General features: G+C 44.4%; 3 protein-coding genes across 5 annotated transcripts; 1 reads left to right on the top strand and 2 right to left on the bottom strand.

The window, feature by feature from the left end:
- The first annotated feature begins 1,598 nt into the window (after positions 1 to 1,598).
- LOC100547769 (interleukin-2 receptor subunit alpha-like) lies at positions 1,599 to 20,691 on the top strand. The gene is made up of 5 exons (XM_019615375.3): positions 1,599 to 1,867; positions 13,098 to 13,283; positions 13,501 to 13,608; positions 14,198 to 14,434; positions 17,180 to 20,691. Exons 1-5 carry the CDS (start codon positions 1,807 to 1,809, stop codon positions 17,221 to 17,223), a joined length of 636 nt encoding a protein of 211 aa, XP_019470920.1. The 5' UTR covers positions 1,599 to 1,806; the 3' UTR covers positions 17,224 to 20,691.
- A 3,679-nt stretch (positions 20,692 to 24,370) lies between these two features.
- LOC146545184 (E3 ubiquitin-protein ligase PHF7-like) lies at positions 24,371 to 27,552 on the bottom strand. The gene is made up of 9 exons (XM_085216790.1): positions 27,384 to 27,552; positions 27,045 to 27,136; positions 26,851 to 26,952; positions 26,484 to 26,608; positions 26,165 to 26,327; positions 25,967 to 26,073; positions 25,635 to 25,748; positions 25,360 to 25,478; positions 24,371 to 25,240 (listed from the first exon to the last, which is right to left on the bottom strand). Exons 1-9 carry the CDS (start codon positions 27,424 to 27,426, stop codon positions 24,546 to 24,548), a joined length of 1,560 nt encoding a protein of 519 aa, XP_085072916.1. The 5' UTR covers positions 27,427 to 27,552; the 3' UTR covers positions 24,371 to 24,545.
- A 4,688-nt stretch (positions 27,553 to 32,240) lies between these two features.
- Positions 32,241 to 45,620, bottom strand: LOC100547151 (endonuclease domain-containing 1 protein-like). 3 transcript variants are annotated; one of them, XM_085213896.1, is made up of 5 exons: positions 45,182 to 45,620; positions 44,167 to 44,767; positions 39,052 to 39,170; positions 34,428 to 34,748; positions 32,241 to 33,750 (listed from the first exon to the last, which is right to left on the bottom strand). In XM_085213896.1, the coding sequence occupies exons 4-5, from the start codon at positions 34,710 to 34,712 to the stop codon at positions 33,205 to 33,207; spliced, it is 831 nt and encodes a 276-aa protein (XP_085070022.1). In that variant the 5' UTR covers positions 34,713 to 34,748; positions 39,052 to 39,170; positions 44,167 to 44,767; positions 45,182 to 45,620; the 3' UTR covers positions 32,241 to 33,204. The 3 variants fall into 3 exon arrangements, with proteins under 3 accessions (XP_085070022.1, XP_003201878.1, XP_010710836.2); XM_003201830.5 differs by lacking the exons at positions 44,167 to 44,767; positions 45,182 to 45,620 and having other exon boundaries at positions 39,052 to 44,127; XM_010712534.4 differs by lacking the exons at positions 39,052 to 39,170; positions 44,167 to 44,767; positions 45,182 to 45,620 and adding an exon at positions 37,245 to 39,024.
- Between the last annotated feature and the right edge of the window lie 6,991 nt (positions 45,621 to 52,611).

The raw sequence follows: 52,611 nt of genomic DNA, 5'->3' as shown, positions 1-52,611 counted from the left end.
GGAGGAAAACTCACCATTTCTAATAAAATCTTAGTGGTTACTATCCAGCTATGCTGAGATTTGCTGCTTGAAAGTAAATGGTTGCATGGAAGTGCTTGCAACTTACCTTCCAAAAAAGACCTTGGCTAGCAAGAGAAAAAAAATGTAGGTAGCGAAGAATCTGCATCTGCTGCCCTTCTCTCAAGGTCTGCACTCGTTTACTGACTGCCAGAATTTAGAATAGCTGGGGGATGCAAATCGGCACGAGGGGGCTGCAGGGAATGGTTCCCACCTTCCAAATTCAGGTTGGAATGGATTTTAGGAAAAATTTATTCTCTGAAAGAGCGGTGAGGTGCTGGCACAGGCTGCCCAGGGAGGTGGGGAAGTCACAGTTCCTGGAGGCATTTGAGAAAAGAGTAGATGTGGCACTGGGGGACATGGTTTAGTGATATGGTGGTGGGTCTGTGTTGGACTAGGTGACCTTGGTGGTTTTTTCCAATCATAATAATTCTATGAAATAGCTATGAAAGTCAATAGTTCAACCAGGCAAGAAACAGAAGAAATCATTGGAAGTGAAGTCCCCTACCCTCAAAGAGCAGATCATGTGTCTGGTAGAGGAAAGACAAGTTTTGAGAAAAAATCTGGGATTTCTCTCAGTGCTATTCACTAAATACATTTTCCTAACCCAGATGACCCATGTGCAGTTGCATATCTTTGAGCACCTTAGAAAAAGGTGATAAATTAGGACCTATGACTGTCAGACAGATGTTCAAAGACCAAATCTGTCCAGGTCTTTCACTGGGCTTTGGTATGAGTGCTTCCTATTATCCTGTTACATATGGGAAATAATTTGGTGAAAGCATCCTCACTACTGAAACAAAGGCAGCGAATACCTGTAAGCATGGAGTCCCTGGCGAGCAGATGTAAGTAGTGCATCTTATAGTTGTATCCAAAACAGAGGGGGAAAAAAAAGCAAAAAAAAAAAAAAAAAAAAAAAAGTAGTTTAAATCCATTTTTATATGGTCTATCTCAACTAATTCTGAAGACGCTAACTGATAATTATTTCTGTGGGAATGGCTGTAGAAAAACTACATGGAGATAAAGCACAATATTTCCTTCCTCATTTCCAATTTTCCATTTGTAGGAATCAGCTTTGCTGAAGCTGAAACCTAGACAACTTATAGACAACAGAAGCCATTTCCAAACCTGCCAACCTCATTCTTATAGGTTTTTTGGGGTCAAATGTCCTTCCTTCAGGAGTTCAGCTGCCTCAGAGAAGCTGAATACATCAAAACACAAATGAAGTGGGGCTTCACTACGAGCAGATAGACTTCCAAAAAGCCCAAGCAGTATCCCTCGGGACTTTTTCCTCTATAGGCAGAGCACACAGTTTGTGTCTAATACCCACGCTCATACACCAGACAGCTATACTATGGTGATGATCCTTCTCAAATGCTTATTCAGCCGCATGTTTGGAGTTGAGTGGCTGCAGAAACCTGCTAATATTTTGCCCCTTCTACTGCCCTCACCTGCAGGAACAACTCTGGAGTCAGCAGCTCTGATGTGTCAAACCACTTCCTCCCCACGACGGCACGCACTGCGGCGCTGTGCGTTAAGTTTGATTTCCTGGATAAAAGCTACTAATACTCGAAGAGAGAGCAGCTTTTAATCTCTGTGCAGAGCCAGACAGTGAAACAACCATTTGCTGACCACAGAGTCCTTGCTAGTCCTTGGTAGTTCTAGGGCTAACCACGCAGTAGACAGCTTGTAGGGTCTCAGAAACTTCACCATCCTTGGCGTCACGGAGGAAAGATGTAAACAAGTTCCATGGAGCTCAAGCACCTTTTGATGTGGCTCTTGCTTGGATCCACCATGGGTACAAGAGCAGGTAAATGACTATTTCTGCTTTCTGGGGAGGGAAAATATGATTTGCATTTTTGTGGTGGCTGCTAGAGGATGTTCGCAACATCCTGACTCCTTTCAGGTAAGGAAAGATGTTAAGCACTTAAGGAATTTTTATTCTAAGAAAATGAGAGGAATGGGTTTTGTGCCCACAAAACATCAGTCAGAGGCAATCCAGAGCAGCATGGGATACTTTTGTCTGAGTAATGTATGTATCCTCCAACCATCACTGGAACAGTGGGCAGATTAAAGCAACTTTGGGCTTCTCAGGCAGCTTCTGAATTTGTTTTTCCATTTTGTGCATAGCATTAGGAAATATAAAAACAGACACTGAAATGTCGTTGCTTCTATAGATAAAATTGATAGCCCTGCTATTAGCTAAAATGCGCCATCCAAGTTTGCTGTAGGTACTAAAGATACCAAATATCCTTTCGGCCATACCTCCCAAGCAGCAGCACCTATAAAATATAAACGGAGGCAGCTAATTCATTCAGCACAGTTTTACATGTGTATACATTATAAAACTGCTTATATCTGGCTTATTTACTGTGACAATTGTGTGCACTAAGGAATGGTCTGGTGATGTATCAGTGTGTTTGCTTTTAAGCTGCTTTATTCGGGGGGGATTAAACTTATATTCTCAGGATAAATGTGGTATTTCCTTCTGTATCTGCTGGTGATGCCTAGGTTCAGAGGTGTGAACAGACACAGCCTAAAGAGTTTTGGAAAAACTGATATTTTAACTGCTAATGGATCATCTCCAGCTATGTCTTTCACTAAGGTCACGGCATCTCAAGGAAAGATTGAGATGCTTATAACCAAACAGCTCTACCCATTAATGCAGAAGCACTTCAACAAATATTTCACCCTCAGCTGATTTCATTCTGTTTAAATAATTTCGACTGTAAAGGCTGAACCTTTTCCTATGCGGGGTATTTTGTTTGCCAAACGGGGTACCACTGCCCACGGCAGCTGTTCAAGTGCTGCATGTGAGAGCATCGCAGTGAGACTTTCAGCCAGAGAAATGTAAATGGATGGGATCGCTTCTGGGATGAGTCAGGTCCCTACATCTTGCTTTCTGTATTACTGTGCCCAGGAGACATTGTGAGAGTTCTTGCTGACAAGTCTCGTTTATCAGAAATCTTTCTGGGTTTTGGAAAAAAATTATGAGGTGTTAAGTAGTTGCATTTTATGCAATTTCACATGTTCTAGTTCTTTGATGAATAAATAAATGCATAGCGTTGCATTCTTCGCTGTACCTCTAAGCTTCTCTTCCCTCAGCTCCCTGTATTTATTTTGAATGTCTCTCCCAGTGCTCATACATAATAATTTATATCTATATAAATTTGTCTCTGCAAGTAACACAAATGTGTACAAACACTGCCCTTTGTACCAGTTTAGGACTTTCTATTGTATAGATGCCTAAAGTACTGCAATTGCAAGACCTGCCGTATTTATTCTTTATGGGGTTCGACAAAGAGAGTATTTATTCCTTATGGTGTTCAACAAGGAGACCTGGGAACAGGCATAAGCAAAGAAAAAAGAAAGAAGTTAGGTCAACGTGGTCAAAAAAGAGCCATGTCTTTCTAATCCCAACACACACAATACTAGTCATGTTATTTTGCCTTATTCCTTTCAGCTCTTCCCAATACTTCAGGTTCAGTTCAGTAAACATATCTTGCCATAGTTGTTTGCAAGAGTTTCAGTAAAAAAAAAAGAAGAACTATCGGGAATAAATATCATTGGGGGAAAAAGAAAATAAAATCTATTATTTCAAAGAACAGTTTCACTGAGGGGTCTCAAAGTGCTTTGCAAAGGGCAAAGTTCTTTGATATTATATGGGGAAACCAAGGGTTCTTAATTTAAATTACACCTTAGTGCTGAAGAGGAAAAGAGAAATTTAGGTTTTCTCCTGAAGAACATCACTTTTACCTCATTTACCCTGCACAGCAGCAGTGCCTAGGAGCTGTAGGCATGGACAAGACACATGCTAGGTAAGGGTCAAATAAAAGATAAAAGCTAGACTGTGCTCCTATGACCTTTCCATCTTGGTATTCATTTTACAGGAATACACTGAATATATTTGCAAGTCAAACCTGGAAGGGATTAAAACTCACAAAAGGAAGAATTTCATTCAACTGAATTTCATTCACACAAGATGGGTACCAGATCTCAGTCATTTAAATGAGAGGAATTTATTTCCCATTATACTTGCATATTAGCACTTGCTTCCATGGATTTGAAATGCAATGCAGAATAAATTAAAGTTGTCAACCACATACAAGTGCTTCTTCTAAGGTCAAATAGAGAGCAAATACGTTTATAGAACTTCCAGTTATAGTGATCCTCAGCAGCAAAGTGCCCATCATAGAGTTACAATCTAAAACTAATTTTTTAATTGTTAAAACTGTGATCCTGCTAAGGAAAAAAAAATAATATTGTGGAAAGAAAGCCTGTGGTATCTGCTTCTGAGATAGAGAGATCTCCTCCCTACATATGTCCCCACGTCCTTCACTTCCAGTTTGATGCTAAGGATCTTCTACAACCTAAATGATGCCATGATTCTGTATGATTCTATGATTACCTTTTATTATGGTAAAAAATCCACTCTAGCTACTACTAGAAAAAAACAACCTTTGACTCTGCTCACTATGTAGCATCACTTGCTCCCTGTAGTATCATGATTTTGGCCCCACTGTTTTATTTCCTGATGTCCAGCTGAGTAAATTTGTCTCTCCTGTTACACCAGCTGCATCTTCAATTCCAAGCTTTTGGATGTTAACTACCTGTGTTTTCCATCTCCAGAACTTATCTCAAGTCTTGGAACAATTTCCCAATCTGGATTACTTACTCTTCTTTCCATCTCTTTCAGTGCTTCTCTAAAATCACATTTTCAAAGTTCTCTTATGACTTTCTTTGCTCAAATCCCCATTCCTCATCCCAGCACTTTATCATCTGCTGCTTTTTCTTGATGTTCTCTTTTTAAAGTGCAAACATTCAGAAAAAGGATATATATTCTTCTTTGGTTGTCAAAATGTTACATTCATTACCAGGTCAGAAAAAGCAATCAATACTGACAGATAATTTCCATTCCTCTCCTGAGAGCTCCAACAAAGATCTCAATGACCAGTTCTACACTAAGATCATAAGTCAAATCAAATGAGTTCTAAATTTCAAAAGTCAAGATTTCCAACAGGACTTTTTTCAGTGTTGTCCAAGACTGGGACACTTGCTGATCATCCAGTTCAATTTTTATCAGAGAGGATATTTTCCATAGCCCTTCCAATCCAACAAAAAGAAAGGCTGAGAAAGTTCCAGCCAAAGGAGTCTGAATGTCCGTCATTGCTTAAAAAGCCAAATTTCCTTCTCAGTAATGTGTATATCCATTTAGATGAAAATACCCAAGAGCCAAGCCTAACTGAAGCCACAGATTAATAAAAAAAATTAGATAAGTCTATTTAAAAACCAAATGTTGCATACCAAAACAATGCTTTCACATACAATATCTACAAAATCAGACACTATGTTCTCCTATCATTTTGTATTCAGGATTTTCGTTTAAAGAAACTGAGTTCTGTGACTTTACCACAGAACCAAGAAGGCTGCATTGAGCTTGTTTGCCTACCGTTCCCTCCCTTATGAAAAACTCCCCCTCTTTCCTAACTTTCCCCCTTTCAAATCCACAGTTGCAGTGCAAGTCCCTGCCCAGTCCCTACCAGGTATGAAATTTCATGTTCCTTAACTTTAGCCATTTGCACCATTGATGTCTCCATCAAGATGGATGAGTAGACCCCCCTTCCTAGCCAGAGAAGATAAAGAAATACTTTTAGGGCACAGATCATCTACCAGATTGCAGATAAGGGTGTGATGAGTCATCTCCTGGAAGTCCCTTTCTAGTGACTACAGAGGGATTTGAAATGTCTGCTATTTGTCTGTTGGGTGACACTCATTAGTTTATGCTTTAAAAAAAAGCATTCATCTATTTTAATGGAGATAGATATGTTTATGGAAGAAGGGGGACAGATCACTGAATCATAGAATCATTACAGAATGATAGAATCATTTGATTTGGAAGGGATCCTTAAAGGTCATTTAGCCCAGCTCCTCTGCACTGAACATGGACATCCTCAGCTCGATCAGTTTGCTCAGAGCTGTGTTCAGACTGGCCTTGGATGTCTCCAGGGATGGGGCAATCACCATCTCTCTGGGTTTCCTGTTCCAGTGCCTCATCACCCTTATCGTAAAACCTTCTTCCTTACCTTGTAAAAATTTCTTCCTAATTTTAATCTCCCCTCTTTTAGTTTGAAACCATTTCCCCTTGTCCTAAGACAACAGATCCTCCTAGGATCATTTCTGTGGCCCTCTCCTGGATGCACTCCAGCAGGTCCACGACTCTCCTGAGCCAAGGACTCCCCATCTGAACGCAGTACTGCAGGGGAGGTCTCGTAGCGCAGAGCAGAGGGGCAGGATCAGGTCCCTTGCCCTGCTGGCCATGCTTCTTTTGTTTCAGCCTGGGATACAGTGGGCTTTCTGTTCTGAGAGGGCACGCTTTCCAAATTTCCATCTACCAGTTACCTCCAAAATTATCAGTGAAGGAACACCTTGGTCATCAGAAGACACAACAAATAGCCTCTTCAGGCTATTCTATTGGGAACTCGCAGCAGTGGAGATTTAAGATTTAAGTGAAATCAGTGTACTGTCTGCACCATGTTAATTCCCAATGCAAACACTAACAGTGCTCACCCACCACTGCAGCTGATAGAGAAGCACCTGTAGGCATTGCATTGAAGAATGTAATTTAGATGCCTGCTGTCCTCCAGAGATGCCTTCTCAGCTCCACTCCTTACAGAGGGAGCTAAGAAAGCAGCTTCCTGAGGTTAAACTATGCTTGTAACTTATCCCTCTGCATGAGAAAGGTTTTTTCCACTGTAACAAATTCCAGTCTTGTTCAAGGAAATATTTAGATTAAGAACGCTTTCATCCTTTTTAACAAAGTGTTAATAGAGAAGTCCCCAACTCATACTCCAACTTATTTTGTGCTGTCTTTTCAATAAAAACACGTTCTAGAATAACACACTCAGCAGACACTCAATTCCCTATTCCTTAGAATAAAATACGAATACAGAAATCCACCCCCTGCCCTGCAGTGTTGGTGTCTTTCCCATTGCTGTTTTCATCTACGTTGCATTTCTGTCATTTAAATTGCAGACTCGTTACAAACCAAGATGAATTCAATAATCTGTGTTTAATCTACAGTAAAGACAACCAAAATCTCACAGGCAAATTATCATAAACATCAGGTCTGCAGCTCAGCACCACAGCTTCCATCTATTGCCAGCTTACAAATCCATATAGACTCACATGACATTAATCAGATGGGAAAGAAGCAAGCAGAGCTACAGCTACCTCGTTATTGGGCCCTTTGGGAAAAAGTTTTGAAGTTAGAAATAAGTTCATTACCATTTCAGTCCAGTTGCTGGTATCAATTCCTTCTGTTCACCCATATCAGTTTCGTCTTCATGAGGTATGCTCTATTTAGAGAGCACGGAGTTTCAGACAGCAAGAACCCCTTGGGCTGAATTAGCTTTTCAGGAACAGCTCGGGAAATCTCTTCATTTTGACATGGTTTGATTTCTTGGCATCTCTAGGGAAAGGCTCTCTTCATCTCTGAACTGGCAAGTGTTTGAACTGCCTGGCTTCGTCCCCTGCTCCTAGCCAGACCTTCAAACAGCCAGTTTCCTACTGATCCCTTCCTATCGCCTTTGTATTTAGGGGAAAAATGTCCTATGTCTGCAGCTCGCTGTTTTAACTTTACATCAGAATAATGTCAGCGCTGGTGACACGTCACATGGCAGAGGAAATTCTGAGTTTAGGTTGCCATGGCATGACTCACTGCCTGTGTTTGACTAATCACTAAAAATACCTGCTAAGAATTTCCCCATTCACTTATTTGGGACGAAAGGTGCTGTTCTGATGCCTTGTCTAACACCACTTGGCCAACTCAGATATGGAAGAGGAAAACACAGGTGAGCTCCACAAAAACTGATACTGAACAACTATTGCAAGCAAAGATTTCTATTGGGTCGATGATATATGTGACTGGGAAATCTCAAGGAAGAGATACAAGCACTAAAGGAACTGATGTGGTTTAGCTAATGGTTTTCTTTCCTCTGAACCTACATAGGGGAGATTTAGACTGCATTTAAGAAAAAAAAGATCTAGCTATAGATGTCCCTGTTCATTGCAGAGGAGTAGGACTAGATGACCTTTAAAGGTCCCTTCCAACTCAAATGATTCTATGATTCTATGATGATGGCATTAAATGTTGAAGAGAGCCAAAAGCCTAACTTGTAGGGATAGAAAGTAGAGATAAAGTCAAGGAGATGAAGCTGGGAAAAATAGATCCACAGCAAGTAATTTATGGAATTTCTCAACTGGTCAGAGCACTGAAATAAAGATCTCCATCACTAGTGCCATAGGATCTGTGTGGCTGTTTTATGTGTTATTGAAAACCTCTTCAATCCTGCAGGATAGAGTAAGGTTTATCTTGTCTAATTTCTGATTAAGGACCCAGTCTCACCCTAATGCCTGTGTTCCTTGCTAAATTACTGAATTACAGTGATTTAATTGTTAGGTATGCATCAGTTACGGAAGGCAGTTAAGCTTCATTTAGCACAGGATGATAAACTTACAAAAGATTTGGCATGGTTTGTAGACCAAAACACAGGCACATCAAGGAATTCTGCCTAGCACTGGCCTCTGATAGCACCTGTAATGTATCTGAGAGCTTATATGGGTGTCTCAGATGCCTTAAGACATCTGAAATGGCACTGGGGAATCTTTCCTTAAGTTGGAATAGTAGGAACCCACCTATCTTATGGCAGAGATGAAGAGATGACGAGCAGTGGCTTGGAAGGCTTAACCTTAATTCTGGGGAGCACACGAAAAGATACTGTGTTTTATTGTTCATCTGAACTATAAGTCTCCATCCACCATGATGATATTGAAAAACTTCCAAAATTTCCTGGAATGCTGTAGGCATTCAAAAAATCATAGAATCATAGAATTATTAATGTTGGTAGAGACCAGTAAGATCATCTAGTCCAAACATCAACCCATCACCACCATGTCCACTAAACCATGTCTCCCAGTGGCACATCTATCCTTACTCCGTTGCTATGCGGAGAAATGAGGAATAGAATGGTTAGATAGTTAGTAGCTCTGAATGTTAACTTAAAGTCATATGGCAGTTTTGGTGGGGAGGAGATGAAAATGGTGAGGGGTGATGAAGCTTGCAAGGGAAAGAAAGAGAGGAAAGTGATTACCAGATTGGAAGTAGAAGGCAATGAGGGTAAACAGCAACTTTGAGGATGGAGATATGAAGGGTGTGCTGAAGGAAAGTCAGGAGGCAAAATCCCAAGAGGAGATTTGAAGGTGATGGGAGGACACTGAAACAAAGACCTCTATTACAAGAGTCATGGAATCTTAGTGGTTTTTAAACTGATTATTGGCACGAATGTAGCCCCAGAGCTGCTGTAGAATTATGCAGAAGTCAGAGGAAGAGAAGCTGGGCTGTGGAAAACTGGGCCACCAGAGGCTATGAGGTAGGTGTCTCCTGAGTGTGCTGGTCTTTTATCAAATCTATATTTTCTTATCACAAGAACACAGATAAACTAACATTAATTGCCTTCTAGGTGAAAAACAGCAGAAAATTAAAATTAACCTTCCTTAAAAAATGTAAAAAGTCAGAAATCTAGTCACGGAGTAGATCTGCACTGCTATTCCCTAGTTCCCTAGCTTTTTTCCCATCTGTTGACTCTTCTATCACCCACACTGCAGGGATTTTGAGGGTCAAACCATCCAGTTTCCTTGGGCATGAAGAGTGACTGAGGTTCTGGGGGGATGGTAGAGATGGTAGGCAACACAATCCAGATCTCTTCCTGACTCCTTCTTGGCACAGTTTTTCTACACTTTCCTGTAATGTTTAATGCCATGAAACATTCTTGCACGCCTATATGCAACCACATACAGCCCCTGCAGCTTTGGAGGATACTTACTGTACCTTGAAGAGAGTCTAAAGATGTGAATTAGATGTGAATTTGAGCCTACAAAGCTTCTAAATGTCAAAGCACTGAGAGTTCTTTTGGGTTTGGTGGCCAAATTATAGTTTCCAATTTTAGATGGACTTCACTGTCATGATCATGAATTACTATCACTATGTAATTTATATTCACATGAATTACTATCTACTGCCACAATTTCTGGAGTGTGGGATGATAGGTAAGGCTTGTTTGGGCTAGACATGGTGCCACAAACTGTCAGACACAGAAAATTTAGCATCCAAATATAAGACATTAGAAGTACAGAAGTACTATAAATCAACATGTCGTGAACCTACTTATTCTTGAAAGGCAGGTAAAAGCCCACTTAAAGAAAAGCACCTTTGAACACAGATAGGACACCTAGAGACAATGAAGAGGAATAATGGCAGTCGATGTCTTGACACATCCATATTCATGCAAGTTCCTCCCAGTGTGAGGACTGGTATAATAGTAAACCCGAAAGCTAATCAATTCTGTATCAAAAAAAAAAAGGAGAGGAAGTCAAACATGACAAGACCAATGGTTTTGAAAGGATATAATTGTTGGTAAGGAGAAGATTCTCAAAAATGAGAGCAGAAGAAATGTTTAGATGTGGCACTAAGGGACACGGTTTAGTGGGTTCATATTGGTAGTAGGCAAATGGTTGGACTGATCTTGGAGGTCTTTTCCAACCTTGATGGTCCTATGATTCCATGATTCAAAACATGTGATGTGACAGTAAAGAAGTGGAATCCAACAGAGAGAAGCAAAGAGCAGCCCAGAATGGCCAAGATAAGGCCTAGGAGAGTCATCTTTCTAAATTCTTTCTGGATCAGAAGGAATGTGGTTGTAAAAGCCAAAGAAGATACATCAGTGGTTTAGATGAGAAAAGGTGAGAATGTGAGATGTGGATGAAATGAAAAGTCTAGATAATAGGAATGTTGCATGAGATCCAGCTGAATCTTGTACCTTTTGATCCAAGAGCACAGCTCAACCGGAAATCAGGTATTACTTGCTGCCACTCCTGTGCACCATTTATACACAACCCTCATCTGATGCCTGCAACTTCAGAAGAAGCCTGAATTCATTTAATCATTGACTGAAACAACAGTTGCCCTTCATGATGAATAGGCTAGATGCTGTGGCTTTTCTTATGAAGAGACTAAAGAGTTGGGTACCTTGTGTTGAGATTCAAATCTGCAGTCTGCTTCAAAGAGGTGTTTGAAGTCTTGAGGGAAACATGCTTTTAGCTTACAGGGAAAGTGAGAGTACGTGCTCTCAACTTGCTGCTCATCTGATAACTCTTTAATTTTAATCACCCTGACAGTCTGTGGTAAACCATGTGGTTAACTATTTCGAGTGCCGTGTGCTTCACTTGAAGCCACAGTCTGATGTAGTTTGTGGGGTGAGTTCTTTGATAACACAAAGACACAGGGGCATGAAAATAGTCCTTGTGTGGCTTGGCTGTTAAGCCATTCACAATGCTCTTCATTGTGGCCTTCTTTGAACTTAATGACTTTTACCAAGTGGCAGGATAATGAAAAGCAAAAGAGGCAAAAATATCAAAGTGAGAAAATGGTGAGTGGCTTCAACAGAGTTTTACAGGACTGGGCTTGGGGATTGCTGTCTGGCTTGCTGTAGGCATGGCTTTATTTCAAGGAGAAGTCACTTTTGGAAGTCAAGGGCAGATGCCAAATGAAAAGCTATCAGGAATTCAAGGCCCTTTCACAGTCTTTCTCGCTAGTTCCAAGGCTGCGTTAATTATGGCTGTAGAAAATGTGAAGACAGTCATTAAACATTTTATTCATAATAGCTGTTACTATTATGCATAAGCTTAAGGGGCCACAGATCATGAACCCAAATATACCGAGTGCCTGCCCCGATGCAGCCAGTATGTTTTATTTTCAGATTTCTCAGCCTTTAGACCTTAAAAAAATCATTAAGTAGTGCCTTTATTATATTCTGGGTCTGCAGCTCAACTTTCAAGTGCACTGAAAATGATTTCAATTCATTCCAACTGATTGAGAAGTATATTTAGTTGCAATTTGCTGATGACACAGCACTTAACATCCTTGTTTGGGGACAAGTTATATATAGGTTTGAAAACTAATTTCCTAGTAAGCTGCTTGTTGGTGTGCCCAGATAGAACCGAGTCTACTCTGCTTTTGCAGATGACTGAAACTTTTAATATTTTTTATTAAGTGTAGAAAAATACAAGTTTCATGTTACATAGTGGAGATTACCAAAGTTGGAATTTTTCTGCACTTTGCACAAATCTGTTCTTGTAAAATCAATGGTAACAGCTAATTCCAATGTGAATAAAGATAGTTAATAAAAACAATAATTAAAAAAAATAATATAAGTAATAAATATATTTTAAATCATGTAAAATAACTGATAATTTAATCAGAAAACCAGAGCCTCTTCTTGTCCTGGAGACAATCACTCAAAGAAGCAAAGCTTCTCCCATTCCTTTCATGCCATCCAGTTTCATCTCTTAGCCCTCCAACAATGGACCAGTCCTCTGTTAGGAGGAAGAGGAGGAAGAGGAAGCTGGATTTGCACACTGACTCAGCTGACTCTGGGTTTTCTTCCAGACCAATCAACCAGAGCTGCAGACAGACCTGGATGTTTGCATTACATGGTGCCATCACCTCATGGTCATGCAACCAGGCTGCACTTGGGTGACTTTCAAACCTCCCATGATGTCTGTTTCTTCTACAGGAGTGCTGTCCTGTCACAAGAAGCAGCTCCAGGAGCTTTGTACGTGGAGAGCTCTTTCTAAGAAAACTGGTTCAGGGGAGCCTTTGCCCATCTAACTTCAATGCCACAGCCCCATAGGATCCCAGACATAAACGCAATAATGCAGAGCTCACTCTGACAACCTGAATTGTGTTTCACCCAGATGATGTTCTTACCAAACTGAACTCAATTTCCCTTAGCCAGCTCAGGTGAATATCTCCAAAACCCTTTCTTCTAACATCTATAACTTCAAACCTCTTACTGGGAGCAGAATTAGACCCAGATACTTAACTGAGCACAGTCTGGCACTGATAATTCAGAAGGACACTGGAAGCCTTTGGTGAGTAAGGCGGGTGCACAGGCTGCTCTGAATCCTAGATTTTCTGATTGCAGAAAAATGCCCACCTCTTTCAACTACTGAATTTGCTGACGTGGCTGCTGAAACATACCCACTGAAGACCAAACTGCGTTATGAGTGTGACAATGGCTACAGGAGAAGAAGTGGGAGCTCCTTGACAATTCGGTGTTTGAATGTATCAGGGACTGCTTCTTGGGTCCACGATGAACTTGTATGTATTGGTAAGTAATTACCAACTTTTTTGGCACTTGTGGTGTTTTCCCAAAGAGTAAGTATTCAAGATGTAACACGGCACTGCTGTAACAAATGATCTTTTGTGCTTGTCTTTGCAAATTAAAACTTCTAACAAGTCTGTTCTGTCTGTAAAAGCTTGATTGCTCAGGCTTAGCTCTGCTCTTTGTCCTGCTGTCATGCAGTAAATATATCTTCTTCTCACAGATGAGAAATTTTTGTTCTCAAAGAATCACACAGCTAAGTTAAATTCTACACAAGAGTCAGGAAGAGAAACCCAGAGCCCAGCATCTCCGAAGCAAGTAAACAATTCAAGTAAGTTAGAGCTTAATCAGTACTGTAACACTTCTCCCATTCATTTCCATGGAAGCAGTATAGGAGTGATAATGAGTAATTTTTAATTATTTTGGTAGTCAGGGAGAATAAATATTGCTATAATACCTGTTTGTCTGAGCAAGTGAAAATGTGCAAATAAATTATTTCTTTAGATGTTCAAGAGGTAGGAAAGTTTGGTATATCTTACTTGCCTGTATTTTATATGAATACAAATCATGTTGTTTCTTCCTAGGTAACAGTGATAGAATGAGAGGTAATGGCCTTAAGTTGCACCAGGGGAGGTTCAGATTGGTCATTAGGAAAAATTTATCCTCAGAAAGAGTGGTGAGGCATTGGCACAGGCTACCCAGGGAGGTGGTGGAATCACCATCCCAGGAAGTGTTAAGAAAAGGGTAGATGTGGCACTGAGGGACATGGGTTAGTGGGCATGGTGGGCATGGGTTGATGGCTGGTCTGGAAGAGAGCTTAGAGGTCTTTTCCAACCTTAGTGATTCTATGATTCTATGAAAAACAAAAGCAGTAAGTCAAATCTATCTGCCTAACAATGTGCTGCTTTGTGAATTCCCAGGTTTTTGTGGTACGCCCAAAACTGTCCTACATGCCTCTCTAAGCATACAACAACTATATTCTGTGGGACAAGTATTACATTTCACATGCCCGACTGGCTACAATAAGCAGCTTCCTACCTCTGGCACCATCACGTGTGAGAATGTGACTGGAAGAATGAAGTGGATGCCCCTTGATAAGCCATGTACCAATGGCAGCAGCCCTATAAACAAGCAGCTGTCACATCTTATTGAGGCAGGTAAGATTTTTCTTTGGCATCGCAACAATGTGATGCCTGTTCACAGAGGGTCCACACCCTGCTAACACAGGAACAATCTAAGAAAAAATCTGCTTGGGTTCCAGGATGGAGAGATCAGTGGTGGAAATTATGCTCATAGGAAGGACATGGTTACATCCCACTTGGTCTTGGGAGATTTCATACTAGAAAGGAAGAAGAACTTGGGAGCAGAAAGAGCCAGTCTGTCACAAATTAGGATGAAAACAGAATAAGCTTTTCTCTTTTCTCTTTGCTACTGACAGATGAGGCTATTGTAACCTCAATTCAATCTCCAAAATTGTATCAGCATTTCTCACGATGAATAGTTTTAGATGAATTGTACAGCAGAAAGACTTATTTCTTCCCAGTGACTATAACAGAGCCCAGATGACTACCTCAGAAGCCACACCTACAGAATGACAGGTGAGAGACATGGCCACATAGTGGGGCAAGGACATTTGGGCAGGGTCCTTTGCCTGCAGAATGACCTCTGCCTCATTGCTGCTCTGTCTGTAGAAACAAATCATCTTACTCACTGGGCGTACTGGTTCAGCATTATACAAAGAATATCATCCCTTTTTTTATAGATCTGGATGTTTCCCTGTGGTACGTAGTTAATAGTGTTTCAAATATGGCAGTCACAAACTGTTTTCTGGTCTCTACTCCTCTTTCAGGTCATATTCTTCCATTCATAATTACCCTTAATGCTATCAGGATGAAGGAATTTCTTGCCACAGTGGAAACAATCCATCAACACGCCAGTCCTAGAACAGGATACAACCTCTTGAAAAGTCAGAGGTTATAAATACTTGAAGCTTTAAAATTAGGATTACAAAAAACAAATGTCTGGATGATGACATGGGCCATCTGGGCCTTTAAATTCTTTAATTCAATGGAACAATAATTTCATTTTCCTGCAAAAGTGCACTAGAGCCTGAATAAGATCAGTCTTTTTTGTCAGTGCACTGAAAATGTATTCCCCCTAAGGAACAGGCTGCCCAAGGAGGTGGTGAAGTCACCGTTGCTGGAGGTGTTCAACAAAAGGGTAGATATGGATTGAGGGATATGGTTTAGTGGGCATGGTGGGGATGGGTGGATGGCTGGACTGGATGACTGTAGTGGTCTTTATTCAAACTTAATGATTCTATGTTTTTTTTTTTTTCCTTTGTTACTATGTAACAAGTGGTTTTAGTGGTGCTATATAGGGCATAGTCTCTCCTTTCTCTGTTTTCTCCTTAGCAGTGAACACAAATACATTTATCCACTCTTACAATACCTCCCTTATTAGAAGGTAAAAAGCCTTCTAATACTTCATACCAATGTATGAGAGTTCAGAGCTTCCTTTTTACAGGATAAGGGAGAAATTCAGTGGATTTCTGTCACTGGGAAGGTTTTTGTTTCCATTTCTGGGGAAAAAGAGGGCCCATTTGAAGCCACATTTCCAAATTCTTGTTTGGCACTTTGACAGTCACCTTCCCAGTCTCGTATGAAATAAAGCTCTTAGCTGGATCCTATTCCCTGGAAGCCACCTCATGCCCACCTTTGGCAGATCCCAGATGAGCAGATATGTTGCTATCCAGGCTGGCAACATCTATTGATGGCTAGGAAACAAAAATGACATTTACTCGGTGTGCTGTGCAGTGGCAGACCTGTCACACCTAACCCAACTTTGCCCTCATTACTACCTCGATGTTGGAATGAGCTCTCTCCTCACCAGAAGAGCAAATCAATACAAAATCAAGATTTTCTCTCTCTTGGTATGTTCAACTCATCCATCCTTTTCCTTATCACTGATATGGCCAGTGACAAGTATGTCATTTTGTTAATTGGACTCAGACTTCACCTCATCCTGCGGAAAATTACTTTGCCTTTGAATTTGCTGTTCTATCGAAGAGATCCATCTGTGTTCTAAGAGCCAATAAGTGTACTGCAAGACACATCTATGCCCATGGATCAGATAAAAAGTCAGTAAAGAAAGTGTACAGACTGTTCAAGCACTACAGCTATTTACGAAGTGGTTTCCAAAGGCATAGAAGGGGTGTAAAGGGAAATAATCACCCAAAAATCTGTTTTTTAAATGAAGTAATTTTCAAATTCTTCCTCTGAAACTTTATGTGAATTCAGTGCATATCTTCCACTGAAGAAAGGGAGGAAAATGTAAATATTTAAATGATGTGTTTCTTACACATTTCCAAAGAGCTGAAAGAGGACGGGAAAATAAAATATTTGCTCACAGCTAAAACCGATGCATTTAGATCAGTCTGAAACGATTTTCTCCTCCCCCTTCCCCATCTCCCATTCAATCATTAGCTGCTAAAATAGAAATCAGCTCTTACTGTGCATATGCTCAAGACTTCATACAAGGGCTCTTGATTCCAGCTGGAGTCTGCTGGCAGCCGTAGCACACATAATAATGAAGAGGAATAATGTAGTGTGATAAAGGAAGGGAAGGAAGGATATTGCTAACTATGCCAGAGGATGCAACACCAGGATCTCCTGGTTATTTGGCCATGGTTGCTCTCTTGTCTCCCAGATCCCTTCTGTCTGGGCCTGTTTGTCCCCAGGAGCAAAGCAATGGGGCCATGTGGGGGAATTATTGTCTCTGGGCATAGGGACAGGATAAGCTGCTCTTCTATTTCTCCCGGTTGGGGTAACTGCAGTAATCCCTGTGGAGCATTGCAGATAACTCCAGGTGCTGATTTTGTGCTGATTTTGTATTTTTTACAGTCATTTTTTTCATTCTGCTTCTCCATTCTGCTGTCTTTTTGTGAGTCACCGAGCAGAGATGATAAACGGGAAGGAACCAGGAAAATGTGAAACCTAAAAAAATCCCTGGAAGAGCTCTCCGCCGGATCTACCACCTCATTATTGCACTGCTTGGATTTCTGAATACCTTCTCTGGTATTAAATAAATGACCCCGGATTTTGGGTTGTCTGGTTCAGCTGTTAAATACTGGCACAAGAAAAGGAGGAATCAGAGCTTCTGAAATCAAGAAGTGTGCATAAAACCGCTTTGTCTCAGCCATTGTGGAACTGAGAGTGACAGTTCAAATAACGGGTGGAAAATGAATCCTGTGAGGAAATTAAGGTTAATTATGCAAATATGTTGGTTTCAGATAGATTGCGCAATCAGTCTTTTTCTGTCTGGCTGATCTGTGGGAAGTCTGATGGAGCATCTGCCATCATCACCAAGTAATTCTTTGTCCTTCATCCCCCTGATTTCTCAGACGTGCCACGACAACTTTGTACTGCAGACTTATTTTAGTCTGGCCTCCTCACTGCTTCTATTACTACACTGAGATGTAACTTGTTCCTGTTCAGAGGCTCCTCCACCTACGTAATCCAAAGTGTCCCTGTTTCACACTTGGAAGTTCTCCTTTTCTACTCTTTCTCTGCAAATGCTCATTCCATTCTTCACTAATTACTAGTGGGCTCTGACTCTCTGCTGAATGGGAATTTTTCTCTACAAGGCGGGAGGAATTATAGAATAGAGTCATAGAATCAAAGAATCATAGAATCATAGAATCATAGAATCATAGAATCATAGAATCATAGAATCATAGAATCATAGAATCATAGAATGGCTTGGGTTGGAAGGGACCTCAAAGATCGTCTAGATCTCACTACCCCCCACTCAGGACACAGAAAAGAACTTTGTGAAGCCATCAGCAGTGTGTTTAGCAGTGCTTTCAGCCAGTATGTGATAGGATAAAGCCATAGGAACTGTAGAAAATGCTTTGAAACTTGTTTTAGTGAAGATGGTCTACTGTGGTGCAGATTGCTTGGGCCGTAATGGGGTTTCTGAGAATATGATAGGTGAAAAATTGTCAAGAATAATCTATATCTCCCTGACTCTGTGGTGGGACAAGGGCTGAAATAACCAATATCAGATGAAGCAGTAACTGAGGTCCTAAGTGGTGTCTTTTGCAGAAATTACAGACTGATTGCTCAGGTTGCCCAGAGATCTCCCATTCTAGAGACATTCAAGGTCAGTCTGGATGGGGATCTGAGTGACCCAATGTAGCTATAGGTGTCCCTGTTTGCTGCAGGGCAGTTGGACTAGGTGACCTTTAAGAGTCCCTTCCAACCTGAATGATTCCATGATTCTATGACTCTAAGATTCTATAATTCTGTCATCTCTCCCAGTAAGTATAGAAGAAACTATAGAAAACCCGACTCATTCCTGTAGTAAAGTCTTTCCTACCCATGGTGATGACTTCCCAGGGAACTGTAGCATTGAGATTTAAGCTAGTGAAGCCAACACCATGCTATGGAACAACCAGATTGCACCAGTGACTCCAAGACCGGCAGGACCAAATGGAGACTCACATCCAATGTGAGAAGGTGGCACAAAATATCACGGCCTTAGGACAGCAGAGTGACTTTCCACCTGCAGAGGACAGATGGAGGGAATGCACTCCATCACTGAGATGAGGAAAGAGTCCTGCCCGAAGCTGCCCCCCAGAAACACTTCTACAGTACAGCAATTATAGTATTCTGACATAACAATCTCATGTAAGTGACCAGGTGAACAAATGGACTGATCATCCAAGCACATTGGATGGTAGTACTGTCCCTACAGATTACACACCACTTTTTCTACAAAGAGATGCTAGAAGCCTCATTTCACCCATGCCATGCTGTGCTGTGCTATGCTATGTTATGCTATGCTATCCTATTCTATTCCGTTCCACTCCATCTCAATCCATTCCATTCCATCCCATTCCATTTCAGTATTGCTCCAGATCAGAGGAGGCACAAGATTAATTTGGCAGTTCCTTTCATACTTGCAGAGCATCAAAAATACTAGTGCAAAGGCATCTGAGGACAGATTAAAGCATGACTTGAGCATGCGCAATATTTGATATATTACTTTATTGGGAATTTATGAGGTTTGAATAGACCTCTGTCTCTTCTTCATTCTGCTGGTATGATAGAGTTCATCTGAGAAAATACAAACAAATCTGAGACAAATAATGGGAAAGAACAAGTCCCTTAGAGGAACATATCTACATATACACATACTACAAATATACACATACATATATGTAACTGTACATCTATATGTACATAGCTGTACATATAGATATACACGTATGCCTACATGTAGACCAAACCCCTTAGTGTTTAAAGGCACTTGTTTCTCTTCATTGACTCTAAGTGATGCCCAAATTGACCAGATTACCTGTAGATGCTTACATGTTATGTCAAGAACCAAACAGGATTAATCCCTTCTAATTCGGTGGGCATGACATGTTAGTTTAGTTTTCTGTTTTGTAATAGAGTGCATGTCATTACTTTAATGAGTTGTATTCCTGTTGAGTTTTTCTCACTCCATAGCTTTGATATTTATACTTTCCATAGCTTTATTCCTGTTGGAACAGGACTGATTTGTAATATGTATCTTTATAAATACATGGTGGTCTATTACACGCTGGTATATTGTATGGGAGCAAACAGCAATCTGTATTTATGCAACAGATGATATCTTTTCAAACCTGCCAGCTGCTCTGAAGTGTGCAAGCAGTGATACTGAGCTCTTCTGCTTCCTTTGTTTAATGCACATTAATTACTGTTAACATAACTATGTTAAGCACTGCAATTATGTTGGCATGACTTGTCCCACTCATGGCAGTTTACTGCAGAAAGCTAATATTTTACCTGCTTCTAGCACGTACATTTTTAGCCAGTTACGCAGATAATGAGTCATGTCTCCCATTGCTCTGATGACTTATTCTACTTTCCCTAGCCAGGTTGGTTCATGGGCTCTCTCTCCATATTTTGTCTTTGTTTCTTGGCAATCAAGGGAGACATACTTGGTACGGTACCTGTAAGCAATACATACTGGAGAAATATTATAAGATTCAATTTTCTTAGCTATTAATGTCTACATAGGGTCAGAACTCAGGTGATCTCCAGCATGGGAGCTCTATATGTACTTTATCAGAAAGCTGTAAGTCTCAGACAAGCTGTACTTCACCTCCTGGTAGAGCCTGTTGGCCCTCTGGGGGAATGTTTTATTGGAGGCTCGGTCCTTCAATGCGACATACAGAGGGTGTGGAAATCAATAGGGTGCAGCCAGGAAGCAAAAATCCACCACTGAAGGAGGCTGTGGCCAAACCGTCGCTGTCCTGCTTTCTCCATAGCCACTCAATTATTTTACACGAGGATACTTGATACTTTTATTTGGTAAACTTGATTTTCTCAGCATGGAATGATCAATAAATTATAACAATAAATTATTCTGGATGTTTGAACGCAGCTGGTCCCTCTTGTTATGTCTACCAACCACCATGATTCTCTGATTTTGTAATTCCGTGTGAGCTGAACTTTGAAAAATCCAAGATTTGTTTTCCATTACTCTGCTGGCAGCTGTAGTGCACATAATGAGGAGGAGGAATAATGTACTGTGATAAAGGAAGGGAAGGAAGGATATCGCTAACTATGCCAGAGGCTGCAGCATCAAGATCTCCTGGTTATTTGGCCATGGTTGCTCTCTTGTTTTGCCTTGTCTCTCTCTGTTACTTTGAATGAAAAGTATGAAGAAATCAGGAACATGATATAAACAAGAAGGTTTATTCTAGAGGTCTGTCTAAAGCTCACATCATGGGTGCACTGCTACACCTAACCTCTAAAATGCAGTAGGAAACTAAAAAGTTCTGCATAGGAGGATCTCTGACAACAATAACTCCAACACAGATAATGTGAACAATGAGTAGATTTGTACAGCCTAGAGGCAGTGAAGCTCCCCAGCCCTCACACAGGGGTGAAAATACATATGCTCCTGTTTTGTATATATACTCAGGTGTCAGAAAACTTGGTTTTCATGAAGTCTGTAGCAAAAAGTAATCTTGCACACTGCCATTGCATTCATGTAGATTATGATTTTACTAGATGATCTTAGTGGTCTTTTCCAATCATGATGATTCCATGATTCTATGTCTCAGCGTGCGTTTGTCCCATCACAGTGTAGAAAAGGGGAGTCCAGAGAGATTCAGCTATTAAATGCAGAATTCCAACCAGGTTGAATGGTTTTCCAGAACCCACGGACAACATCGACTCTATGGGGTGCTCAGACAGTAGCTCAATGGAAACACCTACAGTTTGATCTGGTTGCCTAAACAGAAAAATATGCCAGGATTTGATACACTCAGTGTTGTCAGAGGCATTTACACAGGGATAGATGCCACAGCACAGGATCTATCAGAGGTTCTGCACTGCCAGCTGGAAGCCAAGCAGCACAACTCAGCTCATCCTGCAGAATTACTCCCACATGTGGATGCCTACTTAAAGATGCCCAAGCAGTGAGCTGAGTTCCAGTCCCAGAAGTCACCAGAATATGTCATTCACCTCTCTACAGGCATTGCTGAAAGCATTTCCTACCACCCAAAGACAAAATAATTTCTCAAGTTTAAATTTAAGCACTGGTTGCAGTGACAAATGAAAAAACAAGAGGTGGGGACTTTATGCACAGAGGTACCGTTCAGCAGCCAAAAATGGTTCATGTCTCAGACAATTTAAAAGATGTAATCTGAGTGCAGGAAGGCAGTGAATAGTGCAGGTCCGCCTCTCAGTCACATTCTTAACATTTCAGTTACCCACTCTTTCTAGATTCATTTTTACTTCTTCTGTAGGAATAAATGTTTGGCAGGGTCAACATATGCTCATCTAGGGACTATGAAAGCATATGAGCAAAGAACTCAGGACTCCAGCAACACCAGCTCCATCAGTCATTTCCAGGTCGCTAATTCCCTATTTTCTCCTTTGGTTTTTATGTAGAAGAAATTCAGGGAAGATTTTTCCCAGATAGATTTTATTTTTAAAGCTGCAGCATTTATATCCGTGCTAAATAATATTCTGGAGAAGCTCCAATGATTTTGCCCCAATCATGGTTGGTCCATATGGGAGAAGAGTGAAGTCTACGGCTGCAGGGCAGAGTAGTACCACTTCAGAGCTCTATGAACACTTGTGCATAAATGGTTTCACCCATTTGCAAGACCTGAAATTGAGTCTTCTATCTTGCCAACAGCCTACATCTTCCCTCACCTTCCTGACACCACTCCTTCAATCATTTAGCTGCATACTTGAGTTGCAAAACCAGCTGTGCAGTGCCCAAAAAGTCCATCTGGGATGAATGCTGCCAGAGTAATGCTCATAGCTTGGTGACCCTTGGAGATGCTCCTGAATAGATGTCACTGTAGATGTCCCCAGAAAGCCTTCCGCATCCTCAGGGAAGCAGGTAGCAGTGCTGCTGCAAGCTGATGAGAAAGTCACTTTCCTTTAGAATGTCTAGGGCAGGAGGAGGTATCAGAAACACCCTGCTTCAGCATTTCCAGGCCCAAACTTTCAGAATTTCCATTTCAAGGGGAATTTGGAAACTTCTGGGGTTTTGTTGTGATTCAGAATGAAACCACATTTTGAAATGACAAAATTTCCTGTGCACGGGTAGTCCTGTTTTCCAGCTCTCTTTGCTCAAAACCAAAGGTTTCTCTCTCCCTTTTTTAAAATTGTTTTTATACTGTTGAAACTCCCCCAGTCCTCAAAAAATATCTGTCTTAGTGCAGCAGATGAGGAAAATAGTAAAACTGAAAGTTGTTGTACTATCTGTTTCAGCTCTAGGACACAGTGCACAGTAAAATGAAAATAATTGTTTTCATTTTGTGGATTGGAAACTTCATAAAGCAGTCTCAGTCCCAGTTCAGTGCTCCATATATTCAGGAGCCTGAAACAGCTCCTGACAGTTTGAAATGTCAGGGCAGGAAACCTGAGTCCACATGGGTCTATCAAAGAAAGGGGGATATGAGTGGTGCCCCTAATTTTGTCCTCTGGAAATATTCTCCTACCTCACTGAGCAAATGTTGGTGCTACTGTTGCTCCCAGAATGGCACTGGAGATGACAGGAACAGACACCCATGATGCTACTTGGGTGGGACCTGGCTGCCTGTGCTCTGGTGTCCAGGTACCACTGGAGATGGCCTTCTGTGCAGCCTTCAAAGAAGTGTGTCCTGGGTGAGTGATGAGATCTGTTAGGTTAATGAACCATGTGAAAGGGAAGGTGACACAGCTAATGGAACATTTCTGCAGTGAGCAATGGAGCATGTGGCAGAGATGCCAGAAGACTACAGACACACGGTTAGCTCTGGAGTCACAACAGTCCAATAGCACGGAGCTGAGCTGCTCAGAAGCTGAAAAATTCAGGGTCAAGCTGTTATCTTAGTAGGTGAGACAGACTGTATGTGCAGTTTGCACCATGATCTTCTTGGTAGAGGAAAGTTTATAGAAGAAGTAACCAAGCTGAGTGGTGCAGTTGACATGGTAGAAGGAAGGGATGCCATTCAGAAGGACCTCAAAAGGCTTGAATGGTGGGCCTGGGTGAACCTAATGAGATTCAACATAGCAAAGTGCAAGGTTTTGCAACTTTGGCCAGAGGAATCCCAGGCATCCATAAAAACTGGAAGCAGCAGTTCTTGAGAGCAGCCCTGCAGAGAAGGACCTGGGGGTCCTGATGGATGAAAAACAACATGAGCCAGCAATGTGCTCTTGCAGCTCAGAAAGCAAATGGTATCCTGGGCTCCGTCAGAAGAGGACCAGGACCAGGCCCTGGACCTGACATGCACCCTGAACACGGTGGCATCCTAAACCCAGAAACAAGCCCAGAACCGGGCTGCTCCTGCCAGTGCGGCCTGGGTTCTTGAGGAATGTGGTCCGTGTGCCCTGCTGGGGATGTGGCCCAAACCCAGCTCAGCCTGGACTGGGCTAGGTGAAGTGAGGTCTGGGATAGCGCGTTCATGGAGGAGACAACCCTGTTGTCAAGGTCCCTACCTGTGCCCACCTCAGCAAAAGCAGGGAAGGATGAAGCTGACAAATGTGTGGGGGGGGGATCTCTGATCTTTATTGTGTTGGACTTTTGGGACCAGAGCTAGCAGGGGAGATGGGAAGGGGGTGCGACCCTGCACATAGCAGGGGGGGGTTGAAACTAGATGGTGGTTGTGGTCTTCTCAACCGAGTCTATGACGGGCGCACGGCTGCTCCTACGCAGACTTGGGGGCTGTCAGTGGGGACTTTGTGTCTGAAGTTGTTCCTGGGAGCAGCTTCATTCCCGCGATGGCCTCCGCTGTTGGGCCCGGCTCCTGCTGCCTCTTTGGGGCGAGCTGCGGGAATTTTGAGCCCGACGCCTCTGTGCAGGAGGGCTTCGGGTGCGGGTGCGCCGTCGCTGCCTGGACGGTCCCCTGCGTCCGGGCACTCTGGAAGCCCTCGGGGATCTCGAAGTGGCAGACCTTGTTGATCTGCGGGTGCCACTCTGCTCCCCTGGGGCTGGCGTTTGCCGGCTGCCACGGCGTCTTCTTGGCCGGCTCTGGGAACGTGGGGCCCGAGCTTGCAGCGGGGAGCGGCTTCGTGTGCGGCTCCTTTCTCGCTGCCTGGGACGTCTCCTGCGAGCAGCTGCCGGAGACTCCCTGGAGGATCCTGATGCCCTCTGCCTGGTGGATGTGTGGGAGTCACTCTCAGCACTCGGGGCTGCTGTTTGTCTGCTCCCACGGCGTTCTCGCAGCTGCTCTGAGGTAGCCTGATCCTCTGATGTTTGTGGGCCGTTGGTCTCCTGCTCAGTCTCAGGCACACTGGGCAGGTCGCTGTGCTCAGGCAGCTGGGAACTCTGTGATGCTGTCCCCAATGCTGCCTGGCTGGCGGGCGTGGAGCTCACGGTCTCAGGCTCCATGGAGCTGCTGGATGGCCCCGGAGCCGTCTGGCCAGCAGTGCTGGGACCAGCAAGCTCGGTGTTGGCACTGGAGGCTGTAAGGGGAGGCAGGGAGGTCATGAGTCTGAAGCTGCGGCACCACAGTGGGATCTGCCATCCCACTTGGGGCAGACAGACTCCGGCAAAGCTGCCCTGAGCACTGATTGCCTCTTACCGGTACCCAGGCCAGCACAGCCGTCACACTCCCACGTGTCTGTGGTGTTACTCAAGTAGGAGCACTGTCGGTGGGTGCCCTCAGCAGCGCAGGAGCTGCACAGGAGCAGCTGCCAGGGCCTGGGGAAGCAAAGCGGTTGTGGCCGTGAGGACCAAGTGAGCCAAGCCAGGGAGTGCCCGGCACAGCACATCTCTGGTGCTCAGGACTTGCTCCGCCAGCCTGTGGTGAGGCTGAGATCCCCCACAGAGCCTCAGAGAGCTGCTGCGGTAACTCACCCACTCCCCTCTGCCTGCTCTCTGCCTCCATGGTAAAGGCATTCGCTGGCACTGCAGCGGCTGTGCCTCTGGAGAAGTGCTTCGTATGCGCCGTTGTCCTCCCATGTCGGTAATCTACAAGAGTAGGGAGGGGAAGCGATGAGCCCCCAGTGTCCCCAGCATAAGATCCAAGGTTATCCAAACATATCCACCCCAACTCTACTTCCAGATTCTCTGTGAAGCTGGAGCAAGTGCTCATGAGACAGCCAAGGGCCAGGCCTGCCAAGGCCGTCCCTGGGCAGGCTCTGCACGACAGCCTTAATGTCAGCCGAACTGGGTAGAAGGACACCAACCTGAGTGGGATTTGAATCCCCAGAATGGCCATCTCTGCAAAGAACAGGATGTTGTCTCGACAAGCAGCGCACTGGAAGCACAAAGCGCCAGCACTCAAGGCCTGTTGCTGCAGGAGAAGCACAAGCAGGGTAAGCGTGAGGAGTGCCTGGTGCTGCTGAGCACCAAGCGTGCCAGCAGGGTGAAGGGAGGGCTCCTACCTGGATGCAACCCCGGTGGAACCAGGCATGTTGGCACACTGGGCACACCAGGGTGTGATAGGACAAGCTGTCCCCCACAGGCTCAAGGCAGATGACGCAGTTGGTGCCTTCTGGTGGAGCTTCGAAAGTGTCCTGTCGAGGGCGGTGCTCCCAACAGAAGGCCCTGGGGGAAGATGGAAGGCGTGGTCACAGTGAGAAGTGCTGCAAGGAGGGCAGAGGAGCAGGCAGGAGCCTCAGGCCCTGTCTCTGACTCTGGCAGACTGCTGGGAGGCGTAACTGCGGATTCCTCCCTGGCTTGGCTGCTGCCCACAGCCCTTACCAGTAGTTCCCAAAAAAGTGGGTGACACATTCCCCGTCCATGGCGCAGGGCAGATGGAAGCTTCGTGAACAGCTCCCCTCTATGCATGTGATGGTAGCCCCCCTCTCGCCACAAACAAAGCATTGCTGGAAAGAGCAGAACAACCGCGTCAGCAACAGACTCAGGGCCTCCGTGGCTGGCCCCACACCTCTGGGCACAGCCAGCTGGGCCCCATTCTACAAAGATGCCTAGCAGACAGGGCTCATCTCCTGTGGCAGCACTTTGTCGTGGAGGTGGTTGGAAGGGCTGCGATTGCTTTCCTTGGTCCAGACTAAGCTGGTGTGAGCCCCTCCTGGCACAAATCTGCCTGCTCTGGGCAGGTCCTCACCTGCTTGGTGGCCTGTTTGACTGCATGTCTGATGGCAGCAATGGGGAGGCCCAAAGTTCCCGACAGCCTTAGTCTTTCTTCAGAAATGATGTTGGCAAATGCCTGTAGGAGAGGAAAGAGCAGGATCTCATTAGGACAGAAAGGAAAGGAGCATCCCCGGCAGGAATCTGGAAGGAGCCCATGGGGGAACTCACCAAGCATAACTCGTGGACATGAATCCCATCTTCCGAAAGCATGTGCCCGAAGGCGTCCAGGTCGACATCTGCCCGGCAACACAGCACACACACTGGCAGAGGAGAGAGCAAATGCGAGCAGCGGTGAGCAGCTGGCAGGGCCAGGTGTCCCTGAGGGCCGTCCCCAGGGTCCTGCTCTGTGCCTGCCGTGCCGGCTGGAGGCGGTGGAGGGGAAGGGGCCGTGGCAAGGCCAAGGCAGCCACGGCTCAAGCCGGACCCCCTCGCCAAGGAGCAGAGGGGCCCTGCCAGCACTCCTCTGCCTGTTGGCAGGAGCTGTGCACAGGGATGCTGTGCTCTCACCTGGCGCCTCCGTGCTGGAGGCCTTCCTCTTCCTCTCGGACATGATTGTGCGTTGACAGCGAGCACTGCGAGAGTCCCTGCTCTCTCTGCGCCTCACCAGACCGCACTGACGCTCGGCCTGAGCCCGGCAGCCTTTGCTCTGCTCCAAGCTTCACGCGTCACAATGGCCGCTCTGTGACACCCACTGTGACATCACGGTCACCGCCTCACAGAGGGTGTGGGCGCGGGCCCTCAAGCAAGAGGGTGGCAGCCCTTGCAGGCAGCACAGAATGAGGACCCGGTGCTGCCGTGCAGCAGCGAGGAAGGATGGCCTCCCTCATCCTGCTGGCACTGCTCCTCGTGGCAGATGCTGGAGTGCGGCTGTCTCTTGGGCACACTTGCAGCCCTGGTGCCACGCTAGCACTTCTGATCTGAGCCTAGTCTAGTAAAGATTGCAAGTTAACAGCATATTTGGTGTCTAGTGTGTGTGCTGAGTGACTTTTTACAAGGTCTGGGAGGGATAGGACATGGTTTAATCTAGTTCTATTCTAGAAGAAGAGATCAGATTAAGTCCTAGAGGAAATTCTTTTCTCCGAGATTGGTGAGGCACTGGCACAGGCTGCCCAGAGAAGCTGTGGATGCCCCATCCTTGGCGATGTTTGAGGCCAGGCTGGATGGGGCCCTATTCCAACCTTCTACGGCGGCAAATCTGGCACGGCAGGTGGTTGGGATTAGTTGAGCTTGTAAGGTCCCTTCCAACCCGAGTCCTTCGGTGATACTTTGGTAACAAACGCTGCTGCTGTACTGTAGCCACGACCTTAGTGTCGTATCTTCAATGTTTGTCTAAAGCGCACAGCTCCTGTGTCTACTGCTGTGTTATAGGCAGCAAGGAAAGTGTTAAGGATGTGCATAAAGACACTTATGTGATTCAAGATGAAGCTTGGTTGAGGGAACAGAAAGGAAACCCCAAAACACCCCCATGGTAGTGAGCTGCCCAAGCATATTCCTTCTAGCGTGGCTTGAGCTTTCATGACTGCAGCTGAGCTCAGCTTTAAGCTCTCTCTTCCTTTGGTGCCTTTTTCACTGCAGTGACATTTTGGCTCCTTTTCTTCTCTCTCCAGAGGGAAAACCTGCCCGCTCCCATTTTCCCAAACTTTTGTCATTCCCCTTTATTGCTTTATTTTTAAGTTACTGTTTCATTGTTTTATTTCACCTGAGTGTTTGAGTGTTCCAATACTTTTACTAGACAGCCATAGGGAAATCCCACTGAAGGTGAAGAATTCCAAGACTTTGGGAAGAAGTGAAGTAAGGCCCTGAAGTTCACTCAGCAGTGATGAGTCGAGCCAGAGATGAAATGCAGGCTGGCATCATGCCTTGTGTAATGATGAGCATTTGTCTTTGGGTTTGTCCAGCTCAGAAGAAATATTTATCTACACACATCAAAGCTTCTGCAGTCAGTGGAGGGAAACTGGCCTACCCATGCCACGATTCCCTTCAAGTCTACACCTAAATTTCGGCAGGAGAACTGTGTTGGGTGAGATGAAGATCCAGCCTGGCAGGGGACCAGCGACCGCCTCAACAGACACGGGTGTTAGTTAGAGAGTGTGCTGGTAGAGCATAGTGAGCTCTGCTTTCTGCTCTGTAAGGCTGTTTGCCCCGTAAATTGTAGGTGAAAGGAGAGGTTTAAGGGGATTGGCAAAAGACAGTCCAGTAAGTATTGCTGTGGCTACCAGCAGACAGTTGGCTTGTTTTTACAGCGTTTCTTTCTTTATAAACATTTTTCTAAGCTTGTTCCTGTGGAAATGACAGTCTCTTCCACGTGGATCCCAATTCCCTGAAGCCAGAGCAGTCCCTGAAATAAGCAGCGCTGCTCTGAATCTGAACTTGTCAAAGTCCGTTCAAGTTTGGCACCAAAAGTAGGCCTGATTCCCGGCCCTGTGGGTCTCAGTGGCCGCTCCCTGCCACCCTCTGTGGCATCATGGTCACCACCTCATGGGGGATGTGGGTGCGGGCCCTCAGCTCCAAAGCAAGAAGGTAACAGCTCCACAGCTTCTCTGAGCAACCTATTCCAGTGCACCACTGCCCTCCGATTCAAGAATTTCCTCCCAGCGTCCAAGCTCTATTTATCTGGCGTCTTTGTTCAATATTGTGCATCACCTCCAAGCACAGCTAGTTCCCTCTGGTTTCCCTCGACACCTTTCCACTTGCCTGAGAACATACCAGATCTTCTTTGAAAGGATACTTTCCTTCATGGCTGAGAAAGAATCACTTCCACACCATGAAATCAGATATCCCTTTTCCAATTGCTTTGTCAGGATCCCTTCAAGGGGATCCCAGATGCCTGGCTTCATTGCCCACTAAGTCCGGGCCACGGGCCCCATTCTCCTGTTATCAGAGCAGCCAGGGAGCACAGTGCTCACCCGCGTGACGGCTGAAGTCTTTTCACATACCTCTCAGCTCAGCTGTGGTCGGGAGTTGAACGGTTATTGTCACCTCTGTGAGTCGTGCCTCTTCTGCCTCCTGTTCTTACCATCACAGAATCATAGATCCCAGAATCTTTAAGGAGGGTTGGAGAAGACCTCTAAGATCACCTAGTCCAACTGTCCACCTCTCACCGATATTGCCCACTAAACCATGCCCCTAAGTTCAACATTACTATTGCATCCAGACCAGGAGCCCCCAACACAAGAAGGACATGGAGTAGTTGGAGCAGAGCCAAGGGAGGGCCATGAAGAGGGCTGGAGCACCTCCCCGACAGGGACAGGCTGAGGCAGCTTTGGGCTGTTCAGCATGGAGAGGAGAAGGCTCCAAAGAGACCTTAGAGCAGCCCATCAGTTCTCGACTGGGGGCTAAAAAAAGCTGGGGAGGGACATTTTATAGGGGCACGTTGCAACAGGGTGAGGGGCTTTAAGCTGGTAGGGGGTAGATTTGGGCTAGATACTAGGAAGTAATGCTTTACTGTGAGGGTGGTGAGACACTGGAAGTGGTTGCCCAGCGAGGTTGTGGATGCCCCCTCCCTGGAAGCGTTCAAGGCCAGGCTGCACGGAGCTGTGAGCAGCCCGGTCTGCTGGAGGTGTCCCTGCCTAAAGGGGAGTCAAACTAAACAAATCTAAAGGTTGTGACGTGCGGAATCAAACTCTAACCCAAGTAAGATTACAAAGCAGGTATGGGTTATTCAGTGCTGCGCAGACACCAGGTGCAAGGGGGAAAGATCCACCTAACCTGCGCAGCGTCTGGAAAAATCGTGCTAGAGATATAGGCCAAACTAATCTATAATCAATAGTTTTCCCGGAATTCGGATACATGTTCATTACACCCCCGAGAGTTCATTAGCGTGCAGACCCTCCCCTCTTGCGCGTGCACAGTGGGTCGTGGGATGAAGATTTGTTGTCTTCCTCGCAAAAGCTTCTGGCTTTTCTCGCTGTAAACTTCTGACCTTTTGGGGGGGCATCCCCCCAAACCGGTTTCCTCTTGCCCTGTGGACATCTGATCACCTCCCTGCCAAACGTCCTCGGGTTGTTCTCAAACCCTTATCTTTATGGCCTTCATCCCCCTGAGTATCCCAGACCCAGTGTCTGCCATCCCTTATTTTTCTAGCAAGCTCTACGTTCTTACTTCTATAAACTCTCTCTAACTATTCCCCTTCATTCCCCTTATTCTCAGTCACTGTGAAGCCTTTTCCATTTTACTTTCACTTATGGGGCCCTTCTCACCTTTCAGTTGGAACTAGATGATCTGAAAGGTCCCTTCCAGCCCAAACCATTCTATGATTGCAATTCCCTGGCATTCCCCTTAGTCTCTCCACCTCCCCCGAGAGCTCTGCCACCAGGCTGAGCACACCATCCATCCACCTGCTCTCACCTCATGCAGCCGGTATCTGTGCCGCCCTCCGATGGCAGCAGCAGGCTCAGGCACTCCCTGCGGCCCGAGACCTGAACAGCTGTATTCCTCTGGGTAGGCGCTCAGTTTGGGTAGCTGCGTTCTTTTTGGCAAGAGCTTTCTTTGTGGTGGAGGCCATGGCTAGGTTAGTTGTCAAGGAGGAAGCCAATAGGTGAGGTGGTCTGCTGAGTTGGGAGGGAGGCTTTCCATCAGAAGAGGGGGTGGCCAGCAGGGACAGGGAGGTGATTGTCCCCCTCTACTCTGCTCTTGTGAGGCCCCACCTGGAGTACTGCGTCCAGGTCTGGAGCCCCCAGTACAGGAAGGACAGGGAGCTGTTGGAGAAGGTCCAGAGGAGAGCCACGAAGATGATCAGGGGACTGGAGCACCTCCCCTACGAAGACAGGCTGAGAGAGCTGGGCTTGTTCAGCCTGGAGAAAAGAAGGCTGCTGGGTGACCTCATTGCAGCCTTTCAGTACCAAAAGGGAGTCTACAAACTGGAGGGGAACCAACTCTTGGGAAGGGTAGATAACTGCAGGACAAGGGGAAATGGTTTTAAGTTGAGGGAAGGAAGATTTAAGTTGGATGTCAGGGGGGAAATTCTTTAGAGAGTGAGTGGGGAGGTGCTGGAACAGCACCCAGAGAGGTTGCGGATGCCCCGCCCCTGGAGGTGTTCAAGGCCAGACTGGATGGGGCCCTGGGCAGCCTGGGCTGCTCTGAAATGTGGAGGTTGGTGGCCCTGCATGAGGCAGGGGGGTTGGAGATTCCTGATCCTTGAGGTGCCTTCCAACCCTGGTCATTCTGTGATTCTGTGTTTCTGTGAAGCACTGATAGTGTGATGATAGGCGTCATGGTATTTACAGATTGGTTTTGGACATCCTACCTCTGGCAAAGAAGCCTTACAAACTAAGGCATTATAGAAGTGGAAATTTCAGTGGAAAGCAATTCTAGGATTTAACACTGGAGCAAATAATTTATGTCATAAACGACTCAGGAACAAAATTATATAGCATATATTGAATTTTATACCCACTAAACACATTTTACAATGGAAAAAAAAATCAATCATACATAAATCTGCAGAAAGGATTCAGAAGTAGGGCAGATAATGCAGTTATTCCAGGAGTGCATTACAGAAATTTATCTTTGGCTGGTCAAGGTTTGCTGTATATCTGATCCCTAAGCCCAGCTGCGTAATACCTCAGCTCTTGCTCTCAAGGTACATGATCCAAAACCAAGCAAACAAAAATGTCCTAGTAAATTTACATAAGCATGACCTTCATGTAAACTCAGGGTTAGGGAGCTTAAAGATTAGATGCAAGTTATCTCCTTTCTTCTTATTTTACTTATTTTACTTATTTACAGAGCTCAGCAGAGCTGTGATGTTTCTCCCATGCTTACTAGCCTTCCTCCTTTCCACTTTCCTCTCTCTGTCTGCTCTTTGCTTTTGCCCCTGGCTGTGTCAGGCGGGTCAGCCAGAGCAGGGTGTCCATTACAATGTCCAGATGGATTTTGAGTATGTCCAAGGAGGAATCTGGATAATCCATGGATTATCTGAGCCAACCTTGGCTGAGAACTTTCCTGAGGAGGCAATGGATAAATCAATAGCATGTTAACAGCAATGTTGAATGAAAGAGGGTAAGGAAACCACAGTCTGTATGTGGACATGGAGAAACAGGGAGGAACAAAAAGCCGTATGTCTCTAGTCTTAAGGACAAACTGATTCCTTACCCATGGACTGGTATCCAGACTGTCCCTCCAAAGCTTTCAGGGACTCATCCCAGAACCATCATTGCAAGGGTGGGCAGCAGAGTAGGAAAGCAAATGAGCCAGAGGCCCTACTGGCCTCTTTCTTCCTTTTATTTTCAAAGAAGAGACTCTGAGTGCAACTGGAAAACCCTTCCTAAGAGGAAAGGAGGACAAATGCTGGTGGGTATGATAGGATACATAGGATGTGAAACAGGGCTTATTCTCTGGGACAGTCACTGTCAAACAGATAAACCTGATCCTTCCCATAAAGGTGGGTCAACAACTCCTCCAGCTCCCCCAGCTTGAGGAGCTGTACCTCATTCTTGTCATTCTCAGCAATCACCCCCCAAGCCTCCCTGTGGTTTTTGTCCACCTCACAGCAAGCGCTCGACCAGATGTGGCTGGGCTTATTCACTCTGCCCTTGGCAATATAGTTGTTCCCAGGCACAGCACCCACCACGACATAGGTTGTGTTACAGCCCACCGTCCTCCTCATCATGGTTTGCTGCTCATAGTTGTTCCAGGCACCACCGTTGAGTTTCTCATCCTGGGGCACGATGTTGGTGAGGCTGAAGGTTGCCGTCCTGCTGCTGGAGTCAGAGTGATGTCCACTGGGGTTCAAATGGCCGCGGTTCAAACCTGTCAGGTTCTTGTAATCCTGGAGGATAGCCTGGCTCTTGCCAATCTGCTCCGAACTGACGTTGTAATATTTTGAGAGTGTCCATTCTCTTTCCATTGCTTTGGGATAACTCAGGCCTATCAGCTTGACAGGTAAAGAACAAAAAGTGTTAGTAGTGGGGATGGGAGTATTGGAGCAGGTTTTCCTGGAGCAAAAGTCTTTGAGTGCCGAGCACTCATTTTTTGCCATTTCAATGCAATGAAAACATACTTATCAGAGAGAAATCATAAAGTTGTCCCTCCTTGACAAGAGATTAAAATAAAGCTCAAAATATGACAGCACTTAATTTGGCTTGTGACCTTTGAGACCCAGCCTGCAGCAGGAGTGTGGGTGGATACATGAGATGTATTTTCCATTCTCCCAGGTCTGAGAGGTGACTTTGGAGAGACACAAGTGTGATACATCTGGTTCCCTTTCCTTTCATCTCCACATCCCACACCTGCCCAAGGCTCTCCTCAGTTCCTGCTGCCCGTTAATCACATCCAACCTTGATCACCTACATCTCATCACACTGTCACCAGTCCTGCTCATTGCTCCATTCAGACCCACTTCCACAAGCAGCTCTCTCTCTGTTTTTCATGCCTCTTTTAGTTTAATCTGTCAACACTCTACTGTTTTACAGGCTTGGGGAAAACAAGGGCAGAGGCTTTCAAGCTTAGGTCACTTAGGGAGTCCTTACAGGTGGATAGAATGGGTAGAGGATGAAGAGAAGAGCCATGGAGCCCACAGTACTCCCAGAAGGAGATGAGAAGAACACTCACCTGGGGTTCCACCAGCCAGGTTTTAGGTCTTGTGCCAGGTCCAGGTTGGTACAGGTAAGCAGAGTAAACAGGAATACGTCTGCTCCTGTCATACAGGGTGGCAAAATAATACTGATTCTTGTAACGCTGACAGATCCAGGCTGGGCTCTCTGGCTCTAGGGCTTCATTCGGGGGGGTTTCCCGGAAGAAAAACTGAGGGCATGTACTTTCAAAGGATGTTACCACCTCAGCATGTCCCAACCAGAGGCAGCCCAGTGAGATCTGCAGCAGCAGCAGCAGCAGCATCGCAGAGAGGACTTTGAGGGATGAGCTCTTGCTCACCTGGAGATCAAATGCAGACAGACACCAAACTCAGAGAAAGCTCATCAAACCTAGACTCATTTTTGTCCTTGTGCGGCACGGCTGGTAGAGGAGGAGACTTTGAAAGATCAAGGAAGGAACAATTAATCTCCTACTGGATACTGAAAAAACAACAGCAGAATAAGGTTGAACTCTAAAATAGATTTTGGAATCATAAAATCACAGAATCATTAAGGTTGGAAATGACCACTAAGTTCAACCAGTCCAACCATCAACCCATCCCCACTATGCCCACTAACCATGGCCCTCGGTGCCCCATCTGCCCTTTTCTTGAATTCTCCAGGGATGGTGACTCCACCAGCTCCCTGGGCAGCTGTGCCAATGCCTCGCTGCTCTTTCTGAGAAGGAGTTCATCCTAATATTCAACCTGAACCTTCCCTGGTGCAACTTCATGCCATTCCCACCCATCCTACCACTGTTACCTGAGAGAAGAGGCTGAACCCCACATCACTACAACCTCCTTTCAGTCAGCTGTAGAGAGTGATAAGGTCTCCCTTGAGCCTCCTCCTCAATGAACAATCCCATTTCCTTTATCCATTCCTCATAGGATGTGCCTAGAGGAAGCAGCAGTGGGAGTTTAGTCCCTCTGAAGCGTGATCCAAACCCATCCCAATTCTAATCAGCTCACACAGATAAGTTTTCTTAGCAAAACAAATGCTACTGCCTGGAAAAACTTTTGGCCAAGCTGGTAACATGAACATTTGCTGCTGATGGAGGATCCCAGCTGGATCATCGGGGCACCGATGCTTAGAGGTCCGTTCTAAGCAGACACAAAAACCTGCACTGAGGCATATGGCTGGGTCACCCTTTCCAGCCTACCTATGTTGGCCAAGAGCTCACAGGAAGGCAGAGTCCTGAATCTCAGCACTTTTGGTTTCTTGGTTTTTTTTTAGGGGTCTGAAAGACTTCATGTCACCATAGCAGCTTGCTCCCTTCTGCTCCAGGAACTTTTCCACAAGAGAGGAATTCTCAGCTGGATTCACATTCTGCCCCAACAGCTTGGATGCTGAGCTCAGCATTAGTCTTGTGAGGGATTTAGAGGGAAAATCACAGTGGTGCTAAGCTTGCCACATGTCTCTTGCCTCATTGAAGATCACACAGAAATGCACTTTTCTCTAACTTATCTGTGCTCACAGAAGAATTTAAATCAGACACATGATCCCAAATGGTCCATCTCGCAGTTCTGGCACTCAGACAGCTGTCAATGGGCAACGTGTGCTCTTCTTGCATTTTTAGGGTGTCCAACCAAAATCACAAACTTACAGAGACATGTGGATGAAGAGAAGGGATTGAGCAGATGGCAGCAGCAAGCACAAGGGATGATTCTATTTAGCTGCTACAGCAATACAGATAGTCATGGAATCATATAGTCATTAAGATTGGAAAAGACCTCTAAGATCATCTAATCTTACCAGTCACTTACCACCAATATTGCCCACTAAACCACGTCCCTAAGTACTACATCTCCACATTTCTTGAACACCTCCAGGCATGGTGACTCCATCACCTCCCTGGGCAGACTGTGCCAGTGCCCAACCACTCTTCTGGAGAAAAATATTGATGTGCTTATATATACTGATATATAATGATATAGCTCTTCCCCTGAATGTACAGGATTTCTACTGATCCATGTCTTCAGCTTTGCATGTTCTTTTTCCTGTACAGTGAAAAGAGCGGACACAAGATTTTCTATTTCTGGTCCAGAAATAGATTGTATTTCATCTTTCTCAGGTGTTGACATGATTGTCAGCAGTCAGCAAGATCTTTCTGTTTGGAGAAAACTGTTCCTAATTTCATTGTGCTGCAGGATGCTTTATCTTCTTTCAGCTGCACTGCAGGCTTTGGATAGCATTGATATTTCCATTTTCATTGCTAGATGTTCAAATGAGTGATTTTCAAATAATTAGCATATGAAACCAGGCTGGTAGAAAAAGCAGCTGGAAGGATTCACAGGAGAGGAAGGCATTATGGCCTCTAAAACACAAACCCCACATTTGTCTGGGGAGGTGTCTGAGCTGAGGACTGCTCTTGGCTTGGAAAATCTCCTTGCACATTGCCCTTCTGTATTCTTTTCTCTGACCCTCATGTATTGATTCCCATTGCATCTGGAATACTGAGACAGAGATATCTTTTATATGACACAAGACATAAAACCATAGAATCAAAGAATCACAGAATAGCTTGGGTTGGAAGGGTCCTTAAAAATCACCCAGTTCCATTCCCCCTGCTATGGGCAGTTACCAACCATCAGGCCCTTTATCTCTTTACCAGTGTTGGATCAGGAACATGATGAGAAGCAAGCTAAAAACTGAGAAGAAAAAACCACAAGAGGTGGTTCTGTCATGCCCTGGAGAGCTGAACCACCTCAAGCAGAAAAGTTCCTTTTTTTGCACCACCCCCTCCACAAGCTTAATACATACACATAGTTTCATTTCAGATATGCAGAAACCAACCTACCGTGTGAAAGAGAGGCACATAAATAAGTTTATTCACGTGATGCTGCTTGCAGCCCCAAAACTGTAGAGGATTTTCAAATGCCCCTGCTACAATCTGAAGTTGTGACTGTGGGTAACTTATATATGGTCTCCAGGCAGGGAAAGTTGGCTGTAATACTTTTTTATTGGATTTCTCAACCAGTTCAAGTTCATGTTGGGTTGTCAAGGGGTGGAGCCAGGATCTGTGTTGAAAATGGGTTTTTCCAGAAGTACTTCTCAAGGTCATGAGTAGAGAAAGCTCCCTCCTTTATTCAAGAGTTTGATGTGAATTTTCCAGGTGATTTGCCAGCTGAAACTCACAGGTTAATTATGCAAGGTGTTTTATGGCATTTCTGATTAACCTTGAACCAAGTCTTTGCTATGGCTGTAAGCCAAATTCTATTCGTGGGCCAAAATAATATCTTAAATATACCTTATCCTGAAGTTGCATACGAAATAGGGTACAAACTCCAAGTCTACTCCCAGCTGCTTGGTACAGGCTGTGATTGGCTGGCAGTGATGCAAAGATAAATGATGTTGCCAGATAAGGCATCAAGGAGTACCTGTCTGCAACAGACACCCAAAACCTTCAGTGCATCTCATACAACGTTGGTCCAGCATCACTGAGATAATGCTAATGTTATGCTGCAGTCTCAATGGATATGAGTGGCTTAGCTGAAAGGATGTGCCTTGTTCAACCCAGTTTGTGCTGGTTTTATTCCAGTGCACAAAATACCCTTGGAGCTTGTGAAAATTCATAAGAAGCAGATGATAACCCCCTCTTTGGGAACAAATTAATAACAGCAATAATAAATTATACAGTGATGATGATAATATGATGGTGGTCATCATCAAGTTGAATAATTAAAAAGGCAAATGGAATATGTTTTCCTACAGTTCAACATCTCAGTTCAGCATTAGTCATTTTGTGCATCAGTGCCCAAGGCTTCTTCTGGGAAGCAGTTACCCTGAAGTATCCCAGATCAGGTCCGATATTTTCACAGGTCAGCAAGTGAGCAGCAGAGGCAACACCATTTCAAAGTATCCTGCCAGGCTTTGGTGCCTTTGCTAGACAGGTGACACAGCACCAATGCAGTGCTGCATCTCTAATAGGATCCAGGGGATTGGAGTCTCCTTGGAGACACTCAAGGTCAGGATGGATGAGGCTCTGAGCAACCTGATGTAGCTGTATGTGTCCTTATTCATTGCAGGGGAGTTGGACCAAATGACCTTCAGGGGTCCCTTCCAACTCAAACGATTCTACAATTCTATTCTATGATTCTGTGAATGCTGGTTCAGAGGGCTGGCTTATCTCCATTGGGAATGATGTTCCTTCTTTGGGGTTTTTGTCTAAACATCACCAAAAGTGATTTTTTTTCCTGGACTCCACCTGATTTTGTGATTTTCTCAAAGATTAGTTTATATGGTGACAAGTTCCCAGCTTCCTCCAGTCTCTGCTGCCTCTAAGTACCTCTCCCACATTCTCCAGACCTTTACTTCCATATGCTTACACTTCTTTTCCAAGTCATTCCTTGTTCCCTTGCCCTCTGTAATACAAAATGCTAAAGCTCTGAAAAGTATGTGCACACACAAAATCTAGTTTTCTCCTGCGGGGATGGTTAGATCTCAGTAATTGCAGCATACCCTTTACCTGCTGTATTTATTCCAAAGATTAAGGAAATGCTTTGAAATCATAGAATCATTAAGGTTGGAAAGACCACTAAGGTCATCTAGTCCAACCATTAACCTATCAAATATGGGAGCCAATGGAGAAAGAAGCAAGGACTTACCTTGAAAGCTGTGTCTCAGAAGCAGCAGCTGAACTGCCAGTTCGTTTTTCCCCCTTGAGAAACGGACATATGTTCAAAGCCCTGCTGCAATACGCACCTGCACCAATATAAATCTGCACCTTTTAATAACAAACAAAAAGTTACATAAAAAAGAGAGATTTATGTTGTTGTTATTCTGGAGAGATTTGCTCACATCTTCCTAGAAATGGGGAGCAACAATTGCTATTTGCTATTTCCTCAGAATTTCTCCCAGGTTTACTAGAGAGTACCACGTCAGAAACAGATCGGAATTAGATAGCTGAGCCTGCTGATTTCTCTTTCTACTTCCTCATTTCCCGTTGGGTGCATGGAGTTTCTATTCCCAGCAGACAGCCTTGGTGGCATTAGGCAGTACATCCTGTCTCTGAGTACACACAGATGTTCATGGGCTGCTCTTCTACAGCCTCTCAAAATGCAGTTAAAAGAATCAGAGTACACATTTTCCTTCACCTAATTGTAATGGTTTTGTAATAGCAAGTTAATGACATTCTATATGTATTTTATTTATTTTTATTTTCTAGATATAGGAGGACCATTTTCAAATTGTATCTCACTGGACAGGTCCTTTCCTATGCCTGTACCAATACATGAACTATGGGCACTTTCTTTTTCTATGTGGTGCTTATCAACTCCAAAGCCCACGCTCATGAAATCCAGATTGATACCCAGATTGCCCCTTCCAGGGAATGAGCACACAGAGGATTGCAAACCTGTCTGCTGCTTTACAACCACTGATGAGCCCATGTCCAAACAGCATCCCAGTGTGGAGACAGGGTTTCTTCCATTAGTAGTGAATAAAGGGTTTGGAGGGAATACTCTCATCTGATTTCCAAGGGAATGAAAAGAGTTCACTCTTATGGTCTCTTGAAGGAAAGCTGTAGGAGATATGCTGTTTTCCCACATCACAAGTGGGTTGAAAATGGCATTAAAAACTGCTAACAGTGATAATAACCAATAACCACCTGTTGTAACTATAATGTATCAGAGTTTGAGACCTGGACCAGAAACATACTAGACAAAAATCAGGGAGTCTAATGCTGTGTTATAGCCCCTGGAAGTGCATCTTCACAGAGTCACAGAATGGCTGAGGTTGGAAAGAACCTCTGGGTCCACTTGGTCAGCCTCAGGTAGGGCATCCAGAGCAGGGTGCAGCCTTGAGATATTGGAGCAAAGGGATTCTGGGACTCGAGAACAGCATTTAATGGACATTTCTGAATAAGAATAGCAAGATGCTGAGCTTGGTGTCCCAGCAGTACTCACTGGGCTTCTGCTTTTAACATGGTGAAGTGGGAGGCTATTATTATATGTGTTGGTTCTTTTTTTTCTGTTTAGTTTGGTTTTTCTTTCAAAAAGGACTTATAATATCCACAGCTAAACAGGAAGCAAGCAAAGCAGATATCAGCTAGGTACTAAGTACTGTAACCAGGACCCAGGTGTGGTATCAAAAACGCTGTGCAAACATAACTGAAGTTTTCAAAAGGCCTGATGGTGAAATCCCACACAGAGCAATTAGCAGCAAGTCTTGGATGACAGAAAGTTTTCCCACGTAGCTGGCATCAACAAAAGCTAATAAAGATCAGCTTTAGGGGCAGACCAATGTAAAATTCTTATGTGGGCAGTCTACACTTGGCAGCAGAGGAAAGTGAGTCCAGCTTAGCCATGAATGAGTGACCTGTGGGAATGAAACTGGACCATTGCATAGTATGGAAGTGTGGCCTTGCTCATCGTTTTACTTAATCTGAAAAAAACCTACAGAATACATATATATATAAAGAAATAAAATGTCCTGTGCCTAAAATATAGAAAACAGTCAAGGACGACTGTACGAATGAGTTGGGGATGAGAACAAGCCACGAACCCCATGCTCAACCCCAAAGACTGTTAGGTCATGCTTTTTCATTTTATTCATTGCTATGCATTTTCTGGATGGAGAGGAGCTGTGAGTAATGTTGAGCATCCCTCTACTGCAAGCCAGCTCCTGTGTGGTCTGCCCTGCAAGACAAACCTTCATTTCTTCAACTGCTAGAGCTCAGAGATGGAAGAATCTTACTGAATCCTCCAGTCTTCTCTGAGTCATGTGGGAGTTCAGATATTTGTAGATGACATACTTCCAATAATCCTGCATCGTAGTAGAAAAGAAACAGGAAGGTGTGTTCAAGTCCAACCCTGTCATCTCCATTAGAATTTTCTCCTGACATTTACTTCCTTTCCCTTTCTAGCAGATGTTCGACTGCTGCTGTAGCAGTCCAAATGAGGAGAGATATGCCTTTTGTGGCTGCAAGGCAGGAAGGAGAGGATTTGGAATCAGCAGAGTCAGAGGAGGGTACTATTTCACTGCTAAAGAAGAGATGCCACCAAAGTCTTTTTTCACTTTTCTATCTTCCATGAAAGAAGCAAATGAAGAGCCACAGAGCTGCAGTGTAGATCTGAAGGAAGGAATAAATCACAGCAGCAGAAGCCAAATGGGCACAAGAAAACAAAATGCAAAGGACATGGATTGATGGCTGAACTAGAGGATCTTAGTGGTCATTTCCAACCTTAATGATTCTATGATTCTATAAAACATGGTTCACATATACGATACAGGCTGTTCTGGACTGTTCTCCTTAGAGAGCAGCAAAGAGGAGGGTCTCAGGTGAGGGTCCTCAAGGGTTTGAGGTGCCCAGAGAAGACAGTTGGGCTTCTCTTCAACAGCATCCCAAAAGTGTCTCAAAGCAGCTCTGTAGTGCAATCTCCATTAAGGAGCATAGCTCATGCAAATAACACAACTCTTGTCCAGGGCCATGCAAGACGTGCCACATTTATGGAGAAAAGCGGGCACAGAGATAAGGATGCAAGAGATATGAGGTTGCCCAATCCAGCACCAGAACAAGTGCCATATTTATAAATTACTGACCTTGAGCTATTTTCCTAGGGCTGTTCCTGCATTTTGAAGAGAAACATGTCCCTGTAAGAATCAAGCAGTATTTTTAATGTACTACAATTTAGCAGGAAAAGCTTGCACTTTGGGCTACCCAGATTTGGATTACTTGATGTAACTCTAGGTGTAGCAACCCAACCAGACTCTGTGCTATGGTCTGTGTTCATGCACAGCAGGTACAGCTCAGTGGCAGTGGGGTCTCATCTCTGTCATCAATTACTTTGCTACAGATACTCGTCAGCGGAGAGCTGGCAGATTTGCCTGTGGTTACTTTCACTCTTTCAGGTTTTTTTCAGCTTTGGAGACCAAAAATCGATCAGTTGTTTTCATTTTCTGATTCCTGAGCAGCAGCACGGATTCTGCAGGGGACAGCTAAGCAGTCACCAAACTCCCATGCTACAGATGCTCACCAGTTGGGTGCTGCTGGATAAAGAGATGGAAACGAGAAAGAAACAGGCTCTTTGCCTGGGAGAAGAGGTAAAACACAGACTGCAAAAGTGATGCTGCAATATTGATGTAGAAGGAAAACAAGAATGCTCCTATCTATTTAATGGCACGTAGAAATGTTAAAATAATCTTACACAAAACAGTAAGAGATATTAATCTTCAAAATATCTCCATATGAGAGATCTATCCTAATATGGAAGCTAGCAGAGAACAGCTTTGTCTTAATACCTTTTGCAGACAAGAAGTGATTGCTGAAGCAATCTCAGCTACGTCAGACCTATGGGATTCCCCACGGAAAAAATTGGTTTGCTCGAAGTTCAAGAAACACAGCTCTATGACTCAGGGTGAGGAAGGCTGTCTCCCTGCTGATTTCATGGTTCTGCATTAAGAAAGGCAAACAATGAATGGATGGGGAAATCCTGCCAGTGACCACAACACGTTGGAGTCAGAAGGCTTGGGGCCCTGCTTCCTCCCGCTGTCTCCTTGCATGGCTCAGGTCATAAGAAATAGCACAAGAGAAGAGTAGACAGATCTGGGATCTATCATCTTCTGGGTCTCAGGAAACTCCTTTCTTCCATCTCTCCATATTGTTTCTCCCTCAAAGGGCTTGCCTCATTCAGTCTCCCAGCGCAGCGGCTTCACTCTGCCCAAAATAGTTAACCACAGCCTTCGCTACAGCTTGTCAAGGTGATTAAAATTCAACAGCTGTCAAGTTTATCAAGCCTCAGGGAGCAAATGCCCTCACTTCCCTTCCAGCTAGGAGACTGTACTGTTCCACACTCCAGGCTTTGCTCACCTTTATGGGCAGCAGGTCACTCACCTCCAGCAAGGCACGAGCTTATCCAGGGAAAACTGTGCTCTGGTTTCATGAACAGGTTGGTCCTTATAAAAACTAAATCATGCTGCGGTTTCATACAGATGTGTTTTTAAGAGGCCAAAATAATCCTTTACTTACTAGAGTTTAATTAATACTTAATACAGTCTGTTTATTAAACCTTTGAGTTGTCCTTCTGGAAGACATATTTTAGGGCCCAGATTTTAACATGTAGATGGACTCCCAAGTTCTGTTGCCATGCAGCTGGATTGAAGCTGCTCTGAGATATGCCACCAAGAGCTCTGGGGCACACCTCTCAGGAGAGGCCGAGGGATTCAGGCTTGAAGGTGAAAGGCGGAAGAGGGAGCAGGTGAAAAAGGGGAGGCTGGCGGGCAGCACAACAGCTGCCTATAGCTACTTGAAAAGGCAGCTGCAAAGTTAATGATGTCAGACTCCTTGTGGTAGAGCCAGACACTGTAACAAGGGGCAGCTGCCACAGGCTGTGGCTCAGGAAGTGCAGGCTGAACAACAGGATAGAAAAAATTGCCTCTAGGAAGGTACTACAGCGCTGGAACAGGTTGTTGGGAAGTGATTAATGATGAAATGCAGAGGTGACTCAAGGCTCAGCTGGATGAAACCATGGCTAAGTCAGTCTAGAGCTGACAATATCCAAGCACAAGGTTGAATTAGAGACCTCCAGCTAATGTTTCCAACTAATATCTCTGTGATCCTGTGGTAGACATAGCTATCATCTGCTCCTACCCTTTCCCATCCTGACACACACATCTGGAAAATTATAGCAATGCAGTAGATGGCCAATTTCCCTGATCTTGTATCTTCAGGTCTTTCTACAGCCTAAAGCCCATAAATACATAACTAAATTGACACCACATACCTCAAAGAGCCAAGAGGAGGGCACATTTCCAGATATGGTGTTGAGAGTTCCCTGGGGGACAGATGAGGCTCCATCAGCTCATTTCCTCCCATGAGAGAATGATGACATCCCACAATCACTGCAGCCACTCAGTTCCTCTGGTAATCCTGCAAAATCACCTTCCCATAAGAACTGTGCTTCCATCTCCTGGGAGCCCCAGGTTTGTCCTCTGTGCCATACACAAACTGTGTTACTGCTCATTAATTATGCCAAGGATAATTAGCAGTTGCGTCAACAAGATTTCCAGTTTGGTGGCTGGCTCACTCCGTATGGAAATTAGATTGTTGGTTGTGTGTGGAAATAGATCAAGCTCCAGAGGAAGAGGTTCATTACTAATTAGAAACAGCAGTCCTCGCTCAGGGGTTGTGCCTTGGGTTGTCTCTGCTGGACTTGGGATACTCCATGGATGTGGCACAGTAAGAAGAGTCAGCTGTCCACGGTGGGCAGTCCTGATCTGCACTTCCTCTCTGAAGATGTCAGCTCTAGTTGCTCATTGCTCTCTGCCTCGAGGCACAAAGGATGTGAGAATGCTGCATGGTATGCACAGCGCCAGCATCATCTTCTGTTAAGAGATGGGAGCAGTGATCTGAAAAAAAGCCCTTGGAGATGCTGAAGCTGCCAAGTGAGATCTTGTTTCTGATCTTAATTATGTGTTCTGTCATTTTACATTTTTGCGACTTTCTTGCCATTACTCAAAACCCAGACTTTTAAATAAACAGGTCCTTCATTCATAAATCTTGCTCAATGCTCACACCCATTGATTCCTGTTTAACACTTAACTCACGGGAAGCTGATAAAACCAGTGGACATTAAGTGTTAAAATGCAATTAGGAGGTTGGTTTTAGGACTTCATTCAATGCACTTATCAAGTTTAAGATAGGATCTAGAGAATGAGCAAACAGCCTGCTATTCCCATCTGGGGCATGATGGTTTAGTTATAGTACACAGGGAGCATGAGCTCACTTAAGGTAGGTACCTGTGGTAGGAGGTCAGCATAAGACTCCTTCATTTTGACTGCCCGTACACAAGTTGTTGATGTTTTCCAGCTGCAATTTCTGGTTTGTGACTGTAACAAAGATTGTGAGTACATTTCATATCCACAAAATCTGTCGCTGCTTAAAATTTGAGCCCAAAATATAATCTGAGGACCAGTGAGAAGACAGAATTCAGACAGAGTTCAGGGAGGCTCAGTGCTGCATCACAATGTGTGGATGAAGAAAGTAGATAGGGCTCAATCCTCACCAGGAACATTCCTCAATCACACTTAATTCACAACAAACTGGCCCTCAACGTCGAGCTAAGAGAGGCAAACATTTGCAACAACCATCACAACAGCTCACCCTGACAAAATGGCACAGACTCACAGATTTGTTTCCAGACCTCAGTTGATTGCTGGACAGAATTTGTCTGGCTGAAGAGCTAGTCTTCATCATTGCCTGTAGAGTCAATAAAAGATTAATGCATGTTTCCTGAGCACAGCTCATAGAATCACAGAATTGTTTGAGTTGGAAGGGACCTTTAAAGGTCATCTAGCCCAACTCCCCTGCAATGGTCAATGTGGATACCCACAGCTCAGAGTGCTTAGAGTACCATCCAGCCCGACCTTGGATATCTCCAGCTCATACCACAGGCAGGTGGAATTGTACTATGAAAATGCTTATTTCTCTCTGATGGCTACAAGGAAATAGCATGACAAGCTCTAATTTACACCTCTAAGGTCACATAAGATGAACCTCATCTTTATATATGTGATACCTATTTGTTATTACCTAGCCAAAGCATAACATACAAAAGTTATTCGTTGCCAAAGTTACTTCCTTATGGACAGACCTCAATGCAAACAGCCCCTCCTCATTAATTCTTATGACACTGGCTTGTCAACACAACAGGAATTACAGAGGAACCAGGAAATAGGAAAGTTTGCAACACTCTAGGAGAACCTGCTGCACTCACAGCATCTTTCCTGTGTCATCAGTCACAAGGATGTGACTTGAGAAAAAAAACAGGAAAATAATCTGTGTAGCGAAGAGGGAAGGATGCATGTCGTGCAACTTCAGGTTGGATATTAGGAAAAAATTTATCTCAGAAGGAGTGGTCAAGCACTGGAACAGATTGCCCAGGGAGGTGGAGGAGTAGTAATCCCTGGAAGAGTTCAAGAAATGTGGAGATGAGGCACTGAGGGATGTGCTTAGTGGGCATGGTGGAGTGGGTTGATGGTTGGACTAGATGATCTTAGCCGTCTTTCTAACCTTAATGATTCATGATTCTCTGCTGTTCAGTCTCCATTTTCCTAGATGTAACTGTTTGATGTGGTCTGAGAAGCCTGTAGAGATTTATTTTTCTTAGCTCTTGGCATGGTTGGCTGAGTTTAGAGTAGTGCTCTGCAACTTACTCAAGTCCAAAATTGTTGTTAGCACCAGAAAATCACCCAGCATGCAGGTGGGTTCATGGCTGTCTAGCTATAGGCTGGATGCAAATTTGAGGAGCTTGGGAAGTGAAGTCAGGAGCTGTTTGTACAAGTGACTCGTGCTGCTGCTCTGAGTTAGGCCTGCTGTTAGGCCACAAACATAGTGAGTCAAGAGCCAGCTAATGCTCGTGGCTGACTTTGCCCTTGTGATGCAGCCTTGCCTTGTAACACTCCCCTTTCAAACCAAATAGATGGCCTCAGAGGGCTGAGAAGATCCCAAGACGACCAGAAATGTGCCCCTTTTTGTCCTGGATATATGCGTGAGGTATCACCTCTCTGGATGTGGTCTTTGCCAAAAAGGATGCATAAGAAAACCCTGTGTTTCGACTCCATGGATGTAGAATTCAATGTTTATTTTCATTTTATGCATGCACAGAACAAGTTTACTATAAATACAAACCTGTGTCCATAATAGGCAAGTGGGGAAATTTGAAATGGGTATTTCCAAGAGTATGTCAACAAGATACGGTGAGTCACAAACTGTGGTAAGACAAACTCAGCATTTCCTATGTTTTGTGGGTTTCTGCATTGACACAGCCTTGAAAGTGTTACACATGGGCAGAACCCATCTTTGCAAGTAGGAGAGAGGAATGGGAACACCGAAGGCTGACAGGTCTGCCTTGACCAGGGTGAGAAATGAGCCAGAACAGCAGGCAAATTCCTCAGTGGTGAATGAAGATTTTCCCCAAACATGAGCCCAGCAGGAAAACGCATAAACCTGCAGGCAGCCAGACCAGACTTTACCTCAGCTGATTCTCTGATGCCCCTTCTGAGATGAAGCTGCTTCCCTAGAACACAAAATCCACAGCAAGGACTGAGTGCCAGGACCTGTATCTCAGTAGGGCATATTTGCAAGGGCAGAGAATAGTTAATACAGCTTGTGAAGCTTTGGGTGGGAGGAAGCCTGTGTCTAGGCAGGCTACTATAGCATTCAACTTCCAGCCCAGCAGACAGGTCTAACAAGAGAATATATGCTCTTGAAAAGCAGAAGTGTTTGCTCACACCAGAAAGGAAACCAGCTCAGCAAAACTGTGCTATGGAAGTTGCATCTAAAATCCAGACTGGCTGCCAGGAGGCAGATCTGATTCATAATCACAGAATCATTAAGGTTAGATTGATCACTAAGATCATCCAGTCCAACCCATCCCTACCATGCCCACTAACCATGTCCCTCGGTGCCACAGCTGCCTTTTTCTTGAACACCTCCAGAGACGGTGACTTTACCACTTCCCTGGGTAGCCTGTTCCCACACTTCAACTTGAGGGTAATAAACTTGTGGGTATTGTTTTAGGTATTTCTGCATCTTTAGCCTTTGGAGTTGAACCATACCTTGTTGCCCTCTCTGGATCTCAGGGTCATCACACGATAGTAAAACATGGATTCACCAGCTTGAGTATACAGTATCGCATCCAGGCAAAGGAAGAACAAATGCCACCACCAGCACCTGGGATTGATAAACCCTATATCAGAAGGTCCCCAGCCTCACAGAAGAACTATTGGAGGCAAAATGATGGGCTTGTTTGAATTGTGCAATGTCAGCACTTGTAGACACTGTGAAGATGGTGATGCAAATGGCTTGGAGCATCTTGATCTAACACCGATGTCAGACTTGCTGTGAGTAGAATTTTGGACTGTCCAGAGCTCCCTTCCAACTTCAGACTTATCATGATAATCGTCTTTCTTCTTGCTTTGGCTTTGCAAGACATGAAGTGTAGTTTGAGTGTATGGATGCTGACCCCACAGGAGTAACAAAAGAGGAGGCTGATGTTGAATTTACCAACTACATCTCTTTTTTCCCCTCCTCTTTATATTCACTCATTTATTCATCAATTCCATATCTGTTTGCAAAGAAGCCTGTATTATAAAATGATTCATGGCCACAGAGTGCTATATAGCACCCAAATGAGCTAGGATGGAAGGAGTCAGCATGTCAAGTCCAATCTTGAATGGACTTGAGTAAGGACATCATGATAAAGCCTTACTGAGAACAAGACCAAAATATAGGAAAATGCAGGTAAATCTGGAACAATCAGAAAATACCTGCTTTAGAGCTCAGCTTTGACAGCTCAGTTCTTGTTTTTAAGACAGCCGCAGGACTAAATCACAGGAATCATCACAAAATGTACTGCTTGACATTGTTTGGTTTTCTTGGTGGTAAGGTGGATTTCTGATAAATGCAGAGCTGTTACCATCAGCCCCCAAAGTGCACCCTGGGAGGTATGCCACAGGAAATACAATACCGAATGCGACTTGTTCTTTCTGTACCATTTTTATACTGACTCCTAAATCTTCCCCATGGACACTGATGGATGCATTACTGGGAAAACATGTTGGGAGTAGTAGCACAAACTTGTCATCAAAATCCATGCATTTGTTTAAGATAAACCTTTCAAAATATAATTCTACCAAGGATTAAAACAGGTAACACCCCTCTTTATTGTAACCTAGGGCAACAGCTCAGCCCAATTTATTCCATTACAGAGTTTATTTCTCCTGAACATCACTGGTGCCCTAGAGCTATTTGGATATTATTTGTCAGTGCTTACAACATGAAGTCTTATGTTCATACAAGATTCTTTATCCGTGTGTCATGCCCTATGTTGAACTTTTTATTTTGCTCTTGGAAACCACTCTAACATTCAGAAGAGCAAATAGAGGAATGGACTTAATGATATTACTTACTCTCAATCTGCTTCTTCATGCTCTGAATTACATTGTCATCCAGCATCCATTCAGGCAGCTCATCTAAGTAGCTTTAAAAGGCTACATGTTGTTTATTCTCAGTCATCCAAACAAACTGACCTGCAGGAACAATTTGTCCCCAGAGATAAGAAAAGAACATTTATGAATGGTGGGTAAAAACTGATAGCTTTCTGCTTTCTCCATCAATTACAAATTAACCTCCAGGTAGAAGATTATTTTCCATGCAAGTTACAAACATTGCAATCAGTATTTTAGGTTTCATTACGGCAGTAAGGCTGGGTATCATTATTGATAATATCAGAGGGAAAGGCAATATAGAGGCTACTACCTTATCTGCCTCCTGCCCAGTGATGCTCAAGGAAATACACACACAGACTCCAGGCTTCCTTGTTTACCGACAATATTGTTGAACAGTCCAGGAGTTGGACTCGATGACCAGAAGTTGGACTCAATGATCCTTATGGTTTCCTTCCAACTTGGGATATCCAATGATTTTAACAGAAGTTGTCTTGGAAACCCAGCCACCTCACCACCCCAACTACAAAGCTGCCAGATCATCAACCATCTGTATCAGCAACTGAACAGGGGGTAATTGGAATTTACTTAAAACAACAACAACAAAAAAAAAAAACAACTATTTTTAAACGTGTATTTCACTCCATGCCATCCAGGGCACTCTGAGGATGTCAGCACGAAGGAGGACATCCTGCCCTGTGCATGCTCTGCACGATGCTCAGACTCTGCACCACAGAAGGGGCTTTCCCCGGGAAGTGTGGTTTCTCTACCCTGCATTGTAAGAGGGAAAGCAAGACTGGGAGGTTTTTTGGTCATCCTTTTAGGAGAAGCAAAGCTGTCCTGCTCAGTGTCAGCAGCCCCAGTGCAGGAAGTGGGCTCTTTGCAGTGTGTGCTAGATCTGTGCTATCACATGTAGGAAGTGGTATAGCACTTCCCTGTACACAGCAGTTACCAACACCACAGCACCTCGGTTTCAAGTCGAGGACCAGCAAACTCGGCAGTTTGAAACCTAACCCCAAAGCTGAAAAGTTCTTTATCTTTGAACTAAGCTAGAGAAGTCGGTGAGAGATGAACTGTAACTGGGTTTCGCTGGCAAAACACAGTGGTGTTTGCTGAATTGCAAACACGGGGGAAATGCTTTATGAGAAATATCAGACCTGGTTCTCCTTTGATTTGACTCCGTTGTTCTGAAGAGCAGCCTCTTTATAGTTGCACACTCCTAAATCCTCTGCCTTGGCCTCCGTACCTGAATATGACCAACACAAAGCACTGAGAGCTTCTGAGTGAACCAAAGACCGTAGCAGTCGGACCAGAAAAGGACTCTCAGCCCATCACCAGCCTTCATAAATATTCAGCATAGAGCATGCCATTCCTGGCAGCTGCCTGGCCCATCTCCTCATAACAATTTATTTAGTGTGTATTTTACTTTACCCACTGCATGCCCGGGCAATGCATGCCTACCTGCATGACCTAACTGCATTGGCTGCCCTTACTGCTGGGATTTTTTCCTATTGTAAACTCTAAATATGCCTGCTGTGACAACTGCTGCAAAGCTGATTTAATGCTCAGTGCATCAACAAGTTGGATAGCTGGAAAAACTTCTTCTCTGAAAGGGTTCAATACTGGCACAGGCTGCCCAGGGAGCTGGAGGAGCTGCCATCCTTGGAGGTGCTCAAGAAATGTGGAGATGTGACACTGAGGGATGTGGTTAGTGGGCATGGGGATGAATTGAAACTTAGACTGGATGATTTTAGAGGTCTTTTCCAACCTTAATGGTTCCATGATTCTATGACTCTAACTCATAAAAGAGGAGTTAGTCATCTTTCCTGTGCCACAGGCTGCAATTCCAGACAACTCCACAGTTATATAATTGAAAATATATCATAGAATCATAGAAGGGCCTGGGTTCAAAAGGACCACAATGATCATCTAGTTTCAACCCACTGCTGTGTGCAGGGTCACCAACCACCAGACCAGGCTGCCCAGAGCCACATCCAGTCTGGCCTTGAATGCCTTCAGGGATGGGGCATCCACAACCGCCTCGGGCAACCTGTTCCAGTGTGTAACCACTTGAAATATATTTCACTATTGAAAATATATTGTATATGAGACAGGAAACAGGGGAAATAATATACAAACTCCCTCCTTCTTTTAGGTCCCAGGCACTGTTCTTTCTCTTCATTAATAATTTATTAATAATCATTATTCTTTAAAAAGTGTATTCTTTGGAAGAGCTTTGCAACTCAGATTTGCAGTTGCTTGTAGCTGAACACAAGTTAGCCTGTATGCTTAACTTCTTTCTCAGTTTTAAATGAATGATAATGAGATCACAAGAACAGAGTGCCCCAAAGTGAAGGAAAGAAGAATCATTACAGACAGAGTGAATATCAAATTCTTCATTGACCTCAGCTTCAGGAGGTGGCATACAGAAAGTAGAAACTAGGTCAGCTTCAAGAATATGAGCCTCAGAGAATACACAGAGCATGCTGAGACTAAATCAGAATGCCCAAATAATAAAACTAAACAGATCTGGGGCAATGGCAAATCCCTTCTTACGTGCACTGACCGTCATAATATGACCAGGAGGAACTTTAATCTGCTGCAAGGCGCAGAGGGGAGGTTATTGATGGGTGACACCACAAGGCTGAAAGAACCCAGAAGCAGCAGATGCCTTCAGATTGCCTGGGTCCAAGGGAATCTTCTGGGTTGTCTAAAAATAACCCTAGAAGTTATGTTGAGGAGCTTGAGTAGTATGGGAAGATGCTCTCAGGTAAAGAAAAGCAAAAAGTCATTATATTTTAAGAAAGCCACAGACAAGGCCTTCAAAAAGGAGCTTTTAGAGAAGAAAGACATAGATGGTATAAATGAAGATTGTGTGCCAAAGACCCAGACATTGGGAGAGAAAGCTTGCCTCCAATGCACAGGGAGAGCTCAGGAGTTATGTTTAGACCCACACATATTTTCTCCCCCTTATGTGAACCTACTGAACAATGAGAATGATGAAAGAGTGGATTAAATGAAGGTAAACTCACAGCTTGGATATCCAGGCAAGATAGCATGCAAAACCCTTATTGCCTGAATTATGCATGACTCAACTTGGATAATGGGCAACATAACACTGTAGAACACATTGGGCAGCACTTAAGCGTGACCAAACTCATGCATGTCTACTAATATTCAGCATTCAATTCTGGAGGTTGCAAGAGGTGGCAGTTCCTAGA

This window comes from Meleagris gallopavo, chromosome 1 (genome assembly GCF_905368555.1).
Source record: "Meleagris gallopavo chromosome 1, MGAL_WU_HG_1.1, whole genome shotgun sequence".
In the NCBI taxonomy this organism is placed as follows: Eukaryota; Metazoa; Chordata; class Aves; order Galliformes; family Phasianidae; genus Meleagris; species Meleagris gallopavo.
This window is presented reverse-complemented; position numbering and strand designations above follow the sequence as displayed.

What these genes read in the sequence shown, in the direction of transcription:
- LOC100547151 (XM_010712534.4), bottom strand. Translation starts at nt 37,508, where the DNA reads ATGACCTTGAGAAGTACTTCTGGAAAAACCCATTTTCAACACAGATCC. An exon ending in ATGTGCCTCTCTTTCACACG is followed by an intron (nt 34,749 to 37,244) that starts GTAGGTTGGTTT and finishes TTTGATCTCCAG; the next exon opens with GTGAGCAAGAGCTCATCCCT. An exon ending in CCTGGCTGGTGGAACCCCAG is followed by an intron (nt 33,751 to 34,427) that starts GTGAGTGTTCTT and finishes TTACCTGTCAAG; the next exon opens with CTGATAGGCCTGAGTTATCC.
- LOC146545184 (XM_085216790.1), bottom strand. Translation starts at nt 27,426, where the DNA reads ATGTCCGAGAGGAAGAGGAAGGCCTCCAGCACGGAGGCGCCAG. An exon ending in GGGATTCAAATCCCACTCAG is followed by an intron (nt 25,749 to 25,966) that starts GTTGGTGTCCTT and finishes CTACTCTTGTAG; the next exon opens with ATTACCGACATGGGAGGACA. An exon ending in CTGTGCTGGCCTGGGTACCG is followed by an intron (nt 25,241 to 25,359) that starts GTAAGAGGCAAT and finishes CTCCCCTTACAG; the next exon opens with CCTCCAGTGCCAACACCGAG.
- LOC100547769 (XM_019615375.3), top strand. Translation starts at nt 1,807, where the DNA reads ATGGAGCTCAAGCACCTTTTGATGTGGCTCTTGCTTGGATCCACCATG. An exon ending in CGATGAACTTGTATGTATTG is followed by an intron (nt 13,284 to 13,500) that starts GTAAGTAATTAC and finishes TTCTTCTCACAG; the next exon opens with ATGAGAAATTTTTGTTCTCA. An exon ending in GAAGCAAGTAAACAATTCAA is followed by an intron (nt 13,609 to 14,197) that starts GTAAGTTAGAGC and finishes GTGAATTCCCAG; the next exon opens with GTTTTTGTGGTACGCCCAAA.